Source organism: Marmota marmota, unplaced genomic scaffold (genome assembly GCF_001458135.2).
Source record: "Marmota marmota marmota unplaced genomic scaffold, marMar, whole genome shotgun sequence".
Classification (NCBI taxonomy): Eukaryota; Metazoa; Chordata; class Mammalia; order Rodentia; family Sciuridae; genus Marmota; species Marmota marmota.
In genome coordinates this window covers 28,487,066-28,559,154 of record NW_026000082.1, presented here as the reverse complement: position 1 = coordinate 28,559,154, position 72,089 = coordinate 28,487,066, and the positions used below count along the sequence as shown (strand labels likewise).

Sequence of the window (72,089 nt, the reverse complement as noted above, 5' to 3'; positions counted from 1 at the left end):
TGATTTAAAAGATTGCCAAGGATGGCTCTACAGTCATAGTGCTAATGTGACAAAGAAAGGCAACAAGGCCAAAATTTTGGCCAAAAATCTCATGAGTAGTTTTTGGAAATAAAGACATGGTATTAACCGTGTTAATGGCAATGATGGGGTTTTGAGTAATTCAAATATTATATACATAACATTTTCTGGATATGACCAAAGATGGAACATCTTGATTAAACACATCAAATTTGGCCTCAGAACCTCTCTCAAACATATTATGGCAATCCCAACTAAATGCCATTAAATCAATTAAATTGAATTTATTTAAGATAGATATGAGATGTGCTAGAAAAATTAAATGAAACACTAAAATTTTCAAATAAGGAACAAATCGTAGTCTTTGATGGAAAAACACCGCTTTTGACTATGTATTACTGTTACTTGATTTGCCCTTTTGCAATGCTACTGAAAATGTTAATAAAAGCTTATAAAACAGCTAAGCTTTACTATTTCATTTTTTAAATAAAATATTTCGTAAAAGATTTTTAAAAAATATTTAAAAATATTAATATTAGGAAATGGTTCATCAGAGTTTAAAAAAAAAACCAAACCTGTGTGTGAAATAGGCAACCAAAGTGAGATTGATTGATTTTATTTTTCAGCATTGGGAATTGAGTTTAGAGGCACTCTATCACCTACCTACATCCTTAGCGTATATATACACACACATTCACACATACATACATGGACACAATACCTTTATTTTATTTATTTATTTTTTTATGGTGCTGAGGTGCCTCACACAAGCAAGTCAAGCACTCTACCACTGAGCCACAATCCCAGGGTCTCACCAGGCTGGCCTTGACATTGTGATCCTCTTGTCTCAGCCTGCCAAATTGTTAGGATTATAGGCATGCGCCACCATGCCCAGCCCAATGTGAGATTTAAATAAAATATAAGGCAATTAGAACTAAAGGAAAATGTTTGCATTACAATGAATAAAATTCACAAATAATCTCCAAACCAATTTTCTTTCTTTCTTTGGCACCAGGAATTGAGCCCAGGGGCACTTAACCACTGAAGCATGTCTCCAGCCCTTTTTATTTTTTATTTTGACACAGGGTCTCAGTAAGTTGTGTAGGGCTTCACTAAGCTTCTGAGGCTGGCTGGAATTTGCAATCCTCCTGCCTCAGCCTCCCTAGCCACTGGGATTACAGGCATGGACCACCATGCACAGCTCCAAACTAATTTCTACAGATACTGTTGGCTGATACAGATTGAGGTATAATCTTGATTGAAGAGGGATATGAACAAATTTAGCAACCAATTGTCATTTGCTGTTTTTTTTTTTTTTTAGTTATTGATTGATCTTTATTTAATTTATTTATATGTGTACTGAGAATCGAACCCAGTGCCTCACATGCTAGGCAAGCGCTCTACCACTGAACTACAACCCCAGCCCTCATTTGCTGTTTTTTATGTAATAGCTCATCACTGAAATTTTTGAAAAAAGTTTTTGAGATTTTTTACAAATATAAATATGACTTAAGAAATGGTAAAAATTCACATTATGGATGATAGTGAGTTGTGTGATGAAATTAAAACATTTTATCTTTTCTCTGATAATAATTTATCATACATGACCCAAATACAATGTTTAAACCTAATGTGCAAAATCAAATTCAGTCACCTTTGATAATTTGCTGATTTTTAGCCCTGAAAACCACAGCTTTACACATATTTTTCTATTTTGTCATTACAAAGGCATACTTGTCAAGGCAGTAAGATGGAATGCATTTTATTTAACAATGTGTTAGTTTAACTTATAACTTTTAAATATTTAGATATTAGGATGTGGGCTTCCATTTATATTCTTGCCAAGGACCTCACAAATGCTTATGGCCCCAACCACAAGTGCATTTCAGAACGAGGCTGGTGCTCACGGAGAATTAGGGGTGAGGAAGGCTGATTTGATGACAATAATTCCTATTAGGGTTAGGAAAGGGCAAGGCGGGGAGAGCCTGAGGAACCATTGTTCTGGAAAGGTCCTAGTCCCTGAAGCTGGAATGTTGTCCTAGGATGTGGCTTCAGGGTCAGTGAAGGACAGCTGCAGTCACAGGTCGGCAGGATCCAGAGGGGAAACACTATCCTCCTCCTGGGGCCACAAGATAGAGAAAGAGATGTCAAGACAAAGCATCAGCAGCAGGGAGAGTGCTTTGAGGCCTACAGACTAGAAGAAAAAAGGTAAAAAGCTGGAGTCCAATAGGCTTCCCTAAGTGGCCAGTGGAGTAGATGGGACCTGGGCTAGAGATGAGGACTCAGGCTGAAGCAGGTAGAGTCACAGAGGACGCAGGACCAGCAGAGAGACCCAGGTGGATTGAACAGAGCCAAGGACCTAAGTCAGTCCTGGCCAAGGGCAAGAACAGGTTTGGGCTGGGTTTATATATCTGGACTGTGACTGAGTTGAGGAGAGAGTGGGGTCAGGCAGGGAAGGGGAGCTTGGCTTGTGTGTGTGTGTGTGTGTATGTGTGTGTGTGTGTGTGTGTGTGTGTGTGTGAGAGAGAGAGAGAATGAGCGTGCGCATGCTTAAAAATAGCTTCCCTGCACCATGTCTGCACCCTGCAGCCACAGAGTGCCACCCAGGTGGATTATGGGCAAGGGTTGGACATTCCTGGCTCTGCAAAAGGGCCAAGGAGTCTGTGATGTACTAATTGGTAGCTACTGAAAACAGCTGGCAAATGAATTTTCACTGAATCCTGGAGAGAAGGGATCATCCTAGTGTCAGTCAAGGACCAATTTTGGCTCCTTTTTCCTTCCTAGATTAAGGGAGGGTCTTTGTAAAATTCTTGAGGGTTTGGAATTAAGTAAGGGACTGAGAATCCAAAAAGCTTGGTAGTACAAAGCAGTCTGCTCGTTCTCATCCCTCAGGCTCTTTGCCTGTGGACATTTATCCCAGGACCTTCCTACCTGACTAGAAGGGAGGAGGGGATCCCCACACTGCGACTCTAGACAAGGCTTTCTTTTCATGTGTCTGACCTCCCAGAGGTAATTGACTCTCAAGTTTTTTTTTTCCCCCTCAGGTCAGACACAGAAAACTAAGTTGGACATTTCCCAAAGGAAACTGACTACTTTACTAGGGGAAAAGTCACATCAAAAGCATGATAGTACAAGACCGCAGGGATAGATGAGGCCATTGGGAATCATTTGTTATTTGGACAGAATCAAATTCAGCCTTAGGAGATTCAGCTGGCCCTGGTGTGGATGCCAGGTCATTTCTCAAAGACCTAACCTTGCATGGCCCCCGGAGCTGAGCGGTTCATTCCATCAGGGCAAATGAATTCATGATGTTGAGGGCCTAGCCTGTCTCCTGGCCTTGGGTGGTCAGTACTACATGAGCTAAGTCAGCTTGATTGCCAAGGAAGGATAGAGAACCAACAATTATCGCAGACTGTACTGACATGCTTTGGGGGCTCTCTTTTGGGTTCTCTTTTAATTCCCCCCAACAAGCAAGATGGGCTAAGATTTGACCAGTGTGAGGGAGTAGGTGACATCCTTTCCTTTCCCACCAGGTTTCAAACACTCATCAAGGAGACTGAGAAGTCTTCTAAGAAAGAGAGGGGAAAAAAGAAAAAGAACTATGCTCACAGTTGGGATGCAGATATATTCAGATATATCTAGAGGAACTAGGGCACTGCTGAAGTTCAGATCCAAAATGTCCCTCAAAGGCCCATGTTTAAAAGATTTGATCCCCAGATTGGTGCTATTGGCAGGTGGTGGAAACTTAGGGTACTGGGGCCTAGTGGGAGGTTTAGGTCATTGGAGGCATGCCCTCAAACAGGACTGTGGGCACGCCCCTTCCTCTCTCTCTTGGCATGGTGAGGAGGTAAAAGGCTTTGCCACATTACATGCTCACTGCCATTATTTGCTTCTTTGTCATGGACCCAAAAGCAATTTGCCCACCCAGTGATGGAGTGAAACCTCCAAACTATGAGCTGAAATAAACTGTCTCTTTATAAGTTTACTATCTCAAGTATTTTGTTATAGGAATGGAAAGCTAACACAAAGATGATGGAAGCTTTAAGAGTTAGGGCCTAGGGGAAGTTCTTCAGGTCTTTGGGGATGCGCCTTTAAAGGGGATTATGGAACCCTATGCCGTCTTTCTCTTCTTTCTCTCTTTTGCTTTCTGGCCATGAGGTGAGTGTTTTTTTGCTCTGCCATGTGCTCCCCCCATGGTGTGCTGCCCTGGCACAGGCCAAAAAGTAAGGGGCCAATTGATCAGAGGCTGAAACTTCTAAAACTGTGAGCCAAAATATTTTCCTTCAATTTAAAAATATTTTATTTGCTTATTTGTTGCAGTACTGGGGAGTGAACCCAAGGATACTCTACCCACTGAGCCACATTCCCAGCTCTTTTTCTTTTTTTAGACAGGTTTTTCATAGGTTGCTGGCCAAGGCCAGCCTTAAATTTGCAGTCCTCCTACTTCTGCCTCCCCAGTAGCTGTGGTTACAGGCATGTGCCACCATGTGACCTTTCCCTTTATAAGCTGATTATCTTAGGTTGTAATAACACAAAACTGAGCTGGGGTTGTGGCTCAGCAGTGGTGTGCTCGCCTAGCACATTCAAGGCCCTGGGTTTGATTCTCAGCACCACATAAAAATAAGTAAACAAAATAAAGGTATTATGTCTAACTACAACTAAAAAAAATAAATATTTAAAAGAATAATAACACAAAACTGATGAACATAGGCACCAACAGAAGTCCAGATTCAAGCTGGGGCTGGGGCTCAGTGGTAGCGCACTTGCCTGGCATGTGTGAAGCACTAGGTTCAATTCTCAGCACCACATATAAATACATAAGATAAAGGTCTATCAATAACTAAAAAAAATATTTTAAAAAAAGTCCTGATTCAAGAAGGCGGGGGCGGGTAACAACACCCGGTCCTGTTCAGGGAGGATCTTCACATGCTGTTGCTGGGTGTGTACTTGGTACAGCGTTTTTGGAGGCAATTTGGTGATTATCATTAAACAATTCTAGTGTACACACATATTCTTTGACACAGCAATTTCATTGCCAGGAATTTACTCTACAGATTTACAAGTTAATGCAAAGGTTTGTGAACAAGAACATTCATTGTAGCACTGTTTACAACAATAAAATAATGGAAACAAATGTCCATCAACAGGGGGCCAATTGAGTAAAATAAGTACCACAACTAATAAAGAGAATGAGATAGAATTACATTGCTGATGTGGAAAGATGGACAAGATGAATTAAATGAAAAAGCAAATTGGCAAAAGAGCCTTGTAATACTATCCCATTGGTAGGTTTTGGATGAAAATTGACTATCCATGTATTTGTACTAGAATAAAAAACATCTGGAAAGATATATACCCACACACGGAACTGTGAATAGCGGCTACCACTGGGGGACCTTTACTTTCTATTTCACATTTTCTCTACTGCTTTGAATTTACTTTCAGGAACATGTATTACTTTTAAAACATAAAAGAAAAAAGTTGAAGAAGGAATAAGGGACCAATGAGAAGTAATTTGTCAAGAAGAAAAGCAGGAATTTACCAAATTTATCATTGGAAGGCAAACTCAGTGAGCAGGTCGGGAGGCAAGTAAGACATGGGGGCTGATTGATGGACCCCTTCTCTAAGGCAGACTTGGGAATGTGAACTTGCTGTTCTTACTGGCTAAGCTCCAACTCTTGGAGACTCAAGCAGTCTTGCCGGGAAGTGGGTTGCTAATAACATAGCTGAGGAGAGAGAATGATTCCATTCCCTCACCAGAAGCAGATTGCTGAGTTATCCAGAAAGGGGGAAAGCACCCATAGTCAGAGCTATTGGCAGGGATTTGCACCCCTTGAAAGTCAGAGTTGAAGCTAAAGGAGGCAAGTCAGGCTAATTCCTGACTGGGCTAATGGCAAGATGGATCTCCAGCTTGGTTACCACCAAGTCTTGGCACAGTGGCAGTGATAACAGAGTTGCAGGTATCCAGCAATGGCAGAAGGAGGCAGTTATTAGGACTACACTGGAGTTAAGACAAGCTCAGAAATTTCTAGAAATGTTTGAGGAAAATTTACTAGAGATCAGGATGTCAGAGAATTTGAGAGTGTTAATGATATAAAGGTTTCATTCACTCAATACTTTGATGTGCAAGGCACAGTACTGAGCTCAGGAGATACTGCAGTGAGCAAGGTAAATGTAGAACTTATAAGGTTAAATTAAATGAAAATAGAATCGCCAATATTTAACCTTTTGGGGCCTAGAATTTCTTATGGATCATCATAAATACATTCTGGCAAGAGATAAAGAAAAAAGAACATAATGCTCAATTAATGTCTTGATTACAATTGTGAAAAGAAACATGAATGAGCCATCAGATCTGATCCAGGGGTGTGTGTGTGTGTGTGTGTGTGTTATGAGTGACTTTTTTGTTCTTTTTATAAATACATGACAATAAGTGTATTTTGACATATTATACATACATGGAGTATAATTTATTTTAATTAGGATCCCATTCTTGTGATTGTACATAATGTAGACTTATACTGGGCATGTATTCATATATGAGCATAGGGAAGTTATGTCCAATTCAGTCTACTGTCTTTTCTATTCCCATTCCCCCTCCCTCCCTTTTATTCCCCTTTGTCTAATCCAGTGAACTTCTATCTCCGCCCCCCACTTATTGCATATTAGCATTCACATATCAGAGAAAACATTCAACCTTTGGTTTTGGGGACTGGCTTATTTCACTTAGCATAACATTCTCCAGTTTCATCCATTATAGGCAAATGCCATAATTTTATTTTTATTTATGGCTGGGTAATATTCCATTGTGTATATATATATTATATTTTCTTTATCCACTCATCTGTTGAAGGGCACCTAGGTTGGTTCCATAGCTTGGCTATTGTGAATTGAGCTACTATAAACACTGATGTGATTGTGTCAGTGTTGTATGCTGATTTTAAGTCCTTTGGGTATAAATGGAGGAGTGGGATGACAAATGATGGTTCCATTACAAGTTTTCAGAGGAATCTCCATTCTGCTTTCCAGAGTGGTTGCACAAATTTGTAGTCCCACCAGCAATGTATGAAACTTTCCCCCCACATCCTTGACAACATTTATTGTTGCTTGTATTCTTGATAATCGCCATTCTGACTGGAATGAAATGAAATCTCAGTGTAGTTTTAATTTGCAATTCTCTTATTGCAAGAGATGTTGATCATTTTTTCATAAATTTGGGGTTGTGTGTGTGTGTGTGTGTGTGTGTGTGTGGTGCTGGAGATTTGTGCATATGAGGCAACCACTCTACCAACAGAGCTATATCCCCAGCCCTTCATTTTGTTGACCATTCCTATTTCTTCTTCTGTTCCTTTGCCTATTTATTGATTGGGTTGTTTGTTTTTTTGGTGGTAAGTTTTTTGAGTTCTTTATATATTCTGGAGATTAATGCTGTATCTGAGGTACAGGTAGTAAAGATTTTTTCCCATTCTGCAGGCTCTCTGTTCACATTCTTGATTGTTTCCTTTGCTGTGAAGAAGATTTTTAGTTTGATACCAGCCTGTTTATTGATTCTTGATTTTACTTCTTGTGCTTTAGGAGTGTTATTGAGGAAGTTGGTTCCTAAGCTGACATGATGGAGAGTTGGGCCTACTTTTTCTTCTAATAGCTGCAGGGTCTCTGGTGTAATATCTAGGTCCTTGATCCACTTCGAGTTTATTTTTTGTGCAGGGTGAGAGATAGGGGTTCAATTTCATTCTACTACATATGGATTTCCAGTTTTCCCAGCACCATTTGTTGAAGAGGTTATCTTTTTAAGAGGGACTTTTGGGGAAGTAAGGAGGAAGAGGAATTAACTTAGTGAAGGAGAGAGAGGAAAATCATTCCTGGCTAAGTCAGGTGCAAAGGCTGTCATATTCCAGGGACTGAGAAGGTAACTAAGCCCACAGAGAGAGGTAGGGGTAGTAGAAGAGGAACTCTAGAGGGTAGCAAGATCCAGTTACCCACATTAAGGCTCTTAAACCTCTCACGAGTTTTAAAAAAACAATAGCATATTATTTGTGTTCAGAAGCTGGCAGAGTCCGGGGACACAGGTTACAAAGAAGGTTCTCCCCTTGTCACAGACTGCCATTGGTCCACGGCTCCACGGCTAGTAAGGGACTGCCATAGGATGGGAATGCAGGTCATTCCAATGAGCTTTCTCCACCCTGAACCACTCTAGGTGGGTACCAGAGGGGTACAGCACACAGGAAGGCCAGGGGCCTCTCTAGGAAGATGCCAAGGAGTTCCTGTGAGCCTGGCCTCCCACCTGGGTCAGAAGCTCAGCTTCCTGAAGTCCTGGAGAATGTGGGGCACTAAGAAGAAATAGATGAGCTAACCCAAGCAACTGCTGAGGCTCCACAGCACCAGGCTAAGGGTGTGCAGGACATTGAGTGTGGAGGGGGCGGCACCCATCTCAGTCCCAGGGCTCCAGTAGGCTGTGAGGCACCAGGCAGAGCGCGAAGACGAGCAAGAGCCCCGAGATCATAGTCTTGGCCATGCACCGAGGCAGGCTGGCAGGGGCAGGGCCCAGCATGTGGGTACCGCGAGTGCCTATGCCAGGCTCCTGTCTGCTGAAAGTGCCAGCAGAAAGGCTGTGGTATAGAAGGCCAACTCAGTGCAGGTCAGGCCTGCTCCAGGCAGCCAACAGGGCAGCCAGGCCCCGGGCGCAGCTCGTGCAGCAGCCCAGCGACGGCACTGTGCAGACCAGACTGGGCCCGCACACTGAGCTGCACTGCCACAAGATGACCAGTGCCATCAAGGCCACAGCCACACAGGTGGACACAGCCACACAGGTGGACACAGAGTAGGCGGCCTCGGGGAAGGGCCAGTAGGCCAGGCCCTGGTAGTAGGTGGCCGTAGCGGCAGTGTGAGCTTGAAGCGCACGTTGGCCAGGGCCAGGTGAAGTAGGCAGAGACACAGGGCCAGGACAGGCACCCACCACTGCAGACAAACACCGCCAGCGTGGCCACATTGGGAGGCAGCCCCAGACTCAGGGCCAAGGCATAGGCCACAGACATCACGAAGAAGCTAGCTGGGTGGACCCGGGGGCTGCAACTGCCAACACCCAGGTTCATCTTCGACCTTGAACTGGGGAGAGGAAGAGAGGTCCCTGTAGAGACCAGGTGACAAAAATAAGTCCCCAGCCCACCGCGTCCCATGCTAATCCCTCTTCTCCAGTCCTTGCTAGAAGGGAACAGTAGAGGCAAGGGGTTCCATGAGAGGAGCTGAGCAACTGCTGTGGACAGAGGGGAGGGGATGGACGCCAGAGTTCTCAGTGAGGAGCTGGAGGAAATGAGGAAAGAGAGGAGTCCCAAGAGATCTTGGAAATTTCCCACCTTGGTGACTGGGACAGGGGAGGTGCCCTTCACAGATAATCAGAATCCAGGGGTACACCTATGTGAAGTGAGTCCAAGCAGGGCTGGGGCAATAGGGAGTCCCAGAGAAATGAGGCTGGAATATTGAGTCCTTCCCAGGGGTGGGGGGACACTCCTCCATAAAGAAGTTTCCTATGACCATAAAGAAGTTCTGGGTCAGACTGAGAACTCTGGGCAGCAAAGCAAAAAAAGCACAGGCCCAGGAACCTTGCACTTCTAGATACACACATTTATTTGCCATGTGACCTTGGGCCAATTACTCAGCCTCACTGAGCCTGTCTCCCCTGCTGTAAAATGGAGATTAAAATACCTACCTCATAAGGTTGTTGGGAGGATTATAAGAAAGCATAAGTAAAACTCTGGGCCCTATGGCTGACACTGGGGAGATACATCATAACCGCTCGCTCCCTTCCCTCTAGGCAGCGCGCAGATAAATGTGCATACCCACACAGGCACACATGCAGCCAGCAGAACAACACAAAAACATCTGGTCATGTTCCTGCCCCCTCCAAGGAGGATGAGCGCATACAATGTCCGTTTTTATTGTCCATACATTACCAAAACTACTAATTTTGACACTTAGACAACCCTATCATGTCCTCAAACTCAATCCCTCCAGTGCTAACATCTGGATTTCCACCTTTGAGTCTCTCAGGCTCCAGTCCTTTTCCAGGACCCCGAATTAGTGTATTCCACCCCCACCCCACTCCCAGTTCTGTCCACCTCAGTTCTAGTTCTCAACTCCTCCCTATCATCCCTTCAGATTATCAGATTATCCCTCTTTCCTCTGGTTGTGCTGGTTGCTGGAGCTTTCTCTGGGATCCTGATAAGGAGTTGAGACAGGGAAGAATCCCCTCCTACCCACATGTCCCAGAACTTTCTTGTTAATCTCTGGATGAGACATGAAGAATGGGCCCCTACAGGGAGAAGCTGGGGCCCACCTATGGCAGCTGGGTTTGTGGGGTACAGCAATGGCACATAGAGGAAGATAGCAGGAGGCCAGGCAAGGGAATGTAAAGGTGCTGAGCTAACCTAGACTTAGGCTGCAGTATGGGGCACACATTTCCTGGGGCCTGGCTTCTCCTTGGGCTATTGAGGAGGCCCTCAAGATTCCTGCTGCAGTCAATCCTAACTGCTCCTCCACACAAGGTGTCCATCCCATTTTTTCAGCACCATGCCTGACCTGCAGCTGCTGGGCCTGTCCTATAGCCAACTTTGAGAGCCAGTGGCTACTCATCAGCCTACAGGCCAAGCACTGGTAAACGGGAGGCCTCAGTCCAGTGCCAGCTGTGAGAGATTCTTCTACTCACAGTCCTGACTGGAGACAGGTGGGCTACAGCAGCCAGGGCTTTCCAGGCTCTACTTCTATGGGTTTCAAAATTTTCATGCAGAGGGGTAATTCTGGAAGGCAGGGCAGATTTGATCACAGTGGACAGGTCATCCCAGGTGTCATACCAGCCTATTTTCAGTTCTGGCAGTTGGTGCAAAACAAAGGGTAGGATTTGGAATCAGTCAGGCCTTAGTTCTAGTCTCAGGTCTGACATATAAATACCTAAAACTTTCTGATCCATAGTCTCATCAGAACAAATTGATATGTAATAACAGCATTTACTGGCCTGTTATATGCCAAATTTTGAAATCATTAAAGTTTTTTAATGTTTATTTAAACCTACATCTACAGGAGGGGAGGAGGTGTGGGAATTGTGGCAAAAGTGTTGGCAAAGATCTGAAAAAAACAATACCTTTATTTTATTTATTGATTTTTAATATTTATTTTTTAGTTGTAGTTGGACACAATACCTTTATTTGTTTTTATGTGGTGCTGAGGATCGAACCCAGGGCCTTGCGCTTGCTAGGCAAGCACGCCACCACTGAGCCACAACACCAGCCCTATTTTATTTATTTTTATGTGATGCTGAGGATGGAACCCAGGGCCTTGCACGTGCTAGGCAAGCGCTGTACCGCTAAGGCACAACCCCAACCCTAATTAGTTATTTTTTGTATTTTATAAACAAACTAGCAAGTGGCAAATACTGTCATTTCCCGCCCTTTCCTCATTGACCAAATGGGTAAAAATGGGTGTTAAGTCCACCATAGGAATTCCATCTTTCTTGACAGAGATTGGTTTAGGAATGGAAATGTGGCATAATTCTGGCCAGTGAGATGTGAGGGAAAATCTAGGGACTTCTAGAAGATCCTTTCTCTTTCTTTTCACTTTTAGAAATGTGCAACTGTGCAGTCTGTAGCTGCTGCAGCTATTCTGCAACTCTGAAGGCAGCAGCCAATAAACTGAAAGCAGCATAACAGAAAGTTGAAAGAACGCTGGTCCTTTGTGTCCTCATTAAGCACAAAATTAACCAACACTGAAAATGAAGTCAAGTCATCTCTGGACTGCTTAAGTGAGAGAAAATTTCCTTATTGTTTTGACGCTGCTGCACGTATTTATGTACTGTTATCCACTTATCTATTTATCTGTGCTATAGGTAGATTACATCATTGTGCTTTTGGACACAAGATCTCCGACCAAGATTTTCCACTTGCCTGAGGTTCATGCTAGTCAGTGACAGAGCAGGAATTGCTTTTCTAACATGAACCTGAAGTGGTGTAACATACATAGACTTCTGATTGCTCCTACCTCCAAAGCAATTTATAAGCTGATATAGAATATTGGTATAAATAAACTTTTTCCTATTTTCCCTCATGGGAGGCACAGTACTTTCCAAAAGGTGAAGTGGCTGGTGACATGACATGTTGTCCACCTTCCCTTCTGATCCCTGGGATTCCTCCCAGGCTTTCGGCCCTGCTGTACCATTCAGCATTCCAGGGAGTTGGCTGTCCCCAGATCTACATAGGAGTCAAGGAGCCCTGGACTGGGCCATACGTCACCATCAAAGGCCAGTGATTTCAGGTCCTATAAAATGACTCATGCCCATTTTTGTAAGCTCTGCAAATCTAAAGTGTAAGAGAGAAAAAAAGAATGGGAAGGAATCTTTCATGTGGCTTAGAAGGGCATAGGCAGAAACAGATACTTAAACTCTGTAACATTCAACCTATAAATTTTAAAATGTGTATTTTAATATCTCAAAAATTGTATGCCTTTTGAACCAGCACCTTCACTTCTAGGGAAAGGAAATAAGTATGCAAAGATGATTTATTGTGAGGTTTACAATCACAAAAAATTGGGAACGTTCCTCATGGAAGGTAGACTAAATCCTTAAAATGGAATACTATGCAGCCATCAAGACTAATGAGGTAAAAGAGACACGGAATGGTGTTATAGAATACCAGGTTTAAAAAGTAGGTAATAAAATAGGATATATGATCTCATTTTCATTTAAAAATATATAAATCTATACAAAGGCATAGAAAAAGACAAGAGATATAGTACCAAGGCATTAAAAGTGGTAATTTTGGAATATTAGAATTTTGGTGTTTTAAATTTCTTTTCTGCTTATTTTCTATTTTCACATGACATGAAGAATGTCAGTGTGTGCAACATCTATCCCTCAAAAGAGAACAGTATAGTTACAGAGAGTAATCAGGGCTAGGTAGACAAGATGTCTCTTTCAACACTGGAAGACATGGAACGTACTGGTAATGAGGTGACAGACTATTCCAGCATGTTCCTGCTGCGACAGCTGCATGGTATGAAGGGACTCTCTACATCCAGGGTTCCTTGAATGCACTTGGAGTCTTCTTCCTAGAGTGTGTGACCATCTTCTTAGTTTGGGCTAAGAACTGGCAGACGTCCAGCAGCAGCAGGAGCCCCAAGCAGACAATGGCTGGGATGGAGGTGCTCAGTGACTCTTTCAGAGATACCAAAGTGAAGATAGCCACTGGAATGGAAAACGAAATCCCTGAGGCTCCCTGGAAGCACCCGAAGATCCAGAGAGCTCAGGGGTTCCAGCCTAGGCTGACCCACTCCAGCCAAGCCCTCCGATTAAACATCCTCCACATGAATCCTTCTCCTCATCTTTGGCTTCCTGGAGAAAGCAGGACCAAGAGTTAGAAGCCTCTTGGACTAATAAAGGCTCACTCAGAGGTTAAGAAAGAAACGGCAACATTCTAGTCGAAGGGGGCAGGGACTGTGAGGTAGGTAGACAGGGATTGGGGAACAAATTTTCCCCAATCCTTCTTCTTTCTTAATCCTACATCTACAGGAGGGGAGGAGTTGTGGGAATTGTGGCAAAAGTGCTGGTAAAGATCTGAAAATGAGGAAAGGTCTAGAAATGGAAAGAATGCTTAGGAGATAGGGTGGTAACAGTACCAATAATGGTGACACAGGCCAAGGGGATAAAGAAGAGCCTGAAGATGTCTAGTCTTTGAGGCAGAGCTATCTCCGTCATCAGCAGTTCCTGTGGACACAGCTTCTACAAGAGGCGCCTCACAGAAACCATCTGCCTTTCTGTTCAGGGGGCCTTAGCTTCCCAGCTCTCTACTCCCATCTGCTATACACATAAGCCAAGTGGCAGCTGCTGCTCCTCCCCTCATTCCAGGAGTGGGTGTGTGGAAGGAGTAGGGGCTCTGAGGTTATATATAATACATCCTCATAATGGAATACTACGCAGCCATGAGGTAAAAAGTATACTTGACATGGGTTAGTATTATGGTATATCAAGTTTCAAAAGCACCTGTTCTCTTCTGAAGACTATGGAAACTGCAGCAGAGCAGAAAGTGTTCTTGGTCCCAGAGAGAAAAGGTGGCAACAGTAGTGGGGGAACGAACAGGTCTTCTATCATTCCTCCCAGAAGATCCCATTTCCCCAGGCCCCCTTACCCATCATGAGGAGGGTCAAGAGGAAGTTACTGATATCTTGTAGCATCGGTGGGCCCACGACCAACAGCAACCCAGCCAGCAGCTCCAGCCAGCCCACAGCTGTTTGGTAGTTCACAGGATCTGGCTGGTAGCCGAACAACTTCAACGGGAACACCTCAGCAAACTGCACGAACAGGGCTTTCTACAAATGGCAGGGAATGTCTATCAGCCATGCTCACCTAGGAAATACTGTCCAGATGCCCCACAGGGGCATTCTATACCTTTGTTCGCAACCCCCTTAATAAAACCACTATTTACCCTAGGTCAGAGCCTGAGGTCAGCCTGGAAAAGCCACCTTGTGGTGCTGAGCTTTGAAATCAGGATACATACATGCTCTATGCCCCAAGTGAGAAGAAGTTGATTTTCTCATCAGACCTCTCAACAGATTACACCCTGGCCCCAGGGCTTGGGCCTTCCCCTCTAGGAATAAGGCCTTCAGGATTCCAAGATCCTTTTTGTTTTGTTACTGTTTTGTACTGGGGATTAAACCAATAGGCACTTTACTACTGAGCTATATCCCCAGCCCTTTCTATTTTGAGACAGGATCTCAGTGGCTTAGGGACTTGCTAAATTGCTGAGGCTGGCATCAAACTTGAAATCCTCTGTCTCAGCCTCTCAAGCCACTGGGATTACAGGCAAGCCCACCACGCTAGGCCTGGTTCCTCTTCAGACTGCTTTTCAGGGAATGTTTGGAGGTGATGAGGTGGTGGAAGCACTCATTAAACAGACCCCATCTTCAATATCCTCAGTTGGGTTCCGGATTCCAATGTGGCAGACTCAAGGAAGAAAAGGAATGGCTCAATAAGACCCTCTTGCTGAATTGGGCCGTTCTCTAGGCCAAATGACAGCTCACCCACAGTTGCCTTTTCCTGCTCTCCCACTTCTCCTCTACCTCTCCTACTCGGCCCTGAAAGCTCTGGTGAGATTCTTCCCCCAAATAATCCACCATCCTAAATCATAAAGGGAGTACCCAGGCTTGGGAGAGAGAGGCAACTGGGGCCTCCCTCAAAGCCTGGCCTCTGGGAGGGGCTGGGGGCACTGGTAAGCTGGAGATGAAAGCTTTTCTACACTCTGGAACTAGCCAGAGAGCTGGCAGGGGCTTTCTAGGCTTGTTGGGAAAAGAATGGATTGAATTAGGAGAGTCTGGTTTGGGTCCTGCTTCCTGCCTTCAGGGCAGGTTTCCTACCTGCAAAGTGGGGATTACTACAGCCTGCTTCGCGACTCACCCCAAAAGTAGAGGGGAAGAAGGTGGAAGGGCACTCATCCTCCGCCAAAAGGGTGCCCAAGCACTCCTCTCGGGCTCTTAATTCGCTCCGCGAAGCCACTGCTCAGCCGGAAAGGGTGGTCCCACCCGCTCCCGCCCAAGGAGGAGCCAGAAAACTCGAGGAACTCCGGGGAAGTCCCCGGCGCGGGTCCCCAGCTCCCGCGCGGCCAGGCCGAGCACTCGCCACGCTCCGGGCCCCCGCCCACCCACTCGCTCACCATCTGCTGCGACACGGGAGNCGCAAAGAAACCGCCCAGCAGGACGCGCAGGGCGGCGAGCACGAGCGCCATGGCCGCGCCGCTCGGGACCCAAGGGCCGCCTCGCGGGCTCGCTTCCTCCCGCCTCCCGCTGTCGCCGCCGCCGGAAGGCCCGCGCCCCCCTTTGGGACGTGCCCGCCAGGCCCGCGGGCTCCCGAGCGAACTGCCACCGCCCGAATCCAGGGGCGGCCCCGCCTCCCGGCCAGCACAAAGTGGAGGCAAACGTGGGCATCTGGCCGTGGCCGCGCAGGAGCCGCGTTCTGCCCCAGAGCCCGGGCTTCGGCCCTGCGACTGCCACACTAGCAGGAGGAGCTGGGCTGTCGCCCGACCCCAAACGGCCTCAGTGTCTGCACCCACAGGGCAATAAGGCCTTGGCTCTCAGGAGTGGCTAACAGGCCTGCAGAAAATCATTTGTAAATGAGTAATCTGAACAACCTAATACATAGATAACCAATAATTTAACTAGTCGTGCAGCGCGGTGGCGCAAGCCTGTAATCCCTTAGGAGGATCTGAGTTCAAAGCCAGCCTCAGCAACTCAGTGAGGTCCCAAGCAACTCAGTGAGACACTGTCTCTAAATAAAATACGAAACAGGGCTGGGGATGTGGCTCAGTGGTGGAGTACCCCTCCCCCCCCTCAAAAAAAAAAAAGGTGTTCTTGTATATCTTGCTTGAAGTATCTGCCCTCTGACGTCTCAGCTGAATTTAAAATGTGAAAGGTGTTTGAAAATTCAGATACTTGTCAGGGGAAGAGAGGCTTTCATTGAACAAAGCGCTGTAGGCCATTCCTGGTCCATCTGCTCTTACCAGGATGTCTGTTTAGAGCTGGCTGGGCAAAGTGTGGGCCAAATTCTGCTAGCTGTTTGGTTTTTCTGCTCTCCTCCATACAAGATGATAATGTTTGTTTACCCTTTTTAATGATTAAAAAGTGCAAGAAGTTTTCGTGACACATAAAAATTATACGAAATTGACATCTCAGTGTTCATAAAGTTTTACTGAAATACTCATTTGTCTATGGCTGCTTTTACACTGCAACTGTGTAGGAGTGGCCACACTATGGGTGCAAAACCTAATATTTACTATACGGCCCTTTGTGAAAAAAGTTTGCCAAGCCCTGGTCTAGCGGGCCAGAGAAAGCCCCAAACAGTCTCAAACTCCCCTCTGTCCTATTCCCTGTTAACCATTACTTATGATCTTTGTTTTCCACCTACCTATAATCTGCTGGGGGCAGCTGGCTGCCTGAAGACAGAAATCTCTCATGTCCAACTTCAACATCCAGATTGTGCTATCATATTAGAAACTGGGCCTTTTAGCAGGGGGAGGTAGTGGACTCCTTGTAATCCCAGCAGCTCAGGAGGCTGAGGCTGGAGGGTAACAGATTCAAGGCCAGCCTCAGCAATTTATTGAGACCCTATCTCATAAAAACAAAAAATAACATGAACTGGAAATGAGGCTTAGTTGCTGAGCACCTCAGTTCAGTCCCCCATACAAAAAAAAAAAAAGGTCTTTAATTAGATGCAATCTTGGTCACTAACCCAAGTTTGTCAACCAAATTCTCTATCTTGGATTATTAAAAAACTAAACATAATTATGCACAAATGCGTAATTATTAAATCCTTCCACAAAAATGAGAAAATTATTAAAACAAACACTGAAAACACAAATCCACATTAGGAAATTATATTTTAGGATAGTTACACAAAATTAGACTTCTTTATATTTTTAGTGGTAGATGGTCACAATACCTTTATTTATTTGTTTGTTTATTTAATGTGCTGAGGATTGAACCCAGTGCTTCATACATGCCAGGCAAGTGCTCTACCACTGAGCCACAACCCCAGCTCAAAAATTAGACTTTGATGATAAACAACATGCACACTGCTTTTCTTTCTCCTTTACTAATTTTTCTATCCTTGGAATTAATGATGTGACTGCAAGTCTCAGGGCAGAGCCAGAAACCAACAGATTTCTTTGTCTTGACACAGTCAAAGCTGAAAAGGCAGCATCACATAAATAAACAGTTGAAAAAGGTAATAAAAATTTCATTGCCTTTTCATGCAGTTCTGGGTAACTTGTCTTTGCATTTATCCAAAACTGCGTTACAGACACTGATTTAAATAGTGACTGTAATCCTAAATCTGAAAATAACTGTTTTAATTTTTCTTTTTCAAAATTAGTAAGATTATTATTTTGGTGATTCGTAAATGGGTTAATAATCCACAAATTTCCTGGACGCAAGTCATCTTCTGGTGGGTAGCAGTCATGGAACATTTGAGAAAGTCCTTCCAGGTGCTCAAGAATAATGCTTGTGATATTTCTCACATTTAAGTCTGATGAGTTTGAGAATTCAGAAAATGAAGGGAACATATCATAATCATTCTCTTGTGTCCGCTTCAACCACATTTTTAACTTTTTCTTATAAATATCCATTTTATTATACAAATTGAAGAAAGTAGTCATGGTTCCTTGAAGACTTGAATTTAACTCATTTATAAGTGAAAATATATCCGCTAAATAGGCTAGCTTTGCAACCCATTCCTCATCATGAAAATAGGTGGCGAAATCTGAATGCTTTTGATTTAAAAATATTTCAATTTCATGTCGTAATTCAAATAACCTTGTTAAAATTCTCCCTCTTGATATCCAACATATTTCAACATGAAGTGGTAAATTCACATGCTCGGGTCCCATCTCTTCACACAAAATTGTTAACATCCGTGAACTCGATGAATTACTCTTTACAAAACTTAAAATTTGTGCTGACTGCAAAAGAACTTCATGTAAACATGGAGACAACTTTTCAGCTGCTAAGAGTTCACGGTGAATAAAACAATGTGTAAATGCCACTGTACTCATGGCAACTTCTTGAATTTTTGCCCTTAAATCAGAATACCTGCCAGTAATGCTTGCAGCCCCATCAGTACAGAGACCAACACAATGTTTCCAATTCAGAGATTTACTATCAATATACTTATTTATTAGTTCAAATATTTCAAAACCAGTGATTTGAGAAGGCATTTCAAGGCAAAATAATAATTCTTCTTTTATATCACTATACTCATAATCAATGAAACGAATATAGCACAAGAGAAGGGTGGTATTTGAGATTTCTGATGACTCATCTATCTGAAGAGCAAACCACGCTGACTCTCTGACCTTTTGGATCAGCTGATCTTCGATGTCTGCAGATAATTCATCAATTCTGTATCCAACTATATTATTAGAGAGAGGAATGGTTTTCATTTTGTCTCCAGCACTTGAACCCAAAACTTCCGAACACATTTCTACTAAATATGGTTTGATTAATTCTTCAGCAATAGAGAATGGCTTCTTGCTGGCAGCAATTTGGAAAGCAATTAAATAAGAAGCTTTCACAAGTGACTTTTCAACTAGTAAACACTTTTTTAAAGAACTGTTTTGACATTCCATTTCAAGAGATTTTTGTACAAAGAAATCTACTGGCTTGTTTTCTAATTCTGAATGTTTTGTCTTCAAATGATGAGAAAGATTTGCCGGCTTCAAACTTTCACTGGGTAAGATCTCTCCACAAACGACACACTGTGGCCTTGGTGAACTCTCTTTTGATCCAGGACACATAATACAACCAACCTTTAAATATTCCACATCATAAGTCTGGAAAAAACCTATTCTTTTTTTCTTTGCAGGTGGAGAATCAAGTTCTGCATCATTTTTCTCATTTGGCATAGCTAAATCTGAAGGAAATATTTGAATCACTGTTAAATGTGTAAACTGTTAAGTTCAAGAACAAATAAGTATTGTTCTTTGTTTTTTCCCCACACATTTAAAATTTATTTTTTGTTACTATTTATATTTATGAAAATAATATCCTGATTAAAGTTTTAAAAACAGACTATAATACCTTCATGATGCCATTAAAAACTCAATTTCCTCCTTTGTCCAAGGTTTGGCCACTTGATTATAATAAAATTATAAGCTGTAAAATGTGAAATTAATTTCAAGTATCTAATAGTTTACTGGAATTAGTTCTGAAGTCCATGACACACACAGATTAAGAATAAATTATTTTCAAAGAGCTCAGGAAAAAAACCAAAATGTTAGAAGAAGGAAGTACTTGGTGAATCTAGATAAAGGGTATGCTGACATTAATGATACTGTTTTTCAATCTGTCGGAATTTTGATATTTTTCAAAATTAAAGTTGAGGAAAAGAAAGAAACCTAGTTATTTAGTTAAAGACACAGGGGCAATTGTTGATTGTGATATCCAGTGTCAGAGAGGGTGAAGAGAAATTAATCCTATCCAACACTGATATTTAGAACATAAATTGTAACTTTTCAGGAAGGCAATTTAGCAACAGGTTTTAAAAGCTTTAAAAACTGACTACAGCCTTTGAATGAGTAATCCTGCTTCTTAGGATTTGTCTTAAGAACATAACTAGACAAGTGGACAAAGACCCATTAATACACTTTAACTTGACATTGTTTATAAGTATTAAAAAAATCTAGGAGCTGGGGGTAGAGCTCAGTGGTGGAGCACTTGCCTAGCATACGGCATGTTTTGGGGTCAATGCCCGTACTGGAGAAGAAAGGAAGGAAGGAAGGAGATAAATAAATCTGAAGTTCTAGTCTTAGGGGGTTGGTTATGTTATATACTCTGAAATTTATGTATATTAAGAATTCTGATGTATATTTAAATTTATACTGACATGGAATATTTTCAATAGTATGAAATAACAAAGCAATTAACAGTTTACAACAGTATACAGAAAATAATCTAATATTTAGTCTAGAAATTTAAAAATGTAAAGGTACACATATACCCCCACATATAGATGCCCACAGAGCCTTTACTAACCTCCACATGTGATCATATAAATTCATGTACATAGTGTATCATTTTAACAGGGATATAAAATAATCAAATCTCCTGAAGAAGAAAAATAGCAATTTCTTTGACTCCTACCATAAGAAAGGTACCCTGAATAAAAAACAACTGAGTACTTTTTGACAGATTTTTTTTTTTTTTTGCTATAGTTGTTATTGTTTTTTTTTTTTTTTTTTTTGAGACAGGGTCTATCTAGCTAAATTGCTGAGGCCAGCCTCTAACTTATAATTCTGCTGCCTCATCCTCCTGAGTTGCTAGGATTAGAGGTGTACCGTGCCCACATAGACTAAGCTTTTTAAATATAGATAATTACATAAGGAAAAATCTTTATTAAAAATAAATCAGACTGGACATGGTATGCATGGCTAAAATCCCAGCTGTTCAGTCAGCTAAGGTAGGAGGATCAAAAATTTGAGGCTAGACTGGGCAACTAAGCAAGGCTGTAAGCAATCTAGCAAGACCCTGTCTCAAAATAAAAAATAAAAAGTGCTGGGGAATATGGCTCAGTGGTTAAGCACCCTTGGGTTCAATCCCTAGTATCTATCAATCAATAAAGACAAATAGATAAATAAATAATAAAGGGCTGGGGATATAGCTCAATGCTTTGCACTTGCCAAACATGTCCCGGGTTCAATTCCAATATCATTAAAAATAATTTAAAAAATGCTTTGGGCATAGCTGGCTACTAAAGTAATTGTAAATACAAGCACAGTGGGCTTAAAAGTAGTTAACATGGACTGGAGCAATAATTTACAGCTTTTTCAAGTATGAAGTCCAACAATTTTTCTGATCACAAACATCTTAGATATGTCTAACAATTGAAGTCAGTGTTTAAAAAAAAGAAAAAAGAACTAAGGTTAAACCAGTAACACTTTATTAAAAATAAAATCAGACTGGACATGGTATGCCATGTCACTTAACTCAGGGGCACTTAACCACATCTCCAGCCCTTTTTATTTTGAGTCAGGGTCTCACAAAGTTGCTTAAGTCCTCACTAAGTTGCTGAGGCTGGCCTTGAATTTAGGATCCTCCTGCCTCAGCCTCTTGAGGGGCTGAGATTATACACATGCACCACAACACCCAGCTAAATCAGTAATAAATTTAATCAAATCTTTATCTTAGTAATTAAAATAGTTGTCTGCATATTTGGGAAATAGCAATATACACATGCAGATGTCTGTGTATATACAAGTCTGTTCACATACATGTGTGCATGTGAATTTAGAGAGGTGATCTAGAAATTCATGTTTTTCACATTCAAGAAACTGTCAATTCTTTCTTTCCTTTCTTATAAAAACCAGTAAACACATTGGGGAAAGCACAAAGTCACGTACCTGTCTGACATTCCTTCTGTTGTGTATGTGGTTTGCAAGAGGTGGCCTTGGTCTGTGTGACAGGCTTACATAATACAGCTTTATTCTTTAAAAGCTTGGAAGACTGAGAAGACTGGGAAGATATAAGTTTCATGGCATCTGATTGTGCACTTTCCTAGTTAAATACAAAAGAGAGTTTTTAGTTCCTTATCACTAATTACTATCATTTAAAAGTGATATATGGGGGGGGGGGCTGGGATTGTGGTTCAGCAGTAGAGCGCTCGCCTAGCATGGGCGGGACCCAGGTTTGATCCTCAGCACCACATAAAAATAGAGGCATTGTGTTGTGTCCATCTACACCTAAAAAATAAATATTAAAAATTTTTAAAAAGGTGATATATCAAAAGAAATATAATTTGTCTGAAAGAGCAGTTGCAAAAAAGAAGGTACTTTGGGAAACATATGTTAATTCTCAATTCTCCTAATTGGTATCAGTTCAATTTACTGACTTTTTAAAAAAGATATTCTGAGGGCTGGAAGAGTACCTCAGAAGGAGAGCCCTTGCCTAGCATGTGTAAGGCCCTGGGTTTGATCCAAGCACTACAAAAAATAAGTAATAATTCTGCCTGTAGCATGATCCAAATAATGAAAACAATTTTTGCTGATTAGGACAATTGGCTACTCAGAAAAATTAGATCCAACCTCAGAACATACAGGAAAAAAATATTCTTTATTGATTAAAGACCAATATTAAAAAAAAAAACTTAAAATCACCGGAGAACTTCCAAATGATCAAAGTGCACAGAAAATATTCTTAAATCAAACACAAAAGAAATAACAAAATAAAAAAGACTGATACACTTGACCACCTGGAAATTTAAAACTTCTGTGAACAAAGGTCTTTATAAAATAAAATTAAAGATAAACAACAGAGTGGGAGAATGTATTTAAATGTTTATTCATTCAGTAAATATTTACAGAATGTTTACCACAAACCAGGGACTGTTCTAAGCTCTGGGGATAGAGCAGAAAACAAATGGAGTCCTGCTCTTATGAGCCTTACATTCTAGAGGGAGACAGAAAACAAACAAGTAGAACAAACATATAATGTATAATTCCAGATAGTGACAACAGCAGTAAAGAAAAATAAAGCAGGGTAAGGGAATGAAAAGTGACAGTGTGAAGGATACTTCTGGAGAAAACATCTGAGCAAAGATCATCTGAATTATTCAAGAGTAATGAGCCAAGCAAAAGTCTGAGGTCAGAGGAGTCCAGGCAGAGGAGCTGTAGGTGCAAAAACCCTCAAGATGGAAAGGGCCTAACGTGGCTTAGGAATATCAACAAGAATGAAGCTGAAATAGTAAGCAGGGAGAGAATGGGAATATTGAGAAGGTTGGCAGAAGTCAATATGTGTAAAACCAGAAAATCCTAGTTAAAAACAGCAGCAACAACAACAAAAAAGGGACTGTATTTTAAATATGATGGGATGCCACTGAAGGTTATATTTAAATTCATTTATTTAAAATAAGTAATGAGTTGGGCACAGTAGTACATGCCTTGTAATCCCAGAGACTTGAGAGGCTGTGATGGGAGGATTTCAAATTACAGGCCAGTCTCAGCAAATTAGTGAGACCACCCCCCTCTCAAAAAAAAAAAAAAAAAAAAAAAAAAAAAAAAACAACAACAGGAATGTTCAATGGTAAAGCACCCCTGGGTTCAATCCCCAGTACCAAATAAGTAAATAATAAATGTACTTAGTACAAAATTAAAAAGGTATAAAAGTGTACATGTTAATGCCATCTATCTAGACTCAAATTTGCATACAACCACTATTACCAGTTTCTTCTAGAGATGGTCTATATAATTAAATAATTGTTTCTGACTACAAATGGTAGCATATTAGCAAGATTGAGCACTTTGTTCTTGTCACTTAACAACCTATCTTAGAGGTATATCTACATAATTTTGTATGAAGCTGCCTAGAACGGCTTGCATAGTTGGCCATTACAGAACATACAATAATATGAAGATTCCTTGCTGATGACCATTTAGGTAGTTATAAATCTTATGCTACAGTAACTATCTTATACATAAACTGGTTCTGCACATGTTAGTATTTCTACAGAATAAAGTCTAAAGTTGTTGGTGGGTATTAAAGTACATGTACATGATTTTAATTCTGATGATATTGCCAAATTGCTCTTCATAGAAGTTATACCATATTACATGGCCATTAGCAATATATGCAAGCCTGTTACCCAACATCCTATTCAACTGAGTATTATCATAGTTTTTGCTATTTCTAATGAGTGAAAAATTATCTTATTCTAGTGTGATGAAGCATTTCTTCATGTGTGAGCATTACTTACATTTCCTTTCCTGTGAATTGTCTATCAAACCTTTGCCTTGTTTTCCTTTATTTTTTTTTAAATCCTATGCATATGCAACATAAAATTTAAAGATTCAAATAGTAAACAATGTCAAAATAATTTTCCCTCTTAAAATTCTCTCCCATTCAGTTCTCCTCAGAGACAGTCACTATAATCTAGTTATTGTTGGCATATTCAGGTATATTCTATACGTGTATACAAAAATGCACAAAGGCACACCTGTGTTTAAAGCACAAATGGGAGGGTGCTTTTCCTCTATGTCTACACATACAGAGCTGCTGCATTCTTTTTAACAACAGCATAGTATTCTGTTGTATGGATATGTTATACCAAGTTTAACTACAACCAAGGCTATTATATATGCTGCTACGGGAGGTTCCACTTACCAGGCCATGTAAACAGGTGTGGGACCAGAAAGGGGTGAACTTCAGACTTTGCCTGAATAGGGCTATTTTTTCCTAATTCACATGATAATTCAAGAATGAACTCACCATGAGCCCAGTCACTGATGAAACAACCAGGTTGCTTTCACACTTCTGTTACTGTGAAAAATGCTGCAGTTTATATCCTAGTATATAATCAATTTCACAAATGTGCAAAATGTATTTGAAAGGTATATTACTAAAAATGGAATTTCTAGGTAAATTATATTTACATTTTAAATTAAGGTCTCTATTAAATGACTCTGTAGCAGCTTTACCCATTTATGCTCCTATTAGCAATGTGTAAGAATGATTTAACAATGCTGTTCATCATTTCTATCTTGGCCAATATGATTAAACTGCAATTCTAACAGTATTTCTCTAATTTTGAAGTTGAATATCTTTTCCTATGTTTAAGAGCTATTTTTATGTTCAGTCTGTAAACTGATGGATCATATTTTGGCCTATTTTCTACTGGACATTGGGTCTTTTTATTGATTCACAAATTCTCTTTATACAGTTTTTTAAACTAGCTTTTTGTAAAAAGAGTTGCAACCTTTGCATTCTGTCATTTGTCTTTTGACTTTGAAATATAGTTGAATTTCCCTGTGGCTTCTTTCATGGAAAGTAGAAATGCTTTCCCCACTTCTACATTATTAAATTTTTCTCCTGTTTATTTCTTAGTACCTTCATTGTTTCTTACATTTAAATATTTTCTCTATCTAAACTTTATTTTGGTCTGAATTGTGAGGTAGAAATCCATATAGAAATCTTCTATATGTCTACTCGGCTGTCATATCATTATTGAATAATCCATATTTCTCCTACTGATCTGAAATGCCACCTTTATTGTTACTAAATTCAGACACACACACACACACACACACACACACAGTCTATTTCTGGATTTCCTTTCTGTTGAGATGTCTACTCCTGTAGCTGTGTCTTAATTATGTATGTAGCTTTATGATATCTGTAGTTTTCCAATAATTTTAATATGTGGGAACTAGCTCCTTCCTTTCTTTATTCCTCTGCTTTAGAATTTCAACAAAAAGGCTTTTGAGCATAGGAGTAACATGATTTGATTTGTTTTAGAAGGATCATTTTGGCAACCACAGGGAGAAAAAACAGGGTAAGAATGGATACAAGAAGACAGGCAGGAGGTCACTGAAATAATCCAGAAGAAAGGCGACAGTACAGATGTAGCCCAAGGGTGGTAAGAAGTAGCCAAGGCTGCAGAGAAGCCTAAGGGAAATACAATGATTCTATTTTAGACATATTTGAGATAGTTATTCTAAATGGCTACGTCTAAATGTCAAGTAGGCAGTTGGATACATGAATCTAGCTAGAGCTCAAAGGTCAGAGCAAGAGGAATGAATCTGAAAATCAGCCCCATCATCTAGGTGGTACTAAAAACTACCTAATGACAGACTAGAATAGTGTGAGATTTCATAATGCTACCCAGAATGGTGTGCAATATAAAATTTATGAATTACTTATTTCTGGAATTTTCCATTAATATTTTCAGACTATGGTTGGCCATGGGTGACAGAAACCATAGAAACAAAAATGACTGTACAAAGACCCAGAAATCAGTTAGAAAAAGGTAATTCAGTACAAAAATAGGGGGAGATTAAAAGAAAGAAATTCTAAGAAAAGAAAATCCAAAGGACCAAAAAACAGAAATATAAGCAAACCTACTAGTAATCAGAGACATATAAAATAAGAAAACAATAAAACCATCAAACAGATTGGCAAGAGGAAAAAAAATTAAATATGACATTTAATAAAAATGAGTGGGGGAAAAAGGAACACTTTTACACCATTGATAGGTTTATAAATTAGTATAACCACTATGAAAATCACTATGGAAGTTCCTCAAAAGACTAGGGATGGAGTCACCATATGACCCAGTGACACCAGTCCTCAGTATTTATCCCAAAGACTTGAAGTCATTATACTACAGCAAACATGCGTACTCATATGTTTATAGCAGCACAGTTCACAATGGCCAAATTATGGAACCAGCCTAGGTATTCATAAATAGATGAACAGATAGGGAATTGTATTATAAACACAACTGAGTTTTATTTAGTTATAAAGAAGAATAAAGTTATGTCATTTGCAGGAAAATGGATGAAACTTGAAAGCATCATGTTAAGTGAAATAAGGCAAACTCAGAAAGTCAAGAGTCAAGTCATATGTTTTCTCTCTCATGTGGAAGCTAGAGAGAAAAAAGAAGAAGGTAGGGGGATTTCATTAAAATAGAATGGTGACAGGTAGAATAAAGAAAGGGAAACAGAAGGAGGGAAGATGGGAGAAAAGGGAGTTGCTCAGGGAGTTGCTCTGAAATGAAACTGACCAAATTGCATTGTTATACTGTGTGTATGCAGAAATAACAACCAATCCCACTACTATGTATAATTATAATACAATAATTAATCGTTTGTGGTATTAAGAATTGAATAGGGGCTGGGGATACAGCTCAGTTGGTAGAGTGTTTGCCTCACATGCACAAGGCCCTGGGTTCAATCCCCAGAACCACACACACAAAAAAGAATTGAACAGGGGGGGCTGGGGTTGTGGCTCAGTGGTAAAAGCACTTGCCTAGCATGTGTGAGGCACTGGGTTTGATTCTCAGCACCGTAGAGAAATAAAGTCCACTGACAACTAAACAATTAAAATAAACAAATAAATAAAAAGAATTGAACAGAGGTGCTTTGCCACCAAGCTACATCCCCAGACCTTTTCATTTTTTATTTTGAGACAGGGTCTTGCTAAATTGCTGAAGCTGGACTTGAACATACAAACCTCGTGCCTCTGCCTCCTGAGTCTCTGGGATTACAGGTATACACCATTGTACTCAGCCAATTAAAAAACTTTTAAATAAATAAGTAAAAAGAAATGATGGTGAGGCTATGAGAAATGGATATAAACAAATAACAGTCACTGTAGGGCAATTTAAGAACTAGAAATCCAAATACTCTTTGACTCAATAATTCTACTCTTTCATTTCTACACTAGAGAAATTCCTGCATATAGATGCACAAGAAGACATATACAAGGATATTCATTTTAGCAGAGATTTTTTTTTTTAATAGTAAAAAGCTAGAAACAACCTAATGTTTAACAATAACGCAGTGGATAATTAAATATGGTACCTACAGAAAATACAATACTAAATAGTAATCAACAGAAATGTACAAAATGTATTGTATCAACACGGATAAATATTTCTAAAAATAATATTAAATATTTTCATACTACATATACAAAAGATTACAAAATGGTCTGAAAGGACACCCAAAACTCATGATATTGCTTCTGGAAATGTGAAAAGGGGTTAGTGATAGAGAATAATTTTTAAAAAGAAAAAGGCAAGAGGGGAAAAACTGTAGGCAAATAATGGTTAATTCTAGGTGATGGGAACAAAGTAGAGCAGGAGTTGACAAACTACAGACTGTGGGCAAAGTCCAATCTTCTATCCATTTTGTAAATAAATTTTATTGGGACACAGCCACACTCACTAATTCGTCTATTGTCTGTGTTAGTTTCTGCACGGCAATGGCAGAACAGAGACCAAATGATCTACAAAGTATTTACTACCTAAAGTTTGCTGACTTTTTCAGATTTTCTTTGTACTTTTCATAATTTTTTTGCCATTCCACCAAATTTAAGTACATTTAAATAACTGAAGGGAGATTCACACTGCCATTCTTGGAGAAACAACAACAAAATGATTCTAAGACTGTCAGGGACTTCTTTCACATCATAAGAGCATTACATTATTTATTGTTAGCTTTTTATAGACTAAACTGAAAATCTTAATCAGAGGTACTTGGTAACACAATTTAAATGACTGGTGAATTTTAAAAATACTCCACATGAGGAAAGCATATATAGGGCAGACACATTAAATATGAGGTACAGAGTTCCTGAATAACCTGAATAATTCAAACCTAGCATAATTCAAGACTAACTGTCCCATTTAGACAAAGTGGCAGAGGGATGTATTCTCAGACTACATAAATCTACAATCAATATAGAACATTTGTATAAACATGTTAATAATACTTATTAATATATAACATTAAAACACTTCATTATATAATTGTATAGTTAATAATTATATTGTATAGTTAATAACAATTATTAATGGTACAATAGTGATTTACTAATCATGTAATTTTAAAATAATTTAATGTACAACATATAATATACAAATAAATATCAAAGTAAGTTAATTTAATGACATTTCATTAATATGGTATATTGCCTGAAGATAACTAAGTAGGAATTATCATCTTCCAACAACACAAATAATGGGAGAGTTAAGAGCTACTAAATTAGGACAAGCTATCTTTCTACATTCCAGTGAAAGGTGGTTTGATTCCCTGCAAGACTTTTGCTAAAGAATGAATCTAATGTGGTTTTTTTTCTCTCTTTTCTTCCACTGAGGATTTCTTGACAGGCAGATTCATTTTTGATCTTTTTCCTTGCTACCTAGAACAGCAATCCATACTTGGATTATCTTGTTCAAAAATAAATGATTTCTACTAAAACATGGTTAAAAGCTCATGCCAACAGTCTTACTGTTAGTTGTAAGGAAGACCAGGTTAATTGCTGTGGTCTTCTTCCTTCTGCCTTTGTTTTTCTAATTCTAAATCAAGCAAATTTTCATTTTTTAAATAAATTTTCCATGTTCATTTTATGTATATAATGTATAATATGTATACATGTATTATAAGTATAACACATGCAATCTCTATATCCATATTAAGAGATAGAAAAATAGAACTAAGAATATTGTAAAATTAGCTTCTTCCAAGCAAATTTTTAATGGGCCCTTCATTGACTGTGCAAATCTACCTTCTTTACCACTTTCACAGAATCATTTTTATCAAGTTACCATATATTGTCTTCCAAATGATAGGTTCTTTAAGGTGTTAATAGCTTTAGAGGTAGTAGATATAGTCTGCCTGCTCAGTTTTATATTCTTAAAACCTCAATGGGGCCAGGCATGATGGCCCATGCCTGTAATCCCAGTGGCTCAGGAGGATGTGGTAGGAGGATCCTCTGGGTTCCATCCCCAGTATCAAAAAAGAAAACGAAAAAATCTCAATGGACTTTAAAATTAGAAGGGCAGTGACTTTCAGTAAAACATTTTGTTTCACTGTCATCTCCTTTCAAATCATGCCCGTACTGCCAGGATATTTTCCACTTATTTCATTATCCTTGCCTGGCTGTAATTTTTGTGAACTAAGGAAGTGCACCTACTTTAAGGCTGCTTTGGGTTTCTTGACCATCATCTCCACCACTGTGCAGGGTAAGTACACTTGGCTGAATTAGCAGTATGAGGTATCATCTTCATAGATTTTCATAACATCTAACTTCTATTCCAAAGCTACTGAATTTGGGGCACACTTTTTAGCACCAGCACTACCACTTAACCCTTGAATAATACCATCATATAAGATTTTTAATTATATCAAGAGCAAATGTTAAGATAGCAGCACAACAGTCACCAAAAACATTAACCCAAGAACTAACACACTAACATGATCCTGACAAAGGACAAAGGAAATTTTATTCTCCTATTAAGGTGATGCATAGTTTGTAATCCTTTTAGCCTACCAGATCTGAAATGATGCATTTCCTAAATTTTTAAAAATTTTTTGGGAAGTTTCACTCTATTTCAAATGAGACATAAAATGAGAGTTTACATATACTTTCACCTTGCACATTCTCACAAAATTTATTTACAATGACTCCACACTAAACTTTCAAAAAACTTTCTAGTCTAAAAAATAAATACTTGAAAATAGTAAGAAAAATAAGCAACCAGATGAAATAGCAATCTTTTTTAAAAAATTAAAGTTAACACAAACAGTAAAATAAATCAGGAATATATTCTTATTAATGATCTAGAGGCAAACTATAACGTTCAAGACAAAAAGTTAGTGCATGATATATTACTCTACCTTTTAAAAAAATATATATATTTTGTTGTAGATGGACACAACACCTTTATTTCACTTATTTAAATCTACGTGGTGCTGAGGATCGAACCCAGTGCCTACACATGCTAGGTGAGCACTCAACCACTGAGCCACAACCCCAGCCCCTATTTTACTTATTTTTATGTGGTAATGAGGATCGAACCCAGTGCTTTACATGTGCTAGGTGAGCGCTCGCTCTTCCACTGAGCCATAACCCCAGCCCTACTCTGCCTTTTGTAAATAGACTATAAGTAGAAAATTATTCAGATATATTAGAATGTTATGTCCAAAATGAAAATAAACCCTAATGGTATTATCAGGAAAAATAAAAAAGTAAAAATAAAACTTACATCTTCAATGATCTTTGCTGCCTCCTTAGTAGCTGCACCTGTTATAAATTAAGATTTTTTTTTTTAAAAAAAAGGTTTTTTTTTTTTACAGTGATGGGATCAAACCCAGGACCTTGTGCATGCTAAGCAAGCACTTTACCACTAAGCTATACCCCAAGACATACACTACTATTCCCAAAACAAATATAATAACACTGAGATCAAGGAGTTAATTTCCTCCCTCCAAAGTAGGCTACAGTCTAGACTAGAATTTTCAAAAAATGGACTAAGGAAACCACATCAATATCACCTGTAGTATATGGTAAAGGTAGGGATCTCCAGGCCCCAGGCCCAAGGCCCATCTTATTGCATTAGAATCTCTGATGGTAAAGAAGCAGGTATGTTAAAATCATCTGGGTTCTTGAAAAAAAAAAAAAAAAATCAACAATCTATATGGCTTGCTTTTACACCAACATCACCTTGCTTGCTACCTACTTTCCCCAGAGACAGAGAAGAGGGTTTTCTTATATAAAGAAAAATATTACCAAGAAGAAACAATTAGGCTTACCTCTACCTTCTAGCCAAATGCCTTTTTATCAAATCATACCTTTTAAAACACTGTTAGTGTTTCCTGTAGATTGGGCAACAGGTATTTTTGCCAATGACACAACATTGGTTATAACTGGTGTTGTAACTGTCTTTGCAGAAGGGAGCTCCATCAAAGCAGTTCGTGCCTTACAAATATTTACTGATTAAAATAAATAAGAAGACCAGGTATAAACAAAATAATCATACAATACAACACACAAAGCTATTTAACAACAAGGTTCTCAAGAGGCAATGAAAATATCTAACTCTATATAACACTGGGTTGAGGGATTCTGGTCAGATTAGTGTTTACTGGGGCTTAAAAAGTGCTTGATTCTGGGGCTGGAGATGTGGCTCAAGCGGTAGCGCGCTCGCCTGGCATGCGCGGGGCCCTGGGTTCAATCCTCAGTACCACATAAAAATAAAGATGTTGTGTCCACCGAAAATTGAAAAATATTAAAAAATTCTCTCTCCCTGGGTTCGATCCTCAGTACCACATTTAAAAAAAAAAAAAAAGGAGCTTGATTCTGTAAAATAAGCTTCAAATGACATTTTCTGGGTAAAAATAAGCAACCAGATGAAATAGCAAGTAAGAGTGACTTGGCTTCAGGAGTGACTGGGCTGTTCTATTAGTGAATGTTAAAACTCTACACTTAAATTTGCTTCAAATAAAAATTTAACATGCCAATTTATCTAAGTAAGTTGATGAGGGACCTATCTATCCACCACTTAACATTGGTTTTCTGAAGCTACATTACAAAATGAATATTCTTCCAAACATGACTGGTCCGGGATAACAAATAGCTAACACAAAAGATCAGCATATATGATTAAGGTAAGAATTAATAAGACTGCAAAGGTAGACAAGAGCCAGACTGCAAGGGGCCAAAGGACATAAATTCTGTTAATTAGGTAGCACTTCAGGCTCTGATCAGAGAACATTATATCAAGTGTTTTTTTGGGGGGATTTTTTTATTTGTTCTAATTAGTTATACATGACAGAATAAATTTTGATCCACTGTACACAAATGGAGCATAACTTCTCATTCTTCTTGATGTACATGGTGTTGAGTCACACCAATAGTGTAATCATACATGTATATAGGGTAATAATGCCAAGCGTTTTGATCTAACATTCAGAAAGTGCTACTTAGGAAAGCTACTTTAAGGACATGCCACATATCTATTCTTCTGACAGTCTGACCACATTAGCTGTCCTACTCACAAAATTATTTTATTCTTAGCCAAGAAAAACTTTGCTACCCATGAAGAAGTGGTCTATTTATTTTTTCTGAGATAATTAATGTGTTGTTCTTTTCTCCTTTGCTACAAACAGGCTCTGGATCAAATCTTAATCAGCTACAGAAACTATATTAATCTACTTATATCCTCTCCCTTTGTTTGTGCTGATTTTTTAAGTTTCAGACTAGTCAGTTAATAACTGAAAATAAACTATGTAAGTTATGTATGTACACGTAAGTTCAATCAAAAGCAATCAAATAAATATTTCCTATAAATTAGTACAGATTTATTAATTTCTTGGTATGTTTGATTATGAGACCAAAATTAAATTTCCCATCAGATTATTTGAATCCAGTAAAATTTTGTTTTTATTATATTATTTTCAACTTCGTATGCTGATAATATATCCTAGAACTGATATAAAGGTCTCATTAGCTAAGTTTAATCTTACCTTTATTTTGTGGAGGAGGATCATTCATGCTTTGCTGATGGCAGAACTTCAAGACACAGAACAGATTACAGAAATGTTTGATGATGCCTCTCCATTTTATGGACTCACTTAGCTTACCCTGTCGTTTACAACCATCACACTTGGCCATCTGAGAAAGAAATTTAAGACAATATAGGCTCAAAACTATAAAATAATGAAAAGATAACATTCATCATAAACTAGAGGCACTATGAAAACATGGTATATAGGTCAGCTGAGTCTACAAAATGTAAGGTTCCTATTCTAAAATACTGAAATTAAAGTGTGAATATATATAAAATGTGAATATATATATATAGATAGATAGATAGATATAGATATTCACACACACACATATATAATTATTTTTTTTTTCACATAGATGTCCTAGGTTAAGAATATACAAACAGGGAGCTGGGGTTGTGGCTCAGCACTAGAGTGCTCACCTAGTATGAGCACTCACATGCGTGAGGCGCTGGGTTCGATCATCAGTACCACATAAAAATAAAAGATATCGTGTCCACCTATAACTAAAAAAAAAAAAAAAAAGGGAATATACAAATTGCTCTTCTGTTTTCAAAATTAGTGATGAAAAAATCTAAAGGCAGATTCTATTTTCAAAACATTAAGAAGCCATATAGGCATGGTGGTACACGCCTGTTATTACAGCTGCTGGAGAGGCTGAGGTGGAAAGATCAAAAATTCAAGGTCAAGGCCAGCTGAGCACAGTGATGCACGCCTGTAATCCCAGCAGCTTGGGAGGCTGAGGCAGGAGGATCACAAGTTCAAAGTCAGACTCAGCAAAAGTGAGGCACTAAGCAACTCAGTGAGACTGTCTCTAAAATACAAAAATAGGGCTGAGGATGTGGCTCGGTGGCCAAAGTAGCCCCCGGAGTTCTTCCAATGGGTACCCCCCACCCCCGAATGACGCACCAAAAAAAAAAAAAAAAAGTTCAAGGCCAGCCTGGGCAACTTAGCCAGTTTCCAAGTAAAATAAAAAGGGCTGGGAATATAGCTCAGTGGTACAGCACTTCTGGGTTCAATCCCCAGTAACACCCCCACACACACATACAAAAGGCAGCAGCATATGACAGTAGAAGGAATATAGGCTTTGAGGTCATTAAGACTTTTATTTACTCAACAAACATCTAATTAGATATCCACTGTCTTAAGCACAGATTGGTCCTAAACATAGAAAGAGTGATGAAAAAGTTATTATCTGCCACCACAAGAATATTATATTTTGGGAGTGAGGTAGATAAGAAAATAGAGATTTCAATAAAGTGTTACAGGTGCTACCTAGGTGTCACCTACCAGCTTCCTCAAAGGCACATTACTTAACCTCCCTAGTCTTCACTTCTTTTCTTTATTTTTAATTGTAACTATCATTGACAGTCTTTCAAAAGGTAACCTTTTCTAAAAGAAAGTGGGTAAGGTTGCTAGTCATTGTCATTTGACCCATGAAGTAAGAACAAGGTCTGACTTCAAATTCTTCAGAGTAACCTAAATGAGAGCCACTTCAGGCAATATTATGTAAAGCTATAACTGAAAAGAACTCGAAGTTACAAACAAGGTCAATGTGCCTTGAAATAAATGAAAGAAAGCAAAAATAAATGGTACATGTCTTCAATCAACAACAAAGTCTCTAGAAATCCTAACTCTGTTCTCCAAAGATGGTTATATTCAACCAAATTTTGTTACAGTAGCCTATAATTTATTCTATACAGCTCTAAACACCACACTTTTATTCACATAATTTGAACATATTTTAAATAGAAAATAATTTGCACTAACTTAAAAAAAACACACAAAAGCCTACTTGGGAGGCAGAGACAGGATTGTGAGTTCAAGGCCAACTCAACACCACAGTAAGACCATGTCCCAGTGGGAAAACAAAGAAAAGTTAAAAAGTATATCACACTTACCTGATAAAACAAAACTGTAAATTTGGTCATGCAGTCTTCACAACAAAACTCTTCTAACTTTCCCTCCAATCGATTTTCTACCAAATTAGGGGAAGTCTGTGAACAATAACTACACATCTTACAGTAGTTTCCCCATCGCTCTCCAAAGTCTCGAGCAGAGAGAAGTTTGCAGACTGAGCACACACAGGGATGCAAGAAGAAACATCAAATTTACATTAACTTCTAGTAGGTAAAGTGAGTTTCTATAGTCACAGATACAAATCCTAAGCTAATTCCTAAACGTTTGACACACTATTTGCCTCTAGGTTAAAGAAGTCTTTTTATATTCACAAAACAAACCCGCATCCCCTTTTAAATGTAAATATAAGACCATCTATATTCAGAAACATCAGAACTATAAGTTTCTTAAACCAAGAAGCAGTAACTGCTAAAGTTCCCTATTTACAAACAGGTCAAAAAACAAAAAAACTCTAATGTCATAGCTAAACTTACAAGACTTTCTATATGAATACCATTATTTAATTATATTTTGATAATTTTTCCTCACTGAGGTTACTGTAACATTTATAAAAAGAAAGACTTCAGGGCTGAGGCTGTGGCTCAACGGTAGCGCACTTGCCTGGAATGTGTGAGGCACTGGGTTCGATCCTCAGCACCACATAGAAGTAAATAAAAAAAAATAAAGGTCCATTGACCAACTAAAAAAATATTTAAAAAAAAAAAAAAAAAAGACTTCAGGGCTGGGGTATAGCTCAGTAATAGATCACTTTCCTACAACAAAAAGGCCATAAATTCAATCCCAGCACAGCAAAAAAATAAACTTGAAAAAAAGACTTTAAACTAAGTAAATCTCAACATAAAAAATGTTCAACTTATACCTCATAAGAGAAAAATTACTTGAAAATTAATCATGATTAATTGCCCAACTAATCATAAATTATTTCATAACAACCACGTGCTGTGTATATAATACGAAGCCATTTTCTTTACCTTCACTACAGAATGGCTTATCAACCCCTGAGAATCTCACAGTTTCCTTTATAATTTTCTGCAGTTTACAGTAGTCACACATTGCCATAACTTTATTTTTTCTTTTGTATTCATCAGAGCAAGTCTTGCCACAAAACAGAAACATTTTACCCTGCAGAGAAATAACAGTCATTAAGATCTAACTAAACAGCTGCTTTATTGTTAATAAATCCTTTTCCTTCTTATTTCAAAGCAAACTCAGTTGACTGTCAAAGATGAAAAAAGTACTTCTAAAAGTGCTTCTATTGCATAAGTTCCTATGCAATTCCTTTTATCATCTCTCCTTACCTTGTAGAAAAGAAGTTCTGGCTTTGTGGCAAACAGATGATAACAGTGCTGACACTTGAGTTTCACAACTGTCTGCGTTACCGCAACCTGCTGGGATTGTTCACCAAGAGTCTGGTGACTGGCTGCTATGGCAGAGCCAGTGACAGAGTTGGAGGAAATGGCAGAGGCAAGGCCACCACCTCCTGGTGGCCTTACTGATTGGCAAGGTGAACTCACAACCACTTGGCCCTGAGACGGAGGCACGGCAGAAGACTGTGTTCCGTTTGGTTTGTTAAATACATTCTGAATGAACACAGGCAAAAATTTAAATCAACTGAGAAATAACTTGATATTTTACTTTCTCAATTTAATTAATCCCACAACAGTTTTTAAAAATCGTATTTCTCATAGGAAGAGTTTCAATGACATACTTTCAAAATATAAGGACTGACAAATGCAACATTAAAAGGTTGAGACTTGACTAGAGTTGTAGCTCAGTGGTAGAGCTAGCATGTGTGAGGCACTGGGTTAGATTCTCAGCACTGCATATAAATAAGTAAAAAATAAAGGTCCACGGACAACTAATATATATATATATATATATATATATATATATATATGTATATATNTTTTTTTTAAAAGGTTGAGGACTGGAATCCAGACTGCCCAGATAACAAACTCTCAGATATTTCTCCAGTAAATTATGGCAGGCCTCGCCTTCCCTCAGGGTACCTCTTCCTGCATGCTTGTCACCAACCAAATCTTTTCTTGTTTTTGGTAGTATTGGGGAATTAGACCCTGGGCCTGACACATGCTAGACAGGCACTCTACAACTGAACCCATCCCCTGCACCGCTGCCCCCATACTTTAAAAAAAAAAAAAAAACTTTGAGACACGGTCTCACCTACATTGCACAAACTGACCTTGAACTTGCTATCCTTCTACTTCAACTTCTGGAGTAGCTGGGTTTGCAGGTGTGTGTGCCACTACACTCAGTTACCAACTCCTAATAGCTATTATAACACTGTGGTTACCAGCAGTCTCTTTTCTCCTTGGGACCAGAGATACCACATCAGGCCTCCTTCCACCCAGGATATCACAAAACTCTATTCTTTTTGTGTGGATTGCAGAAAATAGAAGAAAATGGGACAAGTGGATGCTTATAACTACATGCGAAGAGTTGTTAAGTTTCTGGCCGAGAATGACAGTAAGGGGCACATGAGCTCCCAAAGGCTACTACTGTACTTCACCATACTATAGCCTAGTCTCCATCCTTCAGAAACGGAGAGAACCAAGGGAGAAAGTAGAAGGGAAGAATAGTTCACCTAAGTACCCTGAATAATGAAGCCCTATGTCCAGGCTTAGATAATTCATACAAATAACCTCTGGAACCCAGGCTGAACAGAATGTTTTTCTTTTTAAATATGAAGTTTTTAAAGTATAGACCTTCAGCAGTTAACATTTTGCCATGGAATAAAACCTAAGAAAACTACAAGGATTAAACACTACCTTAGATTGATCATACCTGGAAAGCTACCACACAGTTGGAGCTACAGAAGCTGTATATAGTTCCATTTGACATGGCTAGGTGATACTGAGGGATTGCAGAGGTTTTACAACTGTGACATGAAACCTGGACGCCTTGATGACAAAAAAAATAAAAAGCAATGAATACATTATAAAAATGAACAAATAAAAACCTATAAGTGGAAGAAAAAATAATCAAATATTCAGTACAACGGCACAGTGGAGTAACCTGGGGAAATTAGTTCCAAAACTCCATGAGGATTCCAAAATCCGTAAATGCTCCATTTCCTTACATAAAATGTCACAGTATTTGCATGTAATCTATGCATACCTTTCCAAATATCTTTTCATATACTTTAAAGCATCTGTGGATTACCTATAATACTTGACAAGGAAAAAAATGTCTGTATATGTTTAGTACAGAGGCAATTTTTTTCTGGAATATTTTTGATCCAGTTGTTTGAATCCATGAATAGGGAAGCTACAGATATGGAATACCAACTATAATAAACAACAACAACAAAAATAAAGAACAAAAAAAATCAAGGAATTCTATAATAATTTGTAAATCTAACCACATCTAACCTTTATTAACTCCTATTTAAATAACTAACCAGAACTTACAATTATTTTTTCTTTCTTCTCATATACAAAGCCTATAAAATATATATACAATTATTTGCATTTAAAAATCAGTTTTTTAAATCAAACTTGAGTATTTAACCCTACAGATAAATTTAGGTTGTTAGAAAATGAAAGAAAAGCAGTTACAGGCTTCTTCAACAGATACTAATCTATAAATTTATCAAATTTAAACATTACCTGAAGAAGTAACAGTTTTAACTCTGTAAGCAGATAAGCAATTAATAGAACAGAAAAGTTCTGTTTTTCCTGAGTCATTTGTAGTCTCAATCATTTCAGCAGAGCGCCTCAATGATTTCCCCAGAGCATAGGGAGGAGTTTGAGCCGAATTCTATTAAGAAAACAAAATAATGTTTAGATATTTAGTGCAAGCACACATAACTACATATTGTTCTAAAAAGAAGAAAAGCTACCTTTAACAATTGCCTTTGACTGAAATATTTGAGCATGACAAGTAGACTTTTCCGAAAGTTGGAAAACAGGTTTTTTCAGACAATAATAAGATTGAAGAAAAGTAGTAGCTACTCAGACTTTAGCGAGAACAAAACACATTACAAGTAATAAACAAGGAAATAACATACTTTTCTCATCATAAATAACCAGAGAGGACCAGGTGGTCCCTGAGCCAAACAGCCATCCTCAGTATGGACCTAAACCTCAATCTAGTAAAATCCACCACCATCTTTAAAGCTACTTAACTTATGAGACTCTTTAGTGAGAGACTGAAATGCTATTTTATGCATATCATGAGATCTTACAGTACTACTTTTTTTTATACTTGGACACAATGCTTTTATTTTCTTTATTTTTATGTGGTGCTGAGGATCGAATCCAGCGCCCTGCACATGCTAGGCGAGAGCTCTACCTCTGAGCCACAACCGCGGCCCCAGAACTACTAATTTTTTTAAACTGAATTTCATAATAAAGTCTGCCTGTAAGTTTGTTGCAAGAAATAATTGTAGTATTAAATGGCTATTATTTATACAACCAATCTTTCTGAATGCTTAATTTAAGTCAAATCCCATGCTAAGCAATTAACATAGACTATATCATATCATTCTTAAAACAACATAGTGATGTGCTTTCAAAAATTACATTAACCAAAGTTTAAAAAGCAACTTTAGTTAAATTCACAGATAAATAGAAACAGGAAATTAAACTTATTCCATCACACTCCAAAGTTTTGGCTCCTAACTGCTATATTATGGTCTCAGTAAGAAAGTAAACAGCAGGAAAATGTAAATTGTGAAGTTTCACATAATCTTCCTAGCAAAAGAGGAACATCCTTTATGCAATGGACTGAGTACAACACCAGTAACAAAATTAAACATGGAACTGATTTTTGGATCATTTACAAAATATCAGATTCTATTCCTGTGAAAGTAGTAAACAGACTGCCTAAGTGGCAACTCCTAGAAAAGATATACTTTTTAATCATGAATGTACATTCCTAACAGCACAACAGAATTACCAAATCAAAAACCTGGTCAAAAAAAAACTGTCATTCAAATTCTTTTTGTTTTTAAATATTTATTTTTTAGTTGTAGGTGGACACACAGTATCTTTTTTTTCATTTTTATGTGGTGCTGAGGATCAAGCCCAGTTCACATTCTTTAAAAAAAAAAACAACTAAAAACCCAAATCATTAGAAATAATCAAATTTACAAAGTGATATTTTTAATAACCAGATTAATCTACTATTCACTATAATAAATAAAATCAGCTAAAGTATTTTAATACTGAAGCCAAAATAACAATTAAAAATAAAAAACAAAATGACAATTAAGTTCAAAATACTCTTCAGAATAAAAAAGATGCTGGGAGTGGTGGCACACGCCTATAATCCCAAAGGCTCAGGAGGCTAAGGCAGGAAGACTGCAAGTTAAAAGCCAGCCTTAGGAACTTAGCAAGACCCTGTCTCTAACATAAAAAAAAATGGCTGGCAATGTGGCTCAGTGGTCAAGCAACCCTGGGTTCCATCCCTGGTGCCAAAAACAAACAAAAAAAAGGTAGTTTCCCAAGATTCACTGATTATCACCTTTTAACTTTTGCTCATAGTTTATTAACAATAAGGAGTTTTCTTCACAATTTCACAAAATAGTTCACACAGCAAATCATGTAATTACCTATGAATTCTTAGGCATAAAGAGAACCTTAAAGTAACCTACTCCACCTATATCATCTTACATCACAGTCACCCCTGCAATATCAGAATCACATTTTCCTGGAGAGGAAATCACATTAGGTTGAATGGATGGCAGGAGCTTACTCTTTTACTCTGCAGTTCATCCCTACTCAGCCAGCTCAAGAGTAAGCCTGACTATGCATGACAAACTGATATTCATACCTGCTTGTATGCTGTAACACTTGTTGAACTAAAAACCTTCTGGGATTGGCAAGGTCCAGAGCTACTATAGCAATAGCTTCCACAGTTCTCACAACAGTTCATGGTGAGGTTGTTGGTGGAGTGAAATTTGGAAAAACAGGCATCACTACAAAGACCATGTACCACATTTTGATATTTAACTTCAAATCGAACCTAGGAAATAAACACACAAACACACACACACACACACACATATAAAGTAAGTGCAGCCAGTTAAAAAAATCTCTGATCTTTGAGAAGAGTCCCAATAAAAGTAAAATGTAACTTACATCAGCATTTTTCTGACACATACTGCACTTTGTCGAAATGCTATTGGTATATATGGTAACAACAGGTTTTTTCTTTAGCTCATAAGAAGACAGGCATGATTGGCTGCAGAAATCTTTGCTAAGAGAAGAATTTTCAAACCGGGTTGTGATCACATCCTTTATATTTAAAATTTCTCTAAAAATAAATAACAAAGGCAAAACAAAATGTAACTTTCTCCTCTTTGTAAGCTAGTATTTACCCCTGATATTTACCAGGGGCAGCTAGAAAAAGAACTTGAATAAAGCATATGAAAACCTGGAGTTGTGGCTCAGTGGCAGGGCGCTTGCCTAGCATACATGAGGCACTGAGTTCGATCCCCGGCACCACATAAAATAAACAAATAAAATGAAGGTACTGGGTCTATCTACAAATTAAAAATAATAATAATAATAATCTGGGTTGGATGATTATGTTCTGTCACTTATCAGCTGAGTAACAATGAGTTAGGCAATTACTGTTTCAATTTCCTCGTGTAAATGGGGTTTATAATATCTAATTCACAGATGTGTGGAGGGAGAACTTCATTTAAAATATAAGCAGTCAGTGGGGCATGGCTGCACATGCTTGTAATCCCAGCTACTCAAGAGGCTGAGGCAGGGGCATCACAAATTAGAGGCCAGACTGTTCAACTTAATAAGACCCTGTCTCAAAACAATATAAAAAGAGGCTAGGAATAGCTCAGTGGTACAGCATTTGCATAGCATACAGGGGGCTCTGGATTCAAAAAAAGAAGTTCTTAATTAAAAATAAAACAAAAAAATATAACTGGCCAGTAGCTCATGACAAAAAAACAGTGAAGCTTCCAGCTCCAACCAAATTTCATCTCTAGAGTCAATAAGACTAAATTCAGTGGCCATCCCGTAACTCCAGACCTCAAGATATGTGTCCTCTTACTCTCCAGCAACTGCCAAGAATAGAAATATGAATGAGACATTATGTGAAATTTTTTAAAATTTAAAAATACAAGATTTGAGGAAATGGAAACTACCAATGACTAACATAAAAAATAAGCATGACATAAATGAGACAGGAAGAACACAAATAACTGAATAATTGTGTGCGATTTCTTTTTTTATTTTAATTGTATGAGATTTCTAGAGCCATTTTATAAGAGCTAATTATTGCAATTAGCACTGATGGAAATACCCTGGTAAAAGAGAGCCTAAATATTAATATTCCTCCCACAAGTATAAAAATCAAAGGTAACAGTCATTAACTAGAAACAGTAGTCCAGGTCACAATAATAATAATGGCAGTAATATTATATATAAGTAAACTGAGTAACTAATATGTGCCAGGCATTATTCACTTTACTCAATTACCCTATTTATTTATTTGGTACCAAGGATTGAACCCAGGGCCCTTAACCACCAAATGAAATCCACTGCCCTTTTTGAGACAGGGTCTCACTATGTTGCTGAGGCTGGCTTTAAACTTGCAGTCCTCCTGCCTCAGCCTCCCGAGTCGTTGAGATTACAGGTATGTATCACCACCCCTGGCTCAATTACCAATTTAAATATCATAAAAACACAAGGAGGGAAATATAATTGCCACTTCACGAGTAAGAAAAGCAAATCAGAGGTGAAATCACTTGTCAAAGTTGTACTGTTGGCCAGCAGTGATGGCAGAGTACAAATGCAGGCAGCCTGGAATTAAATTGTTCCACTAACTTGGCTCCCATCTGTATCTTTATTATGCAGAATAAAAAAGTAAATAGATATGCTTATATGTAAGTGAAGTATTAATTTTAAAAAGTATCGCTCTGTTTTACTAAAAACAGCAATAAAGAATTTTACTTAATAAGGCATATCTGCCAGTGACATAGTGTATGCATAAGTTATTCAATAAGAATGACTTTTTAAAAAAACTGTGCACACAAATACAAATGCACTCCAAACCTTATGTATTCAAATGAGTGTTAAACCTTAACATTTATCCCCTTATGTATTCAAATGAATGTTAAACCTTAACATTTATCCTGGGGAAAAAAATTATACCTGTTGCCATAATAACATGGCTCAAAACATTTTCTTCTATTTTCTTTCCCTTAATTTCTCTTAATTTATAAGAACCTAAAACCATTGTTTAATTGTATGACTGAATATCATGCTTGACAGGGTAACTCAGTTTAATCACTCACTATACTGACCTGATAAGACATCAAGTAACTTTTTTTTTTTAAATCCATGCTGAAAAGACAGATTTGTACCCTAAATTAATCTAAAAGAATGTTCCATACACTCTGAAGGCAATATCCAGAGATCAAAAACTTTTTGGGGGGGCTGCTCAGTGGCAGAGCATTTGCCTAGCATGTGTGAGGCCTTGGGTTTAATCCCTGGCACCACAATAAATAAATAAATAAATAAACACATGAATAAATAAATCTAAACAAGGGCAGCACTGTGGTAAAAAGTCACCAACCAGGGTGGCTACTTTAAAAACTATATTATACACTCAGATGTGTAAGTCATGCCAAGTTCTTTAAAACTTAATTCATTTTATATTGATATTCAATATGTTGAAACAAGATATCTAAAAACAAAACTAGATTTACTCTTTCATTTCAGTTTCATTAAAATGACATTAACAGGGCTGGGGTTGTGGCTCAGTAGTAGAGTGCTTGTCTAGCATGCCTGAGGCACTGGGTCTGATACCCAGCACCATATAAAAAAAATAAACTGAATAAAGAAATAAAGGTATTGTGTCCATCTACGAATAAAAATATATATTTAAAAAGACATTATCATATTAAAGTATAAAAAGGGCATTTTAAAACAAATTACATTTGAATATACAAATAAAACCCTGAACAACACCTCTCCCTTTTGGAGATTTTTCTTTTAGCAGAATTTACTTTTAGATACCTTAAGCCAACATGTTGGGAGTCGCCTGGGCTCCAAAGACTAACTTCCCCATCCCCTGAGAAGAGCCGTCCAGTGGTGAGCCCTGTTGGCTCACATGATCCTTACCCACCAATCAGACTAGCCTTGCTGGCTCAATGACCCTTACCCACCAATCAGAAAGCACCCCATGCCAACTGTCAAACCATTCAACCATTAAACTGTCATAACTGTCAAACTACCCCCGGCTCTATAAATATGCAGAGGTGTTGCTCAATAAACGGGCATTTTCTCCAACGACGAGCCTTGTTCGTTCTTTCAAACACACCAACTAGATAAAGAAACTGTCACCTATCTTCAAAGATGAAAGAGCCTATAAAGTATACACAATAATAATGCAAAGTAATAATTATAAATAGTAGCACATAAATATTTAAAATTTATTATTAACAGTAAGATTCCACCTATCAAATATGTGCTAGGTAATGTTTTAACACTGTCTTATTAAAATCCTAGGGAACCAGGCACAGTGGTACACGCCTATAATTCCAGTGGCTTAGGAAGCTGAGGCAGGAGGATAGTTCAAAGCCAGCTACAATAATTTAGCGAGGCCCTAAACAACACAGGGAGACTCCATCTCTAAATAAAATATAAAAAAGTGCTGGAGGCTGGGGATATAGCTCAGTTAGTAGAGGGCTTGCCTCACATGCACAAGGCCCTGGGTTTAATCGCCAGCACCACAAAAAAAAAAAAGGGGAGGTAGACTGGAGATGTGGCTCATTGGGTAAGCACCTTTGGGTTCAATACCTAGAACAACAACAACAAAAATCCTAGGGGGTAGGGAGATCAATAAATGCAAGGGACTAGGGGATAGCAGAAGTGGAAGGAGGCAGGAAGCGTTGGGGAGTGATATTGACCAAATTACTGTGTTGTTCTGTGTGCCTGTGCATGTATAAATATGTAACAAATCCTATCATTATGTAAAACTATGATGTACCAATAAAAAAACGTTGAAAGAAAAAACTCTTGGGGCTGAGGCTGTGGCTCAGTGGTAGTGCAGTTGCCTGGCATGTGAGGCCCTGGGTTCGATAATCAGCCAACATAAAAATAAATTAATAAAGGTCTACTGAAAAATAATTTAAAATAAATATTTTTTAAAAAGATGTAGATATTGGGCTGGGGCAGGGGCTCAGTGGTAGAGCGCTTGCTTAGTATGTGTGAGGCACTGGGTTCGATTCTCAGCACCACATAAAAATAAACAAAAAATAAATAAATAGTTTAAGGCATTCTGTCCATCTACAACTACAAAAAAATCTAAAAAAAAAAAAAGTAGCAGATATTATTTACCAGTGAAAAACTGAGATTCAGAAAAGTTAACATATCTCTCCCAAGTCACTTAGCTAATAAGAAGTGATGGAATCATAACCTAAAACACCAAGCTCTTTTTTTTTCTCCCCCTTTAGTTCTGGGGATTGAACCCAGAGCTTCACTCATGTCAGGCAACTGCTCTACCAATGAACTACCACCACTGATCTACAACCAAGCTTTTAACTTTTCTTCCTCTACGTAATCACTACTGACAACACAAACTTGCAACAATTTCATTTGCTGTCTCATTCATGTGTGATCTTGGCAACTGCTAGCCAGTAAGAAGACATTTACCTTAGGATCTAGAGTTGTGTGATGGCCACTAAATCTAGTCCTACTAGCTCCAGCAAATGAAACTTGAAGCTAGAAGTCTCACACTTTCTTACTGGAATCAACTATCATGAAAATAGGCAAATCATGGCAAATTCTTCAAAAGTAAGATAAAGGAAAGTTTATATAACTTTCTGTTTCTTCTTCTCTCTGCATCTAAGCAGTATTATAAAGCAAGGACCCAAATAAAGGCTCACAAGGATATTAGAAGTAAACACCTATTTCTGTGACCACTTAGCAGTTTTTGCCTTCTAAAAAATTAAATAACTTTCATATATTATTAAGAATGAATCTAAGCTGGATGCAGTGGCATGTGCCTGAAAACCCAGGCACTCAGGAGGCTGAGGCCAGAGAATGGCAAGTTTGAGGCCAGCCTCAGCAACTAGCAAAATAAAATAGAAAAAGAACTAGGGATGTAGTCTCAAAATAAAATAGAAAAAGAACTAGGGATGTAGCTCAGTGGTAAAGCACTCCTCGGTTAAATCTGGAGCGCACACACACACACACACACACACAAAAAAAAGTGATACTAATGTATCTACACTTTTGTGGGGGTACTGGGGATTGAACTCAAGGGTACTTGACCACTAAGCCTCATCCCCAGCCCTATTTTTTTGTATTTTATTTTAAAAAAAAGGGTCTCACTGAGTTGCTTAGTGCCTTGTTTTTGCTGAGGCTGGCTTTGAACCCATGATCCTCCTACCTTAGCCTCCTGAGCCACTGGGATTATAGGCATGCACCACCATGCCCAGCTGTATCTATACTTTAAGATAGCTTTTAAACCAATTCTAAATGGTTGTTGTCCACATTTACAGAAATATGAGTGGTCCTACAATTCCAAAAATGGTTCATTTCTTTCCATGGTAAAATTTAAACTGAAAGAGGCAGAAAACTGCTTTAGGCAATACTTCTAACACCAAGTTACTTATATAATGTTGTAAAACTTCATATAATTAAAAAACAATTTCCATAGAAATGTGTCAAAGAGACATGAGGTAGTAACATGTTTAAACTAAAATATATACACATTTTAAAAAAGTAAAAAAGAGATATCATTAAGAATTTTATACTTTGAGCAGTTTGTGCAGGTTTTCTTGGGAGGAAGTGGTAAGCAGACAAGTGAAGAATATCCGATAATACATCGTGTGGAACAGAAGAGCTGAGTAGATCCTGTCTTGTGATATGCAGTTTGACCCTTGTAAAGCATCTTTTTACAACCAGAACAAAAAACCTGAATAGCTACAGGTGGAACTGAAGGAACCAATACTTTTGCGCCAGGTGGTACAAGAGAAAAGCCTGAAGTCAACTGCTGGGCTAGCAAAATAAGAAAAAAAAACAAAACAGTTTTAGTATTTTTTATATATGCAAAATATTAAATGTATATATAATTCTTTTTTAGGACATATAATCTGTTTTGAAATTCAATGAAACAATGTTCTAAAACAGGGGTTTCAAACTTTTTAAATTATGACCTATAAAAATTAAATTTTACATTATAACCCAGTTCTCACACACATTTGTGTGTGTGTGTGTATAATTTAATAATTGAAACAGAAGTTTCAAGAAATAGCACATTTCCCTGCTATACACATCACATTCTGATATATTCTCATTCTATTTCCTTTTTTTAAATGATGGTGAATAACAGCTCCCAATTTGAAAAACATGCTCTAAAGGAGAAGACTTAGATGAAGAGGTGCTTTCCCTCAATTGTATTAGACAGAGTAAACAAATATTAACAGTATTAACTCACACAGTTCTATTTCTTACCAAGAGAATTGTCACTAACTGAAAATACAGCACTGATTTTCAATTCACTTTCTTGAGTTTTTGGCTGTTGGGCATGTCCATACTCCTTTTAAATACAAAGAAAAAGAGAAAAATGAATAAAATATATGTAAGTAATTCTATCACATTCATATCTTTTATATTTTACTCACAATCACCTTCACAAATATCTCAAAAGTCAAAATTTGAAAGTTATTAGAGTAGATTTAATCTTCATAAAGACAATCTTTAGAATTGGAGAATATTTTATAAAGCTATATCCACTTTCCAAATATAATCTTGATGTATGAGAATAATATACAGTTATTTCAACCCAGACTACTACTCATTTTCTAGGATGTATTTACAAGGGAGCAGTAAATGAAATGAAATCTGGATGATTTAGAGATTAGATCTAAATCAGTAATTTTAGCCAAAAGACTTATAAGCTGTCATATCTGTAACGGCAGAAAAGAGAGAAGAATTTCAATGCAATCAACTCATTATGCACAAAGCATCACAGCCTAAATCAGATTTACCTTAATATACTCTTTAAAATGTAGAATAAAATAATCATTAAACAAATTTTTAAAAATATATACACCTATCTTGAAAAGGACTACCATTTATTTGGAAATCACGACCATCTTTTGTGTTAAAATGGCCTTACATATTTCTGAATAAACAATTTTTAAAAAACTGTCTTTTCTAAAACAATGGATATAATAAATGGCAGTTAGCAAAACCTACCTATACTTATCAAAATAAACAACTATGTCAGTTCCAAAACCAAAAATTTTGAAATTGCTTTATTAAGTGCCAAAAACTAGGAACCACTGCATTAATTCACCACTTTCCGTGAAAGGTACTTGGACACCAAAAGAGGTGCTCCCTATAAGACAGAACTGTCCCCCATCTCTCACTCCTCATAAAACTCAGCTCAAAGTGGATCAAGGACCTAGATATTAGACCAGAGACCCTGCGCCTATTAGAAGAAAAAGTAGGCACAAATCTTCATCATGTCGGCTTAGGAACAAGCCTCAACCAAACACCTAAAGTGCAAAAAGTAAAATCAAGAATCAATAAATGGGATGGTATCAAACTAAAAAGCTTCTTCACAGCAAAGAAAACAAGTAAGAATGTGAAGGGAGAGCCTACAGAATGTGAGAAACTCTTTGCCACCATGTGAAGGGAGAGCCTACAGAATGTGAGAAACTCTTTGCCACCAGCACCTCAGATAAAGCATTAATCTCCAGGATATATAAAGAACTCAAAAAACTTAACACCAACAAAACAACCCAATCAATAAATGGACAAAGGAAACAAACAGACACTTCACAGAAAAAGAAATACAATCAGTCAACAAATATATGAAAAAAATGTTAACATCTCTAGCAATTAGAGAAATTCAAATTAAAACTACACTAGATTTCATCTCACTCCAGTCAGAATGGCAATTATCAAGAATACAAGTAACAGGTTGGGGTTGTCTCTCAAAGGTAGAGCGCTTGCCTACCATGTGTTCAGTCCATGGTAGGCACTGGGTTCAATCCTCAGAACCATATTTAAAAAAAACAATTTAAAAATGAAGATATTGTGTCCACCTATAACTAAAAAAATAAATATTAAAAAAAAGAATACAAGAAACAATAAATATTAGTGAGGATGTGGGGAAAAAACACTCTCTCATACATTGCTGGTGCGACTACAAATTGGTGCAATCACTGGAAAACAGTAGGGAGCTTCCTCAGAAAACCTGAAATGGAATCACCATTTGATCCAGTTATCCCACTCCTCAGTTTATACCCAAAGGACTTAAAATCAGCATACTACAGTGACATACCCATAACAATGTTTATAGCAGCTCAATTCACAATAGCAAAGCTATGGGACCAACCTAGCTGTCCTTCAACTGATGAAAGGATAAAGAAAATGTGGTACATATAAACAATAAAATATTACTAAGCCAAAAAGAACTAAATTTTGGCATTTGCCAGTAAATGGATGGAACTGGAGACTATCATGCTAAGTGAAATAAGTCAATCCCAAAAACCCAAGGCCAATGTTCTCTCTGATATGTTCTACTCACAACAAGGGGGAATGGGAGTGGGCAGAAGTTCACTAGATTGGGGGGGGGGGGTGCGGGTAAAAGGAAAGGAAGGGATGGGGCATGGGAATAGGAAAGACAGTAGAATGAATCAGACATAACTTTCTTATGTCTTATATGTATACCCAACCAGTGTAACTCCACATCATGTACAACCACAAAAAATGGGATATTATACTCCATATATGTATGATATATCAAAATATATTCTATTGTCATATATAACTAAAAAGAACAAATAAAAAAATTTCAAAAAAGATAACTATCATACAATCTTTATAGAAAAGGAAAGTAAAGTTTAGAGATGTTCCGTAACTTGTCCAAGGTAACAAAAATACTATGTATGAAAATCAAACCCAGGTCTCTCTTCCAAAATTCATGCTCTCTCTCACAGACGTACAAATACAATATAACTGATAGGATGAATTCAAACACTGGTCCCCAACTGAAATTAAGTTTTCTTCAGTTCTCTTTCATCTCATTTCTCTCATAGCACTTATCATAACATTATTTCATATTTTGAGGAATGGTAATGTGATTAATGGCTAACACACTAGACTGAAAGGACTATGTCCATTATGGACAAGGACCGTATCTGTCTTTTCACCTCTGTATATCGGATACCAGGCATAGTAAACAACAGAGAAAACTATGGTTTCTGACAGCAGAGAGAAACATTATCTTGGCTCTTATACAAGTTACTTAAACATTCTTCATTTCAATTTCCTTAACTGTAAAATAAAGATATTACCCATAGACCATTAGCAGAAAACAAATGATTTAACTAACATAAAGTGTGTAGCATAATGATGTATACCCAAAAATACCAGCTCTTATACTTAGTGGCCATAATAAATATTTTATGAATGAATAAATCCAAATCCATTCCATCCAAAGTGAATGGTCTTAAACATTACTTGATATTTATTTACTGGCACTCAGAGGTAGAAGTTAAAAGTACTAATATATACCTTCCTCAGTTTTGCCTTATTAACTACTCAATCTCTAATATTTTTCTTATATTCTTATTATATTTCCCTGGTCAGTTTCTTTTATTTTGCAAAATAACTGTTCTAAACCTTCATTACCCTCAAAACCATACCTCACATATTTCCTGCTCACTAATGTTTCAATTTAATCAATTAAAAACAAGCAACTAAGCAACAAGTTCCTCAACATCCTGATTCCCGCTATCTATAAACTGATCAGCAAATTTTTCTCTTACCTCACAGGAAAAGGCAACCTTCTTAAAACAGTGCTTGTGTTCACGATTTTTCTCTTCCTTCTTCTAGCACTCTATCCTGCCTCCCTTTAACTACCACCTCTCTCCATCTCCATATTGGTTTCTTCCCCTCGAATTATAATACTCCCCTCCCTCTTCCCTCTCTAGTCCACCAAACTTCAATAAATGTACTTCACTCTTTCTCTACTTCCTCACTTTAATTTCTTCCCGAACCAATCAGGCTACTAGTTTATCAGAAATTATTTAAGATAACCAATCATCTCAAATTACCTAGTTCAATAAACACTTTTAGGTTTCTATCTTACTTGGCCTTATTTAAATCTGACACTGTCAATGATTCCACTGTCTTTGGTTATGTTATTTCATTACTACTAAGATATCTGCAATACACTGGATGTCTATGTCCCCTCCTCCCAAATTTATAAGTTGAAATCCTTATAATCTCTCAAGTGACATCTGGAGGTGAGCCCTGTGAGGTAATTAGGTCATGAGGGTAGAGACCTCATAATCAGCATTAGTGCCCTTATAAAAAAGAGGCTAGAGGGGCTGGGATTGTGGCTCAGCGGTAGAGCGCTTGCCTAGCACAGGCAGGACCGGGGTTCGATCCTCAGCACCACATAAAAATAAAGGCATTGTGTTATGTCCATCTACATCTAAAAAAATAAATATTAAAAAAAAAAGAGGCTAGAGAACTAGCTAGCTTTTTCACCACCTAAGTCTACAAGAAATTGGCTCTTCCCAAAACCCAATCATGTGGCATCCTGATTTCAAACTGCTAGCCTCCAGAACCATAGGGAAATTCATCTGTCATTTATAGACCTTACAGTCTATGGTATTTTGTTATAGCAATATGAAACGACTTAGTGCTACAGTTTGAATGTGATTCATCCCCTCTGAAACTTACGTTGAAATCTGATTTTCACTGAAAAAGTGTTGAGAGGTGGTGACATCATTAAATGGTGATCAGACCACTAAGAGGGATTGATGTCTTTCTTATAGGACTGAATTAGTTATTGAATGTGTTGTTATAAAGCAGGGTTTAAATTTTGTAACTTCCAAGCTCGTATGCTTGCCCTTCCACTTTTCCACTATGAGGTAAGACAATACTATGCACTCACCAGAAGTCAAGCAGATACTAATAACGTGTTCTTAGACTCACAGCCTCCAGATGTGAGCCAAAATAAACTTATTTATAAATCACCCAGTTTCAGGTATTCTGTTATAGCAACAGAAAACATATAAGACAGATGGTATCCTTAATTGTGTGACCTTTTAACAAACTACTGTCTGTTTCTTATGTATGTCTGCTCCTATTTAACCCAAAAGTTGCAATCACCAAGAGGATTCATGTATGTAAACTGCTTGCAACAGTGTTCAAGCTCTAAGTACATATAATAAGTTATTAAGAATTATATCATATTATTATGACACAACATATACTACATATGGATACACTAATACCATCTGGTTTTTTAAAATATTTGTTTAGTTGTCAATGGATCTTTTTATTTTAATTATTTATATGTGGTGCTGAAGATTGAACCCAGGGCCTCACACATGCCAGGCAAATGTTCTACCACTGAGCCACAACTCCAGCCCCATACCATCTGTTATTGTTGTTGTTCACCATCATTATCATTTTAATACTTTTCTGTTCCAGGTTCACTGGTCTTGCAGTTCACCAAAAGAACCATGTATCTTTCCAACTCAGGACTGTTTTGAACACTCTTCTTCATGCCAGTTGCCTAGTCAATTTGTTCTTCACAATTTAGCTTACAAATCCTTCCCTCTGGAAGGCCTTCTGTAATTACTCCTATCCCCTGACCAAAAGTAGGTCAGAGTGCCCATTTTTAGGCTTTTCTTCCAAAGCACTTGTTATAGTTTGTAACCATACATATATAAATATTTTTTTTTAGTTGGCCAATACTTGTATAATCTGTCTTCTTTACTAATTAGTAAATTCTACAAGTAGGAGACTAAGGTAACTACTCCTGGGCCCCAGAGCATACAATAGACAACAAATACCTAACAGAACAAGAAAGTGATATCAGATATAAGAGACTTTTTTTTTTTAAATGCCAAATATGAAAAAAAATGGTAATTCATAACACTTTCTTTTTACAAAACAAAATAGTGTAGGGTTACCAAGATATTTTATCATTCAAAGCACAGAAATCTGAGTAACCCATTGTCTTACTCCATTTTGTGTTGCTATAAGTGAACACCACAGACTGGATAATTCATAAGGAAAAGAAATTTATTACAGTTCTGGAGCCTGTGAAATCCAAGATATAAGGGTTATACATAGTCAGGGTCTTATGTGCTGCATCAGGGGAAAAGGCAACAGAGGATCCAAGAAAGAGCAAGAAGCAAAAGAGGGCTGAACTGGCTTTTATAACAAGAAGGCCTCTCTTGCAATAACTAACCCACTCCATGGCATCAATCCATCCTTGAGGACAGAAGTCCTCATGACTTAATTATCTGGTATTAGGCCTCAACCCCCAACAACATTGCATTGGTTAATTATGCATCCAACACATGAACTTTGAGAGTACAAAATCAAACCAAAGCACCCACCTAAGGGGGAAAGAATATTTGTTTTAGTTTATAAGCCTTAAACTGGCTAGGTAAATTTTTCAATTCAAAAGTAGACAAGAAGGGGGGGGGGGGCACTTTTTCAAAAGGAAAAGTTTACTTGAGCATTGTCAGGTTCTTCTTTAATTTTGTCCAGAAGCCCCTGTTGAGGTATCATTGCTTTGACACATCCACCATCCAAAGGTTCTTTCATTCTACTTTTTTATGTAGAGGCGTTCTAGTTTTATAACCAATAGATATCTTCTTGGCAATGGATAGTTGGACTCCTAAAACAAAAATACACAATCAGTACACAGCTATTTAGTGTTTTTTTGTTTTGTTTGGTTGGTTGTTGTTTTTATGGGGAGGGGGAATCCTCCCCTTTATCAATGTTAAAAGTGTCAGGATTGAACATTTGAAAAACAACCCTCTGGAACCATGACTAACTGTTCTTTTTTCTTCCTGCTTTCTCTCCTTTAGTAACTACCTTAACATAAGAAAAGTCTTCTATCAACAGCTTGAACTTCCCTGTTAAAGACAAGCACTAATTTCTCCAAAATGTTTAAGGTTGCAAAGGAAATTAGAATAGCAGACCCAGCTGTGAGAGGAAGTTACCAAGCTTTCAGAAGAATGGATTCAAGAAATACAGTTCCTAATTCCAGGAGTACTGACCTAGAGGTCTTATTTCTTAAAGAGGGACACAGCAACCTCCCCATATCTCTAACTCACCCTTCACTTGAACCCTTCAAGGGTGCCAATTCTTAGTCTAACGCTGGTTCAGAGGTCCAGACCCCATCACAACAATATGCCCTTAGTTAAAGTGGGTCACCTGTACCTTTCAGCGTCTCCATAGGGGTCAGGCCCCTCTGAATGCAGGTAACGCCATCCTGTAAACAAGAAACTTGGCCATTCAAGTCAGCTTCCCTTCCTCTAAAAAAAAATGCATATTAAAGTTGAACCAAATGGGAACCTCTCCAAACAAGACAAACAAGGAAACTGACAACTGCTCTTAAAGTCCGTGCCAAAGAAGACTTAAGAACTTTTGACCACTTGCCACAGTTTTAACCACCTAAGGGCGCTCATCCCTCCTCCGAGTTATTGCATGAGTTCCCAAGTTCCCATTCCCACCAAGAAGTCTCGTGCCCGTCAGTAAGAACCGACGCCGCAACCCAGTCTTGGAGGAAGAGCATTGGACCCGCTGGCCCGTCAGCACGTCCCCAGGAGACCTCTGCTGTAGGAGCATGCCACCGCTGCCGCGCAGCCCACCCAGCGCCTCCTAGTCACGTGGGGCGGCTGCGCTCCGCCCCCCCGCCCGCCTGCCCTCCCGGCGGCGCCCCACCTTCAGTCGCCTCCCGGTTCCCGGAGGAGTCTCGAGCGGAGAAAGCAGAACAGGAACTAAGGCCTCGCGCTGGCAGGAACAGTATTTTCTCCTACTGGAATTCTGCGGGATCCAGCTTAACGCAATATTCGGCCAAGGGCGCGTGTGCAACCCTGGTCTCCGCCCTTCTTTCCCGTCATGCCATAAACTGAGCTGAGTGGACCTTGCCAGCACTGGTCTCCACCCTTCTCTCCCATCATGCCCCGGACCTGAGCTCAGGGAGCCTTCAGAGCCCTGTCTCCGCCCTTATTTCCCGTCATGCCTCAGACCTGAATTCAGTGGACCTTGTCAGCACTAGTCTCCGCCCCCTTTTCCCGTCAGGCCCCAGGACCTAGCAGAGAGGACCTTCACTCCCAGCATCCCATTTACCCCAGTTATGGTTGACTTCTTAAAGAAACAGATCCTTGTTAAAGAGTGGAAAAGGAGTTTGGGGTAGGCTGTCAGGGACGTTAGATGGCGCTACAAGTGTTCTGCTCTGTTCTTTAATGGCTGTTTGCAGAAAGGTGGCCTGTCAAGACAACATAATAAATAATACAAATAATACCTGACATTTCATGTATTACTCCAATTAATCTTTTTCTTCTTTTTTTTTTTTTTTTTTGGTGGACTAGGGAAACTCAGGGGCACTCAACCACTGAGCCACATCCCCAGCCCTATTTTGTATTTTATTTAGAGACAGGGTCTCACTGAGTTTCTTAGCGCCTCGCTTTTGCTGAGGCTGGCTTTGAACTCATGATCCTCCTGCTTCAACCCGCATTCCCACCCCAGCTGATGGGGGTGCCATCCTACTCGGCTCCATTAATCTTGAACGCACCTCTAAGAAATACATTATATCTCTGAGATTGTTAAGTTGCCAAAGTCAAGTTTGAGTATTTTTTCATTCAACATTGTTTTGAAGATGCATCCATGATTTGTGTGGTTGTTTATTCCTTTTGCTTGCTCCGTAGTACTATGTTTAATGAGTATACTACAATTTGATCATCTATGATTGATGGTCCTAAATCGTTTCCAATTTGGGACTGTAAAGAGCATTTGCCATAGACATGCTGGGACTCACTAAGTTGCTAGCCATAAGGAATAGCAGCCACAGGCATGCTTAATCATGTCTGGTTGCAATTGACAGGAAGCATAGCTCCATGGACATGCGCAAAGAACATGCCCAGTCACAATTACATCATCTCACTGGACATAAATCAATGGACATTGACTCTCACTGGGTGTAACTAATCACCAACATGCACCACCAACTTGGAACTATATATAAACCGCCTGTCCTGCAACATTGAAGAGCTTCACTCTGAGGACGTCAGTGAGACTTGGCAGCCTTGCTGTCCGTCCCCAGATGGACTCCACCATTCCCTGATATCCAACCATTGGCTGGAGAGAACCAGCGTACAATGACAAGGTCTGCTCTTTGGCTAAGAGAAGTCTGGTGGCATCAGAGGGACTTTGGGGCTTGTGGTTGCCCTAGGATTGTGTGACTTGCTTGTAGTGCTTAATTAGTGTGTATTGAATGCAAATTGAGGTGCTCCAGCACACCCCACACTTTTTGCATTAATTGTTTGATGATTGGTGTAATCTAATATACACTTGTATTCAAAGACAATCTGCCTCTGAGTAATTATTAATAGTGCCGCTTGCAACAGGGGCTATTAGGAATAAGACTACTGTGAATGTTCTTATTTTTGTAACATATGCACACATGTAATTGCTTGCATATATACATAAAACTTAAGTAGATAATGTCAAACAATTTTAGAAGGTGGTTATTTCAGTTTATACTTCCACCAGCAATGTGTGAGCATTTTAGTTGCCTGACATCTTAACCAATAATTGCTAGTAAAAATTTCTATAATTTTAGCCAACTCTTGGGGTACAGCCATATCTGGCTGTGGCTCTATTTATTTAATTTTTATTAATTTATTTAATACCAGGGATTGAAACCAGGGCACTTGATCATTGAGCCACATAACCAGCCCTTTTTTCTATTTTATTTAGAGACAGGGTCACCAGTAGTTGCTGAAGCTGGTTTTGCCTCCTGCCTCAGCCTCCAGAGCTGCTGGGATTACAGGCATGTGCCATCGCTCCTGGCTCACTGAAGTTTTTTTTTTTATATATATATTTTTTAATATTTATTTTTTAGTTATCGGTGGACACAACATCTTTGTATGTGGTGCTGAGGATCGAACCCGGGCCGCACGCATGCCAGGCGAGCGTGCTACTGCTTGAGCCACATCCCCAGCCCTCACTGAAGTTTTAATTAACATTTCCCGCCAAGTGAGGAGGCACATGCCTATAATTACAGGGCTTGGGAGGCTACATGAGTCAAAAGTCAGCCTCGGCAAAAGCAAGGCACTAAGCAATTCATTGAGACCCTATCTCTAAATAAAATACAATATAGAGCTGGAGATGTGGCTCAGGGACCATGTGCCCCTGAGTTCAATCTCAGGCATCCCCTCAAAAAAAAATTAATTAGTGCCGCAGTCTGGCTGGGCACAATTCATGAGCCACTTGTAAAGCAGAAACGAACTTTATTTTTAGAACACACACGCGGCACCACACTAGCTCTTCAGGAATTCCCTCAGAGCCCAACTGCCACCACAATGAGCATCACCACAGAGTAGCCAATCAGCTGGAAGTTTGCTGGGGCCACTTCAGCTGTGGCTCTCAACATCTCCCCCTCTCTGTTTAATTAAACAACAAGCATGTGGCTTAGGGACCGTGCCTGCCTTTGTCCAATACTACATATGGTCCTTACCCGTCATCGGATGAGCTGACCTCAAGGCGTCAGCCTCCTGTCTTAACTTCTCCCCTAATGGCTTTTCCTCCTTTAAATTTTCTTCCTCTGTCTGACTAGCTCGAGAGACCTTCTCTTTTACTTGATCTAACATGTCTTCTACCATAGTCTGAACTGAAGGCTTTGGACTAGGCAAACAAAATCGTATCATCATCCATAATGGAAATGTGCCAACTGGCAGAGTTCCTGGGTTTTTCTTTTCCCTCTCCCTTAAATCTTCACCATGATGGTCCCAATGTGATATATTCAACAACTCCTCCTTAAAAAGCCATGGGCTACATTTTTGTATTGTATCGACCTATGCCCTAACTGTTCTTGGTTTTACTGGGATGCCTCCTTTAACAATTTACTTAACACTCTTTCGGTTTGTTTTTTACTAATTTCTGATCCCATATTTCTATTATAAAGATAACACAACCCAACAAGATAACACCAAACAAAACCGAAACAGAATGAAACAAAAATGGAACAAAAATTCATTATATCAGCCTTTCTATCCTCCTGAAATGTCCATCCGTCCTTTCTCCCTATCTGTTCCTCCGACACAAATAGTTTTTCCTCAGATATGAGCAGTTTTTCTTCCGTCTCACCCATCTCCAGGGACAGGCAACTTAAAAGCAAAACAAAACGAAAGAAGAATCTTAAAATGGCTACCCATCCTCTCGCCCTGCCCTCAGGGGCGAGCAGTTTACCTTATCACTTACCCTCAGTCGTTCCCCATGTAGGCCACCAAATGCCACAGTCTGGCTGGGAACAATTCACAAGCCGCTTGTCAAGCAGAAACGAACTTTATTTTTAGAAACACACTGCACCACACGAGCTCTTCAGGAATTCCCTCAGAGCCCAACTGCCACCACGGGCTTCCAGTGAGCCTCTCAACCCCCACTCCTCCCGCTCTTGAGGCCGATTGGCTGGGTAGTGTGGGTGGAGCCAAAAGAGTCCCCTAATGAGCAGCTCCATGGCCTGAAAGGGTGGGGAAACAGCCCAATGAGCATCACTGCAGAAGAGCCAATCAGCTGGAAGTTTGCTGGGGCGGGGGTGAGCCAATCAGCTGGAAGTTTGCTGGGGCCGCTTTGGCTGTGGCTCTCAACAAATTAGCATTTCCTAGATTATTGAGGTTTAACCCATTTTCATGTTTTTGGATATCTAGATATCCTCTCTCAAAGTGCCTGTTCAAGACTCTTACTTGGCTGTTGGTGTTTTTGTTTTGTTGGATTGTCTTGTCATTTTCTTGTGGGCATATTTTCTGGATATGAATTCTCCTCTCTTAGATATTGAAACTAAAATCCCAAAGTGATGCTCTTAAGAGGTAAAGGCTTTGTGGGGTGGTGATTAGACTGTAGAATGGAATTAATACCTTTATAAATGAGGCTTAACACAAGGTTTGCCTGACCCTCCTTCTCTTTTACCCTTCACCTATGTGGAGACAATGTTACTCCCTTCCAGAGGATCCAGCAAAAAGGTTCCATGTAAAATCAGAGAGTGAGCACATATTGGACACCAGATTGATTGGCACAGTGATCTTGGGCTACCCAGTCTCCAGAACCATGAGAAATAACTTTCTAGGGCTGGGGATGTGGCTCAAGCGGTAGCGTGCTCGACTGGCATGCGCAGGGCGCTAGGTTCGATCCTCGGCACCACATAAAAATAAAATAAAGATGTTGTGTCCACCAAAAACTAAAAAATAAATATTAAAAGAAATAAGTTTCTATTATTTACAAATCACCCAGTTTTTGTTGTAACAATAGAAATGGACTATGTCAAGTCCTTTTTGAATACAAGTATTCCAAATATCTTCCCCCATTTAGTTGTCTGCCTTTTCACTTTATTTTGGTGCCATTTGATGAATGTAGAAGACTTTTACACTAAGTGCCTTTTGCATACTATTAAGAAATATTTTCCTACCATAGGTTGGAAATCTCTGAAAGTTTTATTACTTTGTCATTCCCTTTTAGAGCTATTATCCTTCTGAAGTTGGGTTTTGCATATAGTATGTGGTAAATCAGGTGTTATTTTTTTCTATGTGAATATTAAATTTCAAAACCCTATTTTTGAAGAGGCTGTCCTTTATTTCTCTGCACTGTCACCTTTGTCGTATATCTTGTCTATATATGCATAGGTTTGTTTCAGAACCATGCAGTTTGTTCCTTTGTCTCTCCTTATGGAAATACCACACTGTCTTAATTTATGTTACAGATCTATAATAAATCTTGATATCTGATAGAAAAAAATCCTCCTTCCATTATGTTCCTCAATTGTGTTTGTGGGGCTGGGGTTGTAGCTCAGTGGTGGACAGCTGGCCTAGCACATGTGAGGCACTGGGTTCGATCCTCAGCACCACATAAAAGTAATTAAATAAAACAAAGGTATTCTGTCCATTTACAACTAAAAAATGTAATTTTTAAATTTTTAGTTGTAGATGGACACAATACCTTTATTGAATTTATTTTTATGTGATGCTGAGGATCAAATCCAGTGCCTCACACATGCTAGGCAAGCACTCTACCACTGAGTCAAAACCCTGGCCCTAAAAAAAAATGTTTTTTAAAAAAAGATTGTCTGGGCTTTCCTTGCTCCTTTGCATAGTTGTATAAATTTTAGAATCAGATCAATTATAAGAAAAATTGTAAATTTTAAAATTAGCTGGGTTTGTATTCAGTATTATACTGAAGCTGTATACTTATTTTGTAAAATAAGTATTTGTTACTTAGTGTGTAGGATTATGTCTTCCGCAAAAGATATGTTGAAGTCCTAACTCTTAAAATGTGACCTTATTTAGAAATAGGGTTATTGCAGATGTAATTAGTAAAGGCAAGGCCATACTGGAGTAAGACAGGCCCTAAATCTAGTTTGACTAACATCCTCATAAGAAAAGAGACATAGAGATGGACACATAGAAGAACACCATGTGACAAGAGAGACAGGGATTAAAGTACTATTAAAATACTAGGAAACTAATACCAGCATATAAAGGGTCTACTCATCTAATCTATGAAGATAGAATGTCTTTCCATTTATTTTGGTGTCTCTAATTTATCTTAATGTTCTATAGTTTTAAGCATAAAGATTGCTTATGTCTTTGTTAGATTAATTCTAGGTGATTTAATATTTTTAATTATTTTAAATTATAAGATTTTTATTTTATAAAGATTTTTATTTTATAGTTATTTGTTTTCAGTATGAATACAAAAATATAACTTACTTTTGTATGTTGGTTTGGAACATAGCACCCTTGCTAAATTCACTTATTAATTCTAATGTTTTTCTTCCTTTCAAATCTTATAACTTTTATTTTTTTTTCTTGCTTTATTGTATTGGCTAAAACCTCTAATAATATGTTGAATGAAAATCATGCAATTGGACATCTTTATCTTGTTTCTGCTATTATGTTTTCAACTTAAAATGATTAAATATTATATTTATTCTAGAAACAAGGAAAATTGAGTGGCACTATCTTGGATATTCCAGTCAAATTTCTAGCAGAACACAGACACAGAAATGACCCCATCAACATCATGTGGAATGGAAGTAATCTGACCAATCATTAGAAATACCAAATTATTGTTTTAAGTCATTAAGTTTTGGAATATTTTGCTACATAACAATAAATAACACAATACAATAGCAAATTTTAGTCTGATATTACTAGGAATTTCCTTTAAGAAATTCTTTTTTTCCTTTTAAAGTTTAGTTTGGGTTTTGGTTTTGTCTTTTAAAAGAAGGAAGTCACACTGTGTTGCCTAGGCTGGCCTTGAATTCCTGAGCTCAAATGATTCTCCTGCCTCTAATCTGGGACTACTGCATATTATCATGTCTGATTAGAATTTCCTTTACATATGCATTTTCTGTTTCAAGAATTTTTATTTTATACTTTGATGATATATTCTCAGTTAAAATGTTCTGTTCTATGTAGATTTAACTATAGTGTACAGATTTATTGTTTTTCACACTTTTTTTCATTTTCCAATACCTTGAAAACTAGATTACCCTTCAAATTATTTTCTTCAGATAAGGTTATGTATTAAAGACTAAATTTCTATGACAAATAAACCCCAAAAATCAATAGCTCAAATAAAATTGATGTTTATCCTTCTCTTGTATAACACTTCAGGGCATTAGTAGGTCATTGCCCTTCTACACAATTATTTTGAGACATAGTATTTTCACATCTTGTTTCTCTGTCATTGTAACTGGATCAAGGCACATATTCTGCGAGTATAGAGGAGGTGAACAAGGTCTTAAGTTGCTAGGTTCAGAAATGGCACATAACCCTTCTGATTGCATTCATTTAGATGCAACTCAGTCCACATGGCTACACGTTAACCGTACTGGGGATCAAGATAGAGGGACACATTCCAGACTACAATTACAATCTCACAGAAAGGAGGAAGGGTGGATTTTAGTGGAACATTAGCAACTTCTACCATTATTTTATGGTATTTCCAAAATTGTCAGCAGTTTGCCCAAGAATGATGTCTTGGTTAGGTACAATATTCTGCTAGAATATTGTAGAAGAGAAAGCCAAAGTCTAATCCTTTGTTTTGTAAGCAAAATGTTCTTTTTCATGCCTATAGTCATATAAACATTTTTATCTTTTTTTTTCAGTTGTAGATGGACACAACTTGTTCCCGCCAGTGAATGTGCTAATCAATGTTAAGAGTTGTTGTTTGACTTTCCCAAGGTATGGAATGATTTGCTGTGTGATGTTGTGACGCATAGAGTATCCCCCCAAAACCTATAAAATCTCACTGAACAAAAGACTGGGACTCACTCTCTGGGACCGCTGCGTCAGGAACGGTTGTGAGTCCAGGCTCGGGCTTGCAATAAAGACTCTTGTGTGATTGCATCGGATTCGGCTCCTGGAGTTCTATTGGGATCCCACAAATCTGGCATCACACTTCATCTGTGGATTACAAAGATAGATCTCATTAATAGTATTTCAATGGGTCTAGGGATATAGCTCAGGGGTAGAGCCCTTACCTAGCATGCACAAGGCCATGGGTTCCATTATAAATAAATAAGACTAGTGGTGCAAGGGAATACTCAGCAAGTTTAAAACTTAAAACACAGAAGTTACTATGAAGGTCATGCCAGCAAGGTCAACACCAGAGGCAGCCCCTCCACCTTGGACCAGAAATATGGGCCAAAATAAATTTATTTTCTTTTTTTAAATTATTTTTGTAATTGTAGATGGACAGAATGCCTTTATTTTATTTATTTTTATGTGGTGCTGAGGATAGAACCCAGTGCCTCATGATGCTAGGCAAGCGCTCTGCCACTGAGCTACAGCCCCAGCCCCAATTTATTTTCTTTATAACTTGCCCATCTATGATACTGTGCTATTGGTGACAAAAAATGGATTAAGACAACTTCCACTGTGAGACTGGCAGTAGAAGGCAGGCAGAGGAATCATCTTCACTCACAATAATGGAGAATTTCCCTAAAAGGGAGATCAGAATATTCTGAGTCAGAGGGAGTGTTGGATGCTTAGACTACCAAAAATTTCAAAATCCAGTACATCTACAATCTGCATGGATTTAAAAAGAAAGTTTCTAAGGACTTTTTCAATTTTGATAGTTTGGGATTCAAATGCAAGAATTTTTAAAATACATATGTGACCAGAGACTTCTACCAAGGGCTAACAGCCCTCTCTGAGTTCTAAAGGATTCTTTTTTTTTTTTTTCCTTTTTTTCTAAAGGATTCTCTCAGAAGAGCAAATAATTACTAGGACAAGATAATATTTATCAATATTGGGAAAGTGTTAGTGGTCAATGAAACTTGTAAGAAAAGTATGATTCATCTTGGCCAGGTGGCACATGCCTATAATCTCAGCAACTTGGGAGGCTGAGTCAGGAGGGTCACAAGTTCAAAGCCAACTGGGCAACTTAGTGAGACCCTGACCCAAAACTATTTTTTATTAGTTGTTCAAAACATTACAAAGTTCTTGACATATCATATTTCATACATTTGATTCAAGCGGATTATGAACTCCCATTTTTACCCTATATACACATTGCAGATTCACATCGGTTACACATCCACTTTTTTACCTACTGCCATACTAGTGTATGTTGTATTCTGCTGCCTTTCCTAACCTCTCCAAAACTATTTTTAAAGGGGTTAGTGATAATGCTCAGGGATAGAGTGACCTTGGATTCAATCTCCAGTACCACCAGGGGAAAAAATTATGATTCAGTAACAAAACATGTTAAAATAGAAAACAGCATTTCAAGATCATGACCTTAAAATATTTTTTTTCTAAATTTGTCACTACTATAAAAGGCCCAATAGCTGCTCAAAAAATTTTGCCCAGCATCTAGTCTGAACAACACCCCTAAAATCTAAATTTGGGGCTGGGAGTGTAGTTCAGTGATAGAGAGCTTGCCCCTGCACCCAAGGCCCTGGGCCAAATAAAGAAAAAATAGTAATCTTTAGTGCTTTTATCTACCAAAAGAATCTGGAATGCATTGGCAGAGTAGTTGATTCCATGCAGCACACACACACACACACACACACACAAATTAGTATGTCTTTGGACTATCATGTTGAAGCAAGAAAGAAAAAAATATTTCAAGAATATAAGGGGAAGAGCCAGACAGACAAAGCTTCAAGATACATCCACTGGTCACGTTATAGCAATTTTATTTAAAAATGTTATAATTGGGTCCATTAGAATAAGTCAAATCTATAAAAATATGCATTCTCTAATACTCAAGAGAAAAGTAAACTAGCTTTAACACAAGGGTGAATGCGATGTGATACATTTAATAATGAGTTATAAGTGTGTCTTTGCATAGGTATTGATTATTTTTTCAGTATTTTTATTCTGTAAAGAGTATATTGACTTAAATATGTATTTACACATATAATTTATATTTGTTATATATGTATTTGGCCAAGCAGGCAAGTAAAAAATAAACAAAAAATTATAACTGAAATGTGTAAAGACAAATCCCATCATTATGTAAAACATATAATACATCAATAATAAAATACCCAATCAGAATGACTGTTACCACTTACTGGAAATAGAGGGCCTAACATGCAAAGGGAAAACTAATAGAGGATATATTAGGCATTGCGCAGCTGAGCTGAGGGCTCAGCCTTTGGATTCTGTAAGGTTAACTATTGAGAAAAGACCACACTGCATAAAAGGTTTTATTGGTGCAGACTACTGAGTAGACACCCAGAGAGAGGAGTGCTGCACTTTCAGAAAATCTGCAAAGGGTTTTTAAACAAGGGTTTTTTTGTTTGTTTTGTAAGATTTTTTTTTTTTCTGTTGTAGACGGACACACTACCTTTATTTAATTAATTTATTTTTTTTAATGTGGAGCTGAGGATCGAACCCAGTACCTCACACATGCTAGCCAAGTGCTCTATCACTGAGCCACAACCCCAGACCTAAACAAGGGTTTTTTTTTTAAAGGGGGAACAGTCTCTAGTTGGAACAGCCATTGCCACTTCTTCAAAGGGCGGGGTTAATATTCTTGGTTGGCTGTAAGGGCCAGGTGATTTTGGGGGAAGGGTAAGTTTCTATTTTTTTGTGTTCAAGGCCAGTTCTTGCTACAAGCTAAGATTTGGTGATCTAGCAAGAGGGGGGGCAGTTATTGTTTAAAGTTAGGTTTCGGTTACCTAGCAAGAGGCAGAGGGCACTTTCCTACCAATTCACTCCAAAGGTGCTAGCACTAACAAAGTTGCTTCCTGGCTGAAAGCCTCTGTGTCCCGTCTCTCTGCGAGAATCCCTTATCAATCCCAACTATAGCCTCTTATCTTTTTAAATTTATTCAATAGTAGTAGTCGTCGTCGTCATACTGGTGATTGAAGCCAGGGGTACTTTACCACTACACTACATCCCATCTCTTGATTTTTTCTTTTGAGACAGGGCCTCACTGAGTTTCTGAGGCTGGCCTTAAACTTGTAATCCTCCTGCCTCAACCTCCTGAGTTACTGGGATTACAGGTATACACCATCATGCCTCTCCAATCTTTTAAAAATTTTCTCTAAAGTTGCCCCTGTGGTTTTTTTTTTTTTACTGTACTTTTTATACATTTATTTTATTTATTTTATGTAGTGCTGAGGATCAAACCCACTGCCTCACACATGCTAGGCAAGCGCTCTTCCACTGAGCTACCACAGCCCTGCCCCTGTGTTTTATAAAGACTCCTAGTTCCTTGACCACTCTACTTTTATTCTATTTATTAACATTCCATTAACCTTTTTATAATCAGGTTACAGTTCATGCTGCATCATTTCTCCTAGTCACTTGCCAATATTCTCAGCTATCTTCTGAGGACCTTCTGTTGTACCTGTCAGGAAAACAATCTCTCCTACCCACACTTTGTCTGCTTACCCCTACAGCCTACCGAGCTGGTACAAATATTCAGTTTTCAACCTCAACTGGGATAATGGCATTGGTCAGAAATCCACCCCCCCATGACTTTTGTCAGATCTCTCTTCCACTCTTTGCAAGGACTATTCAGAGTTTCTTTTTGTTTTTCACATTTTTTATTGGTGCATTATACTTGTACACAAGGTGAAATTTGTTGTTACATATTCAATATAATTTGGCAATTATTTCTCCCCAGCACTTCACACCTCCCTCCCCACCTCCCACCTCCTAATCCCTTTCCTTTATTCAACTGATCGCCTTTTGATTTTCCCCACCCCAACTATGGGAGGCCGCCCATAAGCTAAGCATCCTCTCCCAGCCTTGAGTAAGGGGGTGTTGGTCTGGCATTACTCGTCTTACGCTGTGCAATATAAGTGGCCTCCAACTTCGCTTGGCAAAAAAGTTTGCTCTAGCCCTGAACTTGGGTGTTACCCAATGGGATTGGACAACCCCCTTTGAAACCTACCTAATCCCCTGCCTTATTTGGTGAAGAACATTCTATCAAAACTCCTTTGTGTGTCCCCCTATAAAAAATAAAGAGATTCTGGGTGCACGTTCTCTTTCCAAGCAGAAGCTGACCCCTAAGGTCACAGAGCTGTCCCACCCTCGATATGAAAATTACTTCTGTGTCCTGTGCTTTTTCACCCTTTTTCTTAGCTTAAAGTAGCAGCCAGCTCTTTTAAACCCGGTTCATCTCATCTGCACTGGTCACTGGTGAGACCTAACACCTTTCTTTTCTTTTTTCCTCTCTAGCTTCCACATGTGAGAGAAAATGTACAACCCTTGACCTTCTGAGTTTGGCTTATTTCACTTAACATAATAGTCCATCCATTTTCCTAAGAATGACATAATTTCATTTTTCTTTATAGTTGAACAAAACCCCACTGGGTATACATATCCCATTTTCTTTATCCATTCATCTATTGCTGGACACCTAGGCTGGTTCCATAGTTGGGCCACTGTGAACTGTGCTGCTATAGATATGGATAAGCATGCATCACTATAGCTGGGTCATGTGGTAGTTCCACTCCAAGTCTTTTGAGGAAACTTCATACTGATTTCATAGTGGTTGTACTAATTTACAATCCCACAGCAGTGTAAAAGTGTCCCCTTTTCTTCACATCCTCTCCAACATTTATTGTTGTTTGTATTCTTGATGAACTCTGTTCTGACTGGTAAGAGATAAAATCTCATCATAGTTTTGATTTGTATTTCCCTAATTGCTAAGGATGTTGAACATTTTTTCATATATTTATGGCCATTTATATGTCTGTTTAATTCATTTGCCCATTTATTAATTGGGTTTTTTGGTTTTTGAGTTCCTTTATAGTTCTGGATGTTAGTCCTCTAACTATTCAGAGTTGCTTTCTCTTTAAATCTGTAACCCTTCCCTGGCACATACAGCAGATGGCCCAATTTCTTATTTCTCATAGAAAATACTAGATGTCATTAAATAAGAATTCCCTCAGTTCTCTTATCAAACTCAGTTTTCTACAGTTTATGTGCCATTTTTTTCTTCTCCTGTTTCAAAGGAGAGAGAGCATCTCTCTAGTTACCACCTTATTTCCTTTGTCACAGCCACACACCTCTTGGAAGAGCTGGCTACATTCATGGTTTCTACTTCTTCATGTCACCTGCTCCTCGATTCATAGCTGTCTGGCTTCTGCCTCCTACAGGAAACACCTTCAGTAAATTCACTAATGACTTTGTTGCTAGGTCCCCTGGCTATTTCCTAGTCCTTTCTTCAACAATCAATAAACTTGATATTGTCGACATCATCCTCTTTTTGTTTTCCCCCTGGTACTGAGGATCAAACCCAGCGGTGCACTTTACCACTGAGCTATATCCCCAGCCCTTTTTATTTTTATTTACTTGTTTGTTTATTTTTGAGACAGGGTCTCTCTGGTTGCCCTGGCCTCAAACTTGCAAATAGCTGAACTCCCAAAATAGCTGAATTGACAGGCATATGCCACTGAGCCTAGCTCAACATCATCCTCTTTTAAACTCTCTTCACTTGGTTTTGACATAATCTCCAAGTTTTCCTCATATTGCTCTGGCCTTTTCTTTTCTGCCTCTTTTTTTGTGTTCCCCTATCTATATTAACTCTTGTCAGTGTTTCTCAAGTGTTCTCTCTTTGGTCCTCTTTCAGCTCACTTTACCCACAATAGGGTACACTTGTCACTAACTTCCATGGTTGTAGACAACTCTATGTGACAACTCAAAAGCTATAACTCCTTCCCAGATACTTCTTCTGAACTGATTATCCAACTGCCTATTAAATATTTCCCCTTGTTTTATCTCCAGCACCTCAAACTCAACAAAACTCAATATAGCTAACATTGAACTTATTATTTGCCCAGGAGCTCCACCCCCACAACTACTTCTCTTCCGGTGTTCCCTACCTCATGCAATAATACTACTGTGAAAGTTGTCATAATCAAAATTAAGTTGTGTTATGCCAAATCCTAACAAAAGGGAGTTAGGAGAGCGTAAAGGAGAGTCTCTTAGCACATGCCCTTGATAAGAACTATCACAAAGCCCTTCTGAAGGTCCCTATGCACGTATGCCTATGATGAAAATTATTACAAGAACTCTCTAATACACAAAGCATTCCAGATAAATTGCTCTGCAAAGACATCTCCCTGGCAACAATCAGTGTTAACAATGAGTAATCTCCAGCTTCTGCCATGAGCCTCTGTGATTAATAAACTTTGTTTCAGGACATTGTGTGTGAACTTCTCCTTTTAGCCCTTAAAATCTTTCCCTTGCCCTTACCTCCTCAGATATGTCTATGATCCATCACAACAGGCATAGTTTGAATTATAATCCCCAGCTCATTCCCAAATAAACTCATTTATTTTGAAATCTACTCTTTCTGCTCTTATTTTAGGTCAACACTACCATCCACCAGGCTTTCTGATCATCATGCTTAGCTCAACTCTCACATCCATCCATGATGAAAGAATCTTAACTCTTAAATGTGTTCTGATCAGTTTGTTTCTCTCCATCCCAGTCCACCCTCCAGGGTCAGGCCATCATCATCTCTGATCTGGATTATGACAACAGTCTCTGAATTTGCCTGGTGGTCTCTGTACTTGGAGACATGCTGCTCCCAATAACAACAGCTGGTAGGGCAGTCTTTGTACACTGCAAATCTGATCAAGTGACTTCCTAGATTAAAATTCTTTTATGTCCTCCCACTACCCTTCCCACTTCCTAAACTGATTTATGAGGTTCAGTATGATGTGGCTGTACCTACTTCCAGCCTTAGTTCTTGTTATTACTTTCAACTTGAAGAATTGCCTCTCAGCTTCAATAATGCTGAATTTATTTCAATTCTTCAACTGATTCAAGCTGTTTCTTGACTCTCAGCCTCTGAAGATGCTATTCCTAGAATACTCTTCATCCTTTTCTTTATTTGGTACAGTCCTTCTCAGCTTTCTTATATCAATTTTTACATAACATTATTCTGGAAGCCTTCCTTGACCTCAATCCCAGGATAAGTGTCCCTTTTATGAGGCACCCGACACACCATATTGTCACTCTGAAGAACTCATGCCGGCAATTTTATTTACACGTCCAAACCTCATGCTCCAGGTGAGCTCCAAGAAGGCAGGAACTACATCTATTTTAATGTGTGTGTGTGTCTGTGTGTTTTAATTCTTCACAACTTAACACATGTATGTTAAGTAATAATTATTAACAATTATTCAGCACTCATTTTAGAGCAGATGTGCTTTCCATACATTATTCCATTTGATTTGTTCAGCAATCTCATTAAGAATGTAGCATTAGAGTTGGGGCTATAGCTCAGTGGCAGAGCACTTGCCTAGCATGCATGAAGCACCACATAAAAATAACGAATAAAATAGTATTGGCCAGGCATTGTGGCACATGCCTGTTATCCTAGCCACTCTGGAGGCTAAAGCAGGAGGATCACAAGTTGAAAGCCAGCTTCAGCAATTTGGCAACACCCTGAACAAAAAGGACTGGGGGTGATAGAGTTGGGGCTCAGTGGTAGAGTATTTGCCTCACATGTGTGAGGCACTGGGTTCAATTCTCAGCACCACATATAAATAAATCCATCAACAACTAAAAAAAAATTTTTAAAAAAAGGACTGGGGATGTGGCTCAGTGGTTAAACATCCCTGGGTTTAATACTATTTTATAGTATTGCTATCACCATTTTACATATGAGGAAACTTCGTGCCCAAGATTTCAGTGAATGATAGAGTCAGATTTACACACAGGATGACTCCAAAGATCGCATTGCTCTATGAATGTCTTTAAAATGGGGAAATGAACTCCAAGCTGAGCCTGACCCCTAAAAAGTGAGAGAATTCTTACTTCATATGCTATGACTCCAAGCCTTCCTTTGGATATCACTATGGAAAGATTATGGAACAGTGCCAAATACTGAAGTAGGAAAAAAAAATCCTAAAATTCATTTGGAATAACAGAAGACCCAGAATATCTGAAGCAATTCTAAACCAAATAAGCAATACTGGACACATCACAATTCCAGACTTCAAATCATGCTGCAGAGCTATGGTGACAAAAACTGCATGGTACGGGCACAAAATCAGACACGTAGACCAATCACACAGAATACAGGAAAGATACAAACCTACACAGATAGTCATCTGATCCTTGACAAAGGCACCAAGAACATATGTTGGAGAAAGACTGCTTTTTTAACAATGGTTCTGGGGAAACTGATTATCCATATGTAGAAAAACAAGCCTAGACCCTTATCTCTCACCCTGCACAAAAAACAACTCAAAATGGATTGAAGACCTAGGAATTAAACTAGAAAGCATGCAACTCCTAGAAGAAAACCTAGGATTGACACTACAACATATAGGCACAGGCAATGACTTTCTCAGTAGACTTCCCAAAGCTCATGAAATAATACTGAGAATTAATAAATGGAATGGCATCAAATTAAAAAGCTTTTGCTTTTTATTAAATCTATTTTATTAAATAGAGAATCCCTATCCCAACTGAACATATATTTAACAGGTTTGAAGGGGCCCTGAGTTACCATCAGCTTCACAGAAGTGCTAATGTGTCTTATTCTGAGAAGGAGTGTGGGTCAGTCAATCTCCATAGTCCCTGGAATCTGCTAAATAAAGATTGCTTTGTGAAAAAAAAAAAACTTTTGCAAAGAAAAAAAGGTGTGTGTGTTGGGGGGGTGTCTCATGAATACTGAAGGGAGATCAGTAGAGTTGGGGAAAGGGACCAGGAGAGGGATGGAGGGAGGAAAAGGGGAAATACTAGGGAATGATATTAACAAAATTATATTGTTATATTGTGTGCATGTCCAACTATGTCACAACAAATTCCACCATTGGGTACAACAATAATACACCAATTAAAAATATGGAAAGAAAAAATAAAATATAAAAAGCTTTACATAGCAAAGGAAACAATTAGGGATGTGAAGAGAGAACCTATAAAATGGGAGAAAATCTCTGCTAGCTACTCTTCTGACAGAAGATTAACATCTAGAATATGTAAAGAATTCAAAAAACTGACTGCCAAAAACAACAATAAACCCAATTAATAAATGGGCAAATGAACTAAACAGACACTTCTCCAAAAAAGAATACAAAGGGCCAACAAATACATGAAAAAATGTTCATTATCTTTAATAATTGGGAAATGTGAATCAAAACTACACTTGAGATTTCACCTCACTCCAGTTAGAATGGCAGTCAAGAATACAAACAATAAATGCTGGAGAGGATGTAGAGGGAAAGGAACACTTTTACACTGTTGGTGAGAATGTGAATTAGCACAATCACAGTGAAAAGCAATATGGAGGTTCCTCAAAAGACTAAGAATGGAAC

General features: G+C 38.4%; 2 protein-coding genes across 10 annotated transcripts; both read right to left on the bottom strand.

Annotated features, from left to right (window-relative positions):
* Positions 1-12,543: 12,543 nt before the first annotated feature.
* Positions 12,544-16,073, bottom strand: Tmem35b (transmembrane protein 35B). Its single transcript, XM_015485292.2, has 3 exons — positions 15,708-16,073; positions 14,187-14,367; positions 12,544-13,246 (listed from the first exon to the last, which is right to left on the bottom strand). The coding sequence occupies exons 1-3, from the start codon at positions 15,777-15,779 to the stop codon at positions 13,071-13,073; spliced, it is 429 nt and encodes a 142-aa protein (XP_015340778.1). The 5' UTR covers positions 15,780-16,073; the 3' UTR covers positions 12,544-13,070.
* Positions 16,074-17,464: 1,391 nt separating this feature from the next.
* On the bottom strand, positions 17,465-55,303 carry Zmym6 (zinc finger MYM-type containing 6). 9 transcript variants are annotated; one of them, XM_015485289.2, is made up of 17 exons: positions 55,013-55,302; positions 54,509-54,560; positions 53,795-53,960; positions 47,753-47,837; positions 47,053-47,296; positions 41,405-41,579; positions 41,097-41,288; positions 38,930-39,080; positions 38,106-38,221; positions 36,602-36,883; positions 36,275-36,425; positions 35,285-35,457; positions 33,342-33,489; positions 31,668-31,808; positions 31,082-31,119; positions 21,942-22,095; positions 17,465-19,456 (listed from the first exon to the last, which is right to left on the bottom strand). In XM_015485289.2, the coding sequence occupies exons 3-17, from the start codon at positions 53,885-53,887 to the stop codon at positions 17,586-17,588; spliced, it is 4,014 nt and encodes a 1,337-aa protein (XP_015340775.1). In that variant the 5' UTR covers positions 53,888-53,960; positions 54,509-54,560; positions 55,013-55,302; the 3' UTR covers positions 17,465-17,585. The 9 variants fall into 9 exon arrangements, with proteins under 9 accessions (XP_015340775.1, XP_015340772.1, XP_048671742.1 ...); XM_015485286.2 differs by having other exon boundaries at positions 54,509-54,603; positions 55,013-55,301; XM_048815785.1 differs by lacking the exon at positions 55,013-55,302 and adding an exon at positions 54,743-54,970 and having other exon boundaries at positions 54,509-54,603.
* Positions 55,304-72,089: the final 16,786 nt, after the last annotated feature.

Coding starts and splice junctions, on each gene's coding strand:
- Zmym6 (XM_015485289.2), bottom strand. CDS start 53,887: ATGAAAGAACCTTTGGATGGTGGATGTGTCAAAGCAATGATACCTCAA. Junction 47,838..53,794: donor AAGAACCTGACAATGCTCAA/GTAAACTTTTCC, acceptor TGTATTTAAAAG/GAGTATGGACATGCCCAACA. Junction 36,426..36,601: donor CAGAACTTCTTTTCTACAAG/GTAAGGAGAGAT, acceptor ATTTCTCTGCAG/GGTAAAATGTTTCTGTTTTG.